The sequence below is a fragment of the Saccopteryx leptura genome, chromosome 10 (genome assembly GCF_036850995.1).
Source record: "Saccopteryx leptura isolate mSacLep1 chromosome 10, mSacLep1_pri_phased_curated, whole genome shotgun sequence".
In the NCBI taxonomy this organism is placed as follows: domain Eukaryota; kingdom Metazoa; phylum Chordata; class Mammalia; order Chiroptera; family Emballonuridae; genus Saccopteryx; species Saccopteryx leptura.
In genome coordinates this window covers 70,400,070-70,472,158 of record NC_089512.1, presented here as the reverse complement: position 1 = coordinate 70,472,158, position 72,089 = coordinate 70,400,070, and the positions used below count along the sequence as shown (strand labels likewise).

The following is a 72,089-nucleotide window of genomic DNA, read 5'->3' as shown; positions in this document are numbered from 1 at the left end:
GACTTAAATATACCCCACCGAACTGGATTGATTAGAACATCTATATATATGTGATGTGTACACAGGCCTTTACAAAGAGCAAAACATTCAAATATGCTGATTTTTGTCTAACTGACAAAGTATATATTATTTCTTTTACCATACTAGTTATTATTAAACTATCAAAAATCAAAACACACACTCAAAAAAGACATTATTGACATTTTTTATTCATTAGATAACAATTAAAAAGGACATGAGACTGATCTATTAAATGGTCCTATCTCCATGGCAAATATGGAGCTATAACATGACTTTTCAACTTTTGTCCATATATGAGATTTAGAAGAACTGGTAAGAAACAAACAAAAAAGTTTGGTCTCCTGCATATCTGTACATTGATAGAAGAATCATTAATGCTGGCAACTGAACCTCATTAAATGGGAGTTTAAGTCTATTACTGATTTAGTATATGTAGTAGTATGCAGACTGAAGTCATATTTTCACCTGGGCTTTTGATTTGTATGTAACTGTTATTCTTTCATTGGATAAGCTGACAGAAGGGCTGCTGATAAAGGTGAGTGGGGCTGGCATACAGTGGCCCCTTGTCTGTCTCAGGTTAGGTTCCAGAATCTCCTCCCTTGTGACAGGCAAAAATCCCGAAGTAGTGACCCTATATTTATTATTTATATATATTATAAGGCTTTATAAGCCCTCCTCACACTTATAAGCCTTTACCACACTGTTATTAACCTGTCATTCACTTATTTTGCTTATTTTACCATAAAAATAATTAAAATAATAAATATATAAAAATACCTATATACCGCAAAATCCTGCAATATAGCGAAAGATCCATGACACAAAATTAGATATATACAATTTAAAAATCCATGCCGGACTGTGGATAGAGCGTCGGACTGGAATGCAGAGGACCCAGGTTCGAAACCTTGAGGTTGCCTGCTTGAACCCAGGGTCGCTGGCTTGAGCCCACGGTCGCTGGCTTGAGCAAGGGTTCACTCGGTCTGCTGTAGCCCCCTGGTCAAGGCACATATGAGAAAGCAATCAATGGATTAAGGTGCCACAATAAAGAATTGATGCTTCTCATCTCTCTCTTCCTATATTTCTGTCCCTGTATGTCCCTCTCTCTGTCTCTGTCACACACACACACACACACAAATCTGCAATATAGTGAGACTGTGAAAAGTGAACTGCGATATGGCAAGGAATGACTGTAATCCAGAGACTACCTAACCAAGATAGAATCCAAATTTTCTAATTTTTGAGATATGCCTAAGACACTAAGGCTAGTATCTTAATAAAAGAAAAACTGTTTAAGGAATAATATGAACTAGAATGAGAAATACACAGATCTTAGAACTTATAAAACATAGGATTTTATTTAAATTTGTGTACAAATAAAATTTATTGAAATATTATTCTAAACCTAATTCACACCCTCCCCACAAATGAACATTATGAAATGCCGGGGTCCAGCCCCGGGGGGGATCCAGGGGTCCCACAGGAAGAGACGGCGTCGGCGAAATTCGAGTGAGAGAGCCGAATTCTTTTCTTTCTCTTTATTCTCTTGTTAGCATTTACTGCCAGGCATCTCCACCAAATGCTAGTACAGCTCCTTTTTTATACCCACACACCAAGTTACAATTACATGGTATTAATCATTGCTTCTGTTTCACTATGTTTACATGTTTCCAGATAACAGTTAGTTTACATCTGTAAACTACAGATCAGGTGGTAAATCATTCAAAGTACAACTAAAAAATAACTTGAATAGCGATAACATCGGTAAAAGCTTTTAAAGGATTAGTACTTAACTAATAACTCAACTTTACTGTTGTTGTGAGTCAAGGGGCAGAGAGAGATTAACAGACAAAATCATTAAGGACTAGCAAAGGACCACCGCTTGCTCAGGCAAATGGCCTGGAATTTATGCAGTGTCCTGGCTTTTCTCACAAGATAACAAAAGGCTTGCCCATTGAGAAACTGACTTAACATTAAGAGTAACTTTTACTTAAAGATATATAGAGTGCACTCGCAAGATAGCTTAGTAGCAACATAATTTCAGAAGACATTAATTGCTATTGCTTCTATGGATGCCTCCCCCCATACCTCTCATTATCAGAAGAAATAATTTTTGGGAAAGTTTATAAATCTCATGAGTGTCTCACTGAGAAAGTCCAGCAACTGCCTTCAGTCATAAAACAATTCTCTTAGCAAAACATCCTTTTCTTGCTGACTGCATTCCTATCCCAGGCCATGCAACAGGCCATTCCATAACACCTTATCTAAGATTCTATTGTCTGGTTAAACTTTATTTATTTACTATATTCATACACTAGCTAAGTTCTGGCTATATTCTTTCTAACATGATTAATAATAAGAAATTCTCCTACAAACTTAACCCTTTACGAGGGATATCATAGCCAGCCTCTTATGTTTATGAGCCCAGTTCAAGGGGCTTACAGGCTTTTCTGTGGAACTTACACCTTCTGTCTCATTTCCAAAGAAATTACTACAAATCTACAGGGAAAGTACGGTACTATTATCCCTGTGCCACAAATAATAGCACACACCCAGAAAAAGGGGGGATATAAGGCCAGATTAATTCAAAAGATTAAAGGGGGAAGTATCGTGCCTTTCCTTGCGGTGACTTTGTCAACCCGCAGCTGTTGGTCTTTACTGCGGTGACTCTATCTTCTTTTGCTGTGACTTTGTCAACCAGCAGTTGTGGATCTTCTTCTGCTGTGACCTAGTTAGCCAGCATTAGTGGATCGGCTCCCGACATCTCCCCCTTTTTTATTATTTAAATAAAGCTTTTGTATTTTCACCGTTGTTTCTCTGAGATTGCTGTTTAAGAGTCGGAACATGACTGGAAGGACAAGAAGAGTGATAATTGCCACAGCTATTATTATGCCTATATCAGTAGCCAGAGAGGTCAGGCCATGCATAGAAAACATACTTTTAATGTTTTCAACAAATTGATCAGCTACTTCTGAGGCAGAGACTAAAGAGCCTGAATGTCCTAAGTTTTGTATCTGCTGATGTAATTCCCTTAAATCTAAACTAATATCACTATTATTCCATACACCTAACAAATGATTCTGTACATTATTCCATGCTATGATAGACTGATTGTATTCTAAAGGAGTCACACATATCCACCTGAATCCTGCATGGCATCTAAGAGTCATTCTAGCTTTCATAGCTAACAGCTCATTACATATGTGAATAAAAGCCTCCTCTAAAGCATTCACTTTCAATTCTAACTTCCTATCTATAGTCTCCTGTACTGCTAATGCAAGAGATATATTACGAGATAAACTATCCACATGATTTGCAGTGTGAACTGATTGAGCTAAAGCAGTGGTGGAAGCAGCTACAGATCCTATAATAGCAATAAGAGCAGTAATTCCCAAAATCAATTCAGCAACAAATCGCTTTCCTCGATGGTGAGCAAGCGCTTCAGAAGCAGCCTGTAGTGCATGCAACCCTGGGTCATCATACCAAGGCTGAGACAGACTAACAGGTAACATCACATAAGGTGGCTGCCGCAAAATAAACATAACTTGAGCTTTGGTGTCATATGATAGACAGTTTGTTAAAACACAGCGAGAGCAGGAAATGCTAAATATAGAATTATAAGTACTAACAGAAAGATTACTGTCCATTGTAGCAATCAAGAGTACATAAGGAGCCTGTACACAAGCCTGAACAAAAATATTCTGAACAGGATAAGGGTAAGGCCTAACCAAATATGCTGGTGCAGCAGCTGCAATTAGCTGCCAAAGCTTTGTTTGATACCTGGTGGTTAATTCATCCTGATAAGTCAGCTGTGCAGGTATCCATCCAGCAGACTGCCAACGTGTGACGATTTTATTTAAAGGATTATATTTATCTGACCAACTGTAATCGTCTCTCATTTTCTGCACTAATTTTCTATAATCATATTCAAAATAAGGACTAGACCAATCTTGTACAGTGAAATTAACAGCATATGCAGTATAATTCATATAATTGTAATATGCACATTCTTGCCATGGGGGAAAACCAAATCTATTCTCCACAGACCACCAGTAAGGCTCTTGAGTTGCCTTTTTTGGAGGATAAAGTTTACATGGGTGAAATCCCTTAGGAGGCAATGTAACAGGATTATACTCATGGGTGTCAGGGCCTCCAGGCATTAAAATTGTGAGAGACCATAAGTCTCTTGTTGGGTGTCCAGGTTTATTACTTTTAGGAGAGTCAGTCAAAATAGTCTTAAGTGTAGTAGAAAAACATCCAGAAATCTTGTGAGTATTATTAAACATAAAACATATAGGTACCTTATCCGTTTTCCCATGAAATGAGAAATTTGAATTAGTTTTATGCATAATAAAAGAACTACATGATCCTCCCAAAAACTTAGTATGATTATTAAACACAGGTATATCATCTCCTCCCCAAGTAACAGGCTTAACTAATGGTGGATTTGGAATATAAGCCCAATAAGATTTGTTTTGTCCAGTAGCCTCAACATTAAGTACCTGAATTGAAAGTACAGCTAGCATAGCAATAAACATATTAACAGGGTTACGCTCTATATTTTGTTGACGACAAATTGAATCAGCCCTTTCAGTCAATGCCTTCAACTGGCCCCAGGTTGGTGGGTTGACAGTTCGAGTAGAGCGAGCCATCCGTTGATAGGGAGGTCGTCTAGCTCCCTGTAGTGACAATCGCTGTATCCCTCGAGTAACTGGATCATACGGAGAGCTCCTTGATGACCTCTGCTGGGAAGTCACTGATGACGCGGGTGGCACAGAAGTCTCCTTCTGGCTGGATGGTGTATAAGGAGGAGGAGGAGGGAGATAAGGAGGGGGCGGCAGCGGCAGCGGAGACCTCCGGCGAGGCATGGCGAATCAGCCGGTCTGGGATCCAAAGAGGCGAGTCAGCGTCCTGTGGAAATATACAAGCATACCCTCTCCCTTGAGTTAAAATTACATCTGGACCTTTCCATTGACCTGTCAATAAATCCTTCCACTTTGCCATTGGTTTAGGCTTATCCAGATCCAGATTCCAGTGTCTCAGCATGCGAGTGTGGCCTTGAGAGTCTGAATTAAGATTGTTAATGACAAACAAAGCATGATTTAAAAGCTGATGTGGGGAACTATATTTTAACTCACCTTCCCGTAGTTTTTGAATCTGCATTTTCAGGGTCTGATGAGTCCTTTCTACTATACCTTGTCCCTGTGGATTGTAAGGGATGCCAGTAATATGTGAAATATTAAAGGTGTTACAAAACCTTTTAAAGGCAGCTGATGTATATGCTGGAGCATTATCAGTTTTAATAGTCTTTGGCATTCCTAGAATAGCAAAGCAGTGAAAAAGATGTTGTACTACATCCTTAAAGGCCTCTCCAGTTCGTGCAGTACAAGCAACAACATTTGAAAAGGTATCAACACAAACATGTACATAGCAAAGTTTGCCAAAAGATGAAATATGACAGACATCCATCTGCCAAAGGTCATTGGGTCGGAGTCCTCGTGGGTTAACTCCAAAACTACGATTAGAAAAGTGAGTAGGGCAAGTGTTACAGCTACGCACGATAGCTCGAGCAGCTTCACGAGATAGTTGAAACTGCCACCGGAGTGCAGATGCATTCTGGTGATGTAAAGCATGTGAAAGTTTTGCTTCTTCTACTGCTGTAAACACTGCTTTCTGCTGTGTAAGAAAATCAGCAAGACGATTTCCTTCGTGTAGTGGCCCTGGAATAGAAGTGTGAGAGCGAATGTGGCCGATAAAGAAAGGGAGAGTTCTGGAATGAATCTGCTTTTGTAGGCTGTTTAAAAGTGAAAAAATCGTGGTTAGATGATGTGGTAAAGAAGCAGTTTCAATGTGAGGAAACATTTTAACTATATACTGTGAATCAGTGAACAAATTAAAGGGAACATGTTTCAATTTTTGAAATGCTGTTATAACAGCAATAATTTCTGTTTTTTGCGCTGATTTCTCCTGAGTTTCAGTGATAATATGCTCATCCCCTATAATTGTTACAGCTTTACCATTAGATGAGCCATCAGTAAAAACCAGTGCAGCTGGTGGCGGCAGCGGATTTCTAGAAGTTTTAGTGGGAAAAATTACTGATTGTCTTTTTAGAAATTGCAGCAGTGGGTGAGCAGGAAGATGAAATAAAACCTGCCCTGTAAAATTACTAAAAGCAATTTGCCATTCTGAATTTAGCTGTAATAATGCTTGAAATTGATCCTTATTATAAGGAACAATGACTTCCGCCATTTCTTTACCAAACAACTCTCTGCTGCGGTTTCTTCCTTTAATTATAAGAGTAGCCACCAAATCAGTATAGGGCATAATAACTTTCTTGTGAGAGACAGGTAAGTGAAGCCACTCTAGAGGGCCATTCTGCCACAAACATCCGGTAGGGGTGTGTTCAGTGGCTAAAATCACAAGCTGCCATGGTTCCTCTATAATAACTCTGACTAAATGTTGATTATTAATTACTTCTTCTATTTTTCTAAGAGCTTTTGCCGCTTCTTCTGTGAGCTCTCGAGGAGAAGTTGGATCAGCATCTCCTCTCAAAATATCAAACAATGGCTTAAGCTCTGCTGTAGTTAATTTCAAATAGGGTCTGATCCAATTAATGTCTCCCAATAATTTTTGATAGTCATTTAGAGTTTTCAAATGATCTTTTCTTAATTGTAACTTTTGAGGACTGACAATGTCTGTAGACAGAACACGTCCCAAGTAATTAAAAGGTGGCTGTACTTGAATTTTTTCAGGGGCAATTTTTAATCCAAAATTCTGTAAAGACTGAGTTGTTTCTTGTAAAATATTATGCAATTTTTCCCGATCAGGCAGAGCAAGCAAAATGTCATCCATATAGTGAATTAAATAAAGATCAGGATATTTTAATCTTATTGGATCTAAAGCTTGATTCACAAATTTTTGACAAAGCGTGGGACTGTTTTTCATTCCCTGGGGTAATACCTTCCATTGATATCTCTCATAAGGTTGTTTAAAATTTTCTGATGGCAGACTAAATGCAAACCTTCGACAATCCTGTGTAGCTAATGGTATAGTAAAAAAGCAGTCCTGTAAATCTATAACAATTACACTGTAGCCATGAGGCACCGCAACTGGTGAGGGGAGTCCAGGTTGTAATGACCCCATATCTTCCATAGTGGCATTTATAGCCCTAAGGTCCTGTAGCAACCTCCATTTTCCTGATTTCTTTTTAATAACAAAAATAGGAGTATTCCACGGACTGTTAGAAACTTCTATATGTCCATCCTGTAATTGCTGCATAACTAATTCTCTGGCTGCCTTAATTTTTTCTGAACTCAGGGGCCACTGTTCTACCCATACTGGGTTGTTAGATTTCCAGTTAATAGGATCGGCAGCAAATAGCTCAGTGGCCCCAACTATAAATTTGTATATTCTATACCATGTCTTCCTTGATTTTCCAACGTCTGACTTGGATATACTTGGCCCTGCTGTTTCTTTCCTAGCCCTCGATTAGGGTCAAAACCCATCTGTAACATTTGTGCAGTTACTTTTGAATCCGGGCTGTACATGAAAACACCCATTTGTTCTAAAATGTCTCTCCCCCAGAGAGATAATGGTATACTTGAAATTACATAGGGGCAGAAAGTTCCTTGGTTATTGTCTTCATCCTGCCAGGTTAATATTTGAGAACTTTTAGCAACATTTGAAGCCTGGCCAAGTCCAACTAATGAGGTTGGAGTTGACTGAGTCGGCCAGGCTCGAGGCCAATCTTTGCCAGCAATGCAGGAGACGTCTGCCCCGGTATCTAAAAGCCCCTCGATTTCTTTTCCAGAAATCTTTAATTTCTTTAGTGGCCGAACTTTCTTAATTTCTTGTATCCAAAACACAAAATCACTGGAGCCAAAGGCACCTTCTCCCCGTTTTTGTTCAGATATAGGCTTTCCGATGGGACAGTAAGGCAATAGTAAAAGCTGAGCAATTCTTTGACCAGGATAAATCTCAAGCGTTTTAATTGGGGGAGCAATCATTATTTTTATCTCCCCTTCATAGTCCGAATCAATTATTCCTGGCATTACGTATATTCCTTTTAAAGATGTTGAACTTCTGCCAATTAATAATCCAACCATTCCTTTAGGAAGGGGACCTTTAACTCCTGTTGGTAATGTAACCGCCGGACTGTCAGGGGTTAATATTGCTGAGGCGGTGGAACAGAGGTCCAGTCCTGCGCTGCCTGGGGTTGCCCTGGTGAGGTCTGAGACGGACCGGAGTTGACAAATGGATTCAGGCTGGCCCCAATTGTTATCGGGGCCTGAGGCTGGCCCCCTTGCCAGTTTCCCTGATTGCTACTTTGATTGCTTGCTAGATTTAAATTATGTGGGGGCTGCCATTCTATTCCTAACTTTGGTCCTAATGGCTGTCCGTTTTTGTGAAATTTAGAATGGCACTGCTTTGCCCAATGAAATCCTTTTAGACAGCGTGGACACAAAGTCTTAGGCAATGGGACATTATTATTAGTATTATTAATTACAGGAGCTGTCCCTTGCACTCCTGGGCCTGTTTGCCCACTCTTGTTAGGGCATTGTCGGCTAAAGTGGCCCGTTTGATTACAAGTAAAGCAAGTAAGACTTCCCTTAGAGGAAGCTTCATTGACAGAAGGCATTTTTCCTTGATACATAGTCTTAATAAATTGAGGATACGTTTCTCCTTTTAAAGCTGCAGCAATAGTTACTCCCTGAACAAAAGCAGGATTTACATCCTGACAGGCTTTGATGAAATCTCCTATCGTTCCTTCTCTCCTCACTGACCGCAACATAGCCTGGCAAGTGGAATTAGCATTTTCATAAGCCAACTGTTTAATTATAATATCTCCTGCCGCCTCATTTGAAATAACTCTTCTTACTGCTTGAATCAACCGAGCAACAAACTCCTCATAAGGTTCATCACCTTTCTGTTTTACTCCTACCACAGTAACATCTCCACCAGACAAAGCTGGCAACTTTCTCCAAGCTGATATAGCACAATTATTCACTTGTATCAAAGCTGGTTTAGAAAGTTTTAACTGTTCACTAACATCAGCAAATTCTCCTTCTCCCGTAATCATTTCTCTAATCACAGGATTATGAGTCCTCCGATTCCTAACTGCCTGTTGTTTAGCTTGCTCCTCATATTCAGCTCTCCAAAGGAGATAATTTCCTCCAGATAAACAAGCTTTAGCCACTTGTTCCCAATCATAAGGAGTCATCCAATTATGAGAAACTGTTTCCACCAAAGACATAGTATAAGGAGAGGTGGGTCCATATTGACTGCAAGCCATTTTCAACTCTTTCAATAATTTATAAGAAAGCGGCTCCCATGTAGGATCCTCCTCATCAAATTCACCAGCCACAGCCACAGGGAAACATAATGCCAAATCAGTTTCCCCTTGGTCGCAAGAAGCTTGAATTGCCTTCTGCAACCCTGTTAACCCTGATGATTTTTTCTTTTCATTAACATCTGGTGATTGTACTGGTAGAGGCAAAGACATTTTAATAGCCTTATTTTCATCCTTTTTGTCAGTCTTGGAGGAATATAATATGGGCAAGACTGTTTTTGACTTCCAATCCTCATTATCCCTATTATTTTTAGCTGCCTCATCTTCTAATTCAGCCTCATCTTTTGGAGATAAAAGATTTTCACTATCATCCTGATGTTTACTTAATTTTAAAGAGGCCATAGTATGATTTGTAGTATCTTGAGACTGCCTTTTACTTCTAATTAACGGAGTCTCTTCTTTTGGAGGAGCAGTTGCCTTAGAAAGTTTATGCATCTCATGTTCTGGATTTAAGGCATCTTTAATCAAGCTCCATAAAGCAAATGTATCAACTGGGACCTTTTCTGGTCCATGTACCTCATAATAAAGTTTTAAATCTTCTCCAACTTGAACCCATTCCTCGAAATCAAGCGTTCCCTCATCTGGAAACCATGGAGAACATTTTTGTATGAATTTCATAAAACGAGCTACTTGTTTAGAGGAAACATTAACTCCTTTTTGGGAAAGTGTATACTTAATGACTTTTATAAAGAGTCTTCTTTCTTTAGACTCAGTATGGCCCATGACTTCTCAAAATCTTAAGTTCTGAAATTCTCCACCTATCCTCACCCTGTCTTTCTTACAGGGGGGTCTGCAGCACCCTGAGTGGAGTCCTAGCCGTCCCGAGACAACGAGGGGGGATTACCTGTAGGTCCCTGTATCGGGCGCCAAATGCCGGGGTCCAGCCCCGGGGGGGATCCAGGGGTCCCACAGGAAGAGACGGCGTCGGCGAAATTCGAGTGAGAGAGCCGAATTCTTTTCTTTCTCTTTATTCTCTTGTTAGCATTTACTGCCAGGCATCTCCACCAAATGCTAGTACAGCTCCTTTTTTATACCCACACACCAAGTTACAATTACATGGTATTAATCATTGCTTCTGTTTCACTATGTTTACATGTTTCCAGATAACAGTTAGTTTACATCTGTAAACTACAGATCAGGTGGTAAATCATTCAAAGTACAACTAAAAAATAACTTGAATAGCGATAACATCGGTAAAAGCTTTTAAAGGATTAGTACTTAACTAATAACTCAACTTTACTGTTGTTGTGAGTCAAGGGGCAGAGAGAGATTAACAGACAAAATCATTAAGGACTAGCAAAGGACCACCGCTTGCTCAGGCAAATGGCCTGGAATTTATGCAGTGTCCTGGCTTTTCTCACAAGATAACAAAAGGCTTGCCCATTGAGAAACTGACTTAACATTAAGAGTAACTTTTACTTAAAGATATATAGAGTGCACTCGCAAGATAGCTTAGTAGCAACATAATTTCAGAAGACATTAATTGCTATTGCTTCTATGGATGCCTCCCCCCATACCTCTCATTATCAGAAGAAATAATTTTTGGGAAAGTTTATAAATCTCATGAGTGTCTCACTGAGAAAGTCCAGCAACTGCCTTCAGTCATAAAACAATTCTCTTAGCAAAACATCCTTTTCTTGCTGACTGCATTCCTATCCCAGGCCATGCAACAGGCCATTCCATAACACCTTATCTAAGATTCTATTGTCTGGTTAAACTTTATTTATTTACTATATTCATACACTAGCTAAGTTCTGGCTATATTCTTTCTAACATGATTAATAATAAGAAATTCTCCTACAAACTTAACCCTTTACGAGGGATATCATAGCCAGCCTCTTATGTTTATGAGCCCAGTTCAAGGGGCTTACAGGCTTTTCTGTGGAACTTACACCTTCTGTCTCATTTCCAAAGAAATTACTACAAATCTACAGGGAAAGTACGGTACTATTATCCCTGTGCCACAAATAATAGCACACACCCAGAAAAAGGGGGGATATAAGGCCAGATTAATTCAAAAGATTAAAGGGGGAAGTATCGTGCCTTTCCTTGCGGTGACTTTGTCAACCCGCAGCTGTTGGTCTTTACTGTGGTGACTCTATCTTCTTTTGCTGTGACTTTGTCAACCAGCAGTTGTGGATCTTCTTCTGCTGTGACCTAGTTAGCCAGCATTAGTGGATCGGCTCCCGACAATGAAAAAAGTCACATTCTCTTAATTACATTTTCTTAGCCGGTAGATTCTGGGGGGTCGGAAGGGGAGGGGGAGGGAAGATACAGACACAGTAGAATTTCAGTGACATCTCATCTTGGAATGTCTTAACTACAGAGATTTGCATAAGAATTAGCTTTCTTCAGTTTTCACATTAAAATGAAATCTACTCAAAAATTGAAATAAGGCTCCTGGCTTTATTTTTGGTATGAGTTAAGGAGTATATTCAATGTTAAGGCAAATGGTAAAAACACGTATGAAATATCATGTGTGGACCTTCCACTGTAAAATATATTTTGGAATACTCATGGATTTTCTAAACATGCACTGGAATCAGAAACTTGGAAAAACTGTGACAGTGTATAACAGCTATTTGTTTGAATGTCTTAGCTGTACTTTTTTGATAGTTAATCTGTTAAATGGCATCTTATCTGAGTTTGTTTTATGGCCTGTGATTTTTTTTTATTACACAGGACTAAATGTCCACCAAAACTGCAGTCAATGAATGAGGGCCTGTTTGACCACGTAGACTGGTTGGCAACACAATGAGCACTGAGCAGGCTCCCAGTGACAGGAAAATATGAGAACGCAGGGCATTAATTTAAGAAAGACCACAAGTGGAATTAGATTGAGGCTGTCTGGATATCTGTCTGATTGAAGAAAATAAAGACTGAAGATTTTTCAAATAACAATTCTTGCTCCCTTTCCTATGTTTTTCCCCAATGAGAAAACCGTTTCCTTCACAGCGAGGAGAGATACACCGCTTTTTTATGGCAAAGTGGACTCCTTCCTCCAGGGCATCAGGACAGAGGTGTCACTTCCTAGCCACGCTGGCCACAGCTTTCTTGGCTGCGTCCTCCAGGTCGATGGCCGACGTAATGGGGAGCCCGCTGTTACTGAGTATGTTCTGGGCCTCATGGACATTGGTTCCTAGAAGAGGCGGGTGATAGACAGTCACTGAAATGGAACTGGAGGCGGTGCCCTAAGAAGTTTCACCACACCCAAATCACAGGATGCCCGGGACTCACCAATATAATTCAATAATATTGGTTCCAGCTTTTTGTGATGCAGATATGGCTATTGAAAGACATCCAGATGCCAAATTATTTTTTTTCCTTTTTTCATATAAATGTCTGGCATTAATAGAGATACTGCCTATGTTTTCTCTAGTAGTTAAAAATGAAAATAATGAGGTTCTTAGAAGATTGTGAAAAAGAAAAATTAACAACCACTTGTTCAACGATTTTAAAAAGGGAAATCTTCTGAAATGGACTTAACCCTTCACGGAAGAGTCTGAATATGGAGCCCAGAGAAAAAGCCTTATGTAACAAAAGGAGCATGAAAAGGGCCAATCAGGGCGCTGGGGCAGCACGGAATCCTGGCGGGGACACATGAAGACACCCGGATGTTATTCCACACCTTTCACTGGGAAATGAATGAAATGTAGGTTCTAATCAATGCCAAGACAGGAAAGATGACTGATCAAGATCAGTGAGAACAGAAGAGGAAAGAGAGACTAAGGGGCCTTTTTGTTTTTACTGATAAAAGGTGAAGTTACTGATAATGCAAGTCAAGAAGACTTAATGTGGCTGGCCCACACCAGGTGTCCTGTCCTCATGTTTTGCGCTGAAGGGTCTGAGAACTGAAGTTCAGACAAGCTGCCCACCTAGGGCCACAAACCCACTGCTTTCAACATGTCCGTTTCCAGTCGTCTTTGTTCTATATAACAAAAGGGGCTGAGGCCCCCACAGGGAGCCCTGCAGCCTCTAATGGCACCTCTCGGCATGTCTGGTGGGTCTGTAGCATTTGCCCGCCAGCTACCCCACCCAAGTCTGCTTCTGGGACTGACTGCTTAACATGTGGGATGCTATTCTGTCCTTTCAGAGTGAACAGGTCCTAGGAGAACCGTGACAGAATTTAAGACTTTAATGAAATACCTCCTCTGACATCATTTCCTGTGCTTTTATCTTCTTAGCAAGACAGATCCTCCTTGTAAACAAAGCTCCTGACACTCAGGGCTCGGAGGGCCTGAGAGTGCACGTGGAGAGGAGGTGCGGGTTGGCGTGCGGCAGACAAAGGCAGAAGTGAGCTACAGAGGCACAGTGCACGGGAAAGGTGATGTCACGCAGGTTCTCAGGGGCCCTGGGTGCACAAAGCTGTGGTGAAGGGGACTCTCAGAACTGTCTTTGGCTCCACGCTCACTGGCTGCTGCTTGACACAGGAGTCTGACAAGTGTGCTCTTTGCAAAGCAGCAGTGCAACGGCAGGGGTGTCAGCCGAAACCCCCAGCCTCTCACCGGGCTCTGCTGGGCATCAGTGTAGTTTCGGGTAAGTCATTTAAGTGCTCTGAGCCTCAACTTCTTTATCTCCAGGTATAACATTATGATCATCTTCCTCATCACTAATATTCATTAAGCACTTACACATGCCAGATAGTGCCACGTTATGTATATGCAGTCTTTTCAATGACTCTGAATAGGTCCTATTGCCTGTGACAAGATGAGCTAACTGAGGCATGGAGAGATTCAAGAACATTCCCATGGTCATGCAGACTATAGTGGCAGAGATGGGACGTGAGCCCTATTCTATTCTAATTACATAAAGGTATGCTGGTCTGTTTCCTTGGATGAGCATGCTGACTGCACTGACTGTGGTGAGGGCAAAGGAGGTAACACATTGCACGTTGTAAATGGCAAAGCGTCTGTGGCGGACTGCTGGCTGTCCCCAAACCCACACTCCGCTCCTGCAGGGGAGAGCTGTGGCTGGGAGGCAGCTGCCCAGCCAGGGAGTGGCAACCAGGCCCCCTTGTATCTAGGTGTGGTCCTGTATCTGAGTTCCAGTCACTGGAGTGCAAAGGACTACAAAACATATGTGAAAAAATCTCCAGTGTGACCATTGACATGCTGCCAGCCCAGACAACCCTGGAAGACACCTTTCTGGAGATGGCAGTGGTGCCTGCAGCACGGACACTTGATTAGAGCAGAGCACCCCACTCACTCGCCCACTTAGACTTCATAGGAATGAGAAATAACTGTCTATTAAGTCTGTCATTTTAGCATTTCTCTCTTGTTAAAGAAGCTAGCATTACTTTAATAACATATTAGTTTGTAAACACGGTAGGCAGCTTCCAACATGCTCAATCCCCACCTCCTGGTGTTCACACCCCTGTCCAATCCTCTCCCTTTGACAGTGGGCTGGATCCAGCTACTTGCTTCTAATGAGTAAGAATGTAGCAAAAGTGACAGAATGCCACTTTGAGGCCAAGTTCAACAGCCCAGGATCCAGTCCTGCGGGACTCCTCCAGGACTGGCCAGGAGGCAGACTGCCCTGCTGCGGGCTGCCCCACAGCAAGTCCGGGAGGCAGGGCCTGAGGGCGCCTCGCCAACAGCCAGCGAAGAACAGGAACTGCGGCCCCACAGCCTGGAGGAAAGCTAGCCTGCCAACAGCCACACCAGCGCACTGAGAGCCCTGAGCCTCTGGGCCGGCCAGGACACACCCGATCCACCACAGGAACTGCGCTTGTCGGTGTTCCTGGTGTTAGGCTGCTAAACCGGGGGTAATCTGTTGCCTAACTAATGCATATATTAAGATCTATTATTTCATTAATACACCTCAGTGTGCATGTTGATTCATTTGCTAAAGTTTCAGCCAAAGTGCCAGAGGTTGAAAAGTAGGACGGAGGGTCAGACAGTGGCCCATGCTGGAAGCTGGCCCAGGACCCCCGCGTGAAGCTGCAGGCAGGGATCCCATGGAGCAAGGACCTGCATGGAGCAACGGCCCGCTGGCGTAGAGGCCAGTCAGTCTCTGGACCAGAAGATGAAGAGAAGGTAAATATGCAGATTTGCATCTACTTCAACACAGACACGAGCTAGAAATCTTTCCCCAACTGTCCTCCAATCTGCCAGGGAAGAAGCCTAAGTGAAGATACAAAAGGCTCTTTACCCACTTCCCTTTGTCTTCAGTGTACCCTACAATCTCAAAGCATGGCTCCCAAGACCTCCACAATCTCCCCAAGAAGCAGACTCTTCTGCCTGATTCTCTGGGGGCCCGGGTCCTTGTCTCCGACTCCACCTCCCCTTGGTTAGTCCTGTCGTGGGCATGGGTCATACCAGGCCTGCCAAGCTCTGTCAGTGTAACTGGACCGTGGCGACTCTGTGGTCATACCCATAGCAAAGGCAGTAAGAGCAGCTGTCACGGAGCACGTGTCAGAGTGTTCCAGGGTCCTAAGTGTGCGAGCTCATTGCTCCTCAGGTGCACCCCGAGATGGCCTTCCTTTTCCAGACGAGAGGACTGAGGCACAGGAAGTTCAAGGCTAACGTCCAGTGAGGATGGCTAGTAGCAGCAAGGAAGCAGCGGAATGAGCAGTCAGTGCTCCCTCTCACAGGTTTAGACGATTTCTGGAACTAACACTTGAAATATCTATTCTGAATCTTGAATAATTCCTTGTGATTTTATAAATATGTTATAATAATAATGTTGGCAATAATAAAAATCTCTGTTTCTGTTATTTACAAAATCTTCCCACATTACTTTATTTGAGCTGTACAATGATTTTATGAGTTAGGTGTTTATAAGTCAGTTCCTTAACCAAGGGCATTGAGGCTTAGTGACTGGCAGGATTCAAAGTCCTTTGCTCTTCCCACTCTCTTCTCATTTCCTGGGGACTCCTGTTTGGCATGTAAAATTTGCAGCACTATTCCATGTATGAGCTCACAGAATCTCAATGATGTTACAAATCACTTACGAGGAAAGAGCAGGTGCAGTTAGGATGCCTGCTCTTCCCAACCTCCCATCTGGCTCAACCTGCTCTTCCCACCCCCTGCTGGAGGAGGGTGCACAGTGTGAGGCAGAATCGACTGTTCCCAAAACCTTGATTGTACCTGATCCCAGGATGGTAGAAATACAGGTGATGATCATTAGCTTATCCAAATGGATCTGCTCTCATGCGATCTGAACAGGCAATATCCATGGCAGAATACAGGAGGATGGAAAGGGCCTGCCAGGCACAGGTAAGCAGGTAAGAGAACTGCAGAGCGCTATGCAGAGCTGTGAAGTCAGGTGAACGAACAAGGACTGCCTCCAACCCAGATCCCTCTCTGGCTTGGAGCCACTTCGAGAACTATTTAATCAGCCTTACTGGAATTCCCTTCCACATGTAGGGATGAAATAAAGCTCTTCACTCTTTCCCCAAGATAAACGAGTTGCTCTTCCTGGCAACCAACTAGCCTAACTGAATCAGTTAATTACTATCCTCTTCAGCACCCAATTTAGCACGAGGTATTTCCAAAGGGGATACAATGGCTGGTTTGGAAATCTGTGACCCTGCAGACAGGCTGGGCCTCTGGCCTTCCCCCAGGGCTCTGATGCTCCCTCTGCCTGGCTGACACCATTCGTTCATGAGAAATCTCTTTAAATGGCATTCTTTAGGGGAAGCCTTATTTTTACCACCCTCCAACCCCCAAACTAGAGCACAGGATTGAAAAATGAGCTTCCAAAGTACCTTACACATTGAGATCATAGCACTATTGGGATCGCTTACTGACATTTCTCCCGACCCACTGAACATTAGTTTTATGAGGGCTGACATTTTATCAGACTTGCTCGCCAGAGTGTCTGCAGGCTCAGCACAGTGCCCATCACACAGGAGGGACTTGCTATCAACTGCACAACCATGGACAGGCTCATACACGCAAAGTGTGTGGTGAAGGGTGGGGGATGGGTGAGTATGGTTCCGATCACCTTGGCTGGTCCAGCATCCTCAACTAATCCTTTTTGCTAGGTCTGCAATAGAAATGCCAAACGGCCTGATGAAGAACAAGGGGGACAATTCCTGAGCTTCCCCAGATTCTCCAAGGGCCTTGGCAGGGGCTGCCATCCCTAAGGAGAGCTGAGCAGCAGCTGGCTGTGTGTGCAGTGCCCTTGAGGGAGGTCTCCCTCGGCCGCTGGTCCTCCCCCAGCAGCTCCTCGGGCCCCAGGCGCAGAGCCGGTGGGCGGGGCTGGGGTTGGAGAGGACAGCGCACTCTCGGGAGAAGCAGATCCCTTCCACCTCCAGCTGCTCCTGCAGGGCCACAACAGGTACCTAACTGCTTCATAATTTCAGGATCCACTAACGTGAATTTTAATTATACTAGCAGTTATACTTTAATTACAGCCTTAATTATTAAGCATATACTAAGCACGCTCAGAACTAAGCTGTTTTGAAAGGAATCTTTATGTTGAAACAGGAAGCTCAGGCACAGGGTTCTGAGGAGACATGGAGCAGACACAGAGCCACCCAGGTCAGGTGGAAAGCTGTTACACAAGGCAAGGTGACCCTGTCCAGAAACAGAGGCCAGACAGAGAGACAGACACACACAGAGGGAGAGAGAAGGCAAGACAAAGACAGAGGCAGAAGAGTCACAAGGAAACTGAGAGACATCACACATACAAACAGAAAAACAGATGGTTGGTCCTGGCTGGTTGGCTGAGTGGTAGAGCATTGGCCTGGCGTGTTGGTGTCCTAGGTTCAAGTCCTGCTCAGGGCACATAGGAGAAGCAACCATCTGCTTCTCCACTCCTCCCCCTCCCCCTTCTTCCCCTTATACCCCTCTCTTTCCCCCTCCTGCAGCCATGGCTTGATTGATTCAAGTGAGTTGGCCCCAGGCACTGAGGATGGCTTTCTGGCCTCCATCTCAGGCGCTAAAAATAGGTTGGTTGCTAAGTGTAGCAATGCTCCAGATGGGCAGAGCATCACCCCATGGGGGTTGTGGGTGGATCCCAGTCGGTGTGCATGCAGGAGTCTGTCTCTCTGCCTCCCCTGCTCTCACTTAATTAAAAAAAAGAAAAAAAAAAGAAGAAAAACAGATGGACAGACAAGAGATGTACAAAGGGAGAGAGAGAAAGAGACAGAAAATACAAATGGATAAGAAAAGGGATAAAGGAGGAAGACTAGAGATTTAAACAGACCAGAGAGTAAGGTTGGTGGTGGTGGTAGGGAGCAGAGGAAGGGGTGGAAGAATAAAGAGATGAGAGGAGAAGTGAGGAAGAGAGAGACACCAGAGACACAGGAAAAGAGAGGGCTATGAAAAATAATCAAGAGAGGGACAGACATATGAAAGAGACAGGGACAGGCAAAGAGTCAAATAGAGAGATGAGGAAAATGTGACCTGTCGAGTCCCGTCCACTGCAGCCCTTACCCTCACGCTGCTCTGGCCAGCATTTCACTCCAAGCAACATTTTGAATCACCACCTGACCAGGTAACTGAACCACTCAGGCCGGCCAAACTTCAAGCACTTATATCTGCTTCCTGAAAACCACTTAGCTGAATGGTTACCTACCCACTGCATGCCTGAAACATGGCAACACACAGAGAATCAAGGGGAAATGATTTCAAAATGAAGTCTTGCTCTACTGGTAGAGGACGTCATAAATAATAATAATTATTATTAAAGTCTTAAAGATTCTCTTCTTCTGCCTCTTTGGCCAGGAAATTCCTGCCACTGGGTGGAGTGAGAGAGCTGTAAACAGAGATACAAGGTTAATTTATCACGTTTGTTCTTTGCTTTCATTAAAGGAAGAGAAGCTAATGGTAGTGGACACAAATGACAGGATTTGTTTCAAAAGCTGCACACCCTGGGAGGGGGGCTTTTTTTTTTTTTTTTTTTTTTTTTAAATCTCAGGACTGAAGAAAACCCTCTGGCAGTGAGCAGAAGCTGTCTTTTCAAAACTATTATTAATAGGAATTCAATTCTTTTAAAGAATACAATAGGTAGCAATTACTGAGTGTATACTAAGTACAATGAATGTTCATCGCATATTTGTGTTAAGGGGTTCACAAATATATCACTTCCCTAAAATGATGTCATTTAATCCCCATTTTACAGATGAGGCAACTGAGGTACTGGGAGGTTTAGGAACTTGCCCAATGTCTCCAGCAAGTCAGAGGCTGAGTCAGGACTAGAATGCAGGCTGCTGTGACTGCAAAGGGACATGGAACCATGCAGCCTGGACTCTTAGTGCTGGCAGGAACCCTAGGGAGCCTTTAAGACAGGTCTCTTGTTTTTCCTGCAGGAAACTGAGGCCCAGAGATGTCAGACGGTTTGCTCAGGTCACACAACCAGTAATGGGCACAGGTCTACCTCTCTGTTTGGTGTTCCACATCAGGACTGCAGAACGGCAGCCTGGAGATCAAATCAAGGTGGTGACTTCTCTTTTACCACCTCTGAGCTAAGAGTAGTTCTTACGTTTTAAAATAGTTGGGGAAATCAGAAGAAGAATATTTTCTGATACATGAACATTACATGAAATTCAAATTTCAGTGTACATAAATAAAGTTCTGGTGAAACACAGCAAAAGCAGCTCACTGACCAACTGCATGGCTGCTTCTGCACTTCAAGGGCAGAGCTGGGCGGGTGTGACATGCGGCATGGCCCATGGACCCTGCTGGAGACAATGGTTTTTACTGCTGCTCTTTGTTTCATTGACAGAGGGGAGGTTGGTGGAAGCAAACCGTATTCTTTAAGATAGAGGAGGTCCTTTTCCTGGTGACATGAATTAAGGTAACTGACCTCATCTGTTTTGTCTTATTGCCATACCATCAGAAGTGGAACATTCATCAAGAATGGGAGGTACAGCCCATGGAGCTGGCAGCCCACCCTTCAGAGATGTGGGGTGTCGGCCCTGGCACCTCACCTGGCTCTCGGAAGGCAGCCCGTACCTGCCCACACTTGAGGTATGAACAAGAGCTCAGCTAATAAGGACAGCTAACACTTACAAGCTAGGGACCATTCTAGAAGATTTTAACTTATATTTCCCCTACAATAACCCTAATATTTTTATTCCATTTCTAAGAAGAGGAAACAGATTTCAAACCTGGCTGTTACTGACTAGCTGAGCAACCTGGGCAGTTGGCTGAGTATCTCATCAAAATTCTGTGTATAAAATTAAAGATGACTGAAGATACTCTGTGGAACTACACCCTGTGCACACCATTCCTTGATGACTTCTCCCGTGGTGAGAAGAAACCAATGCCCAGGGTGTGAATGTGTCGGTTATTCCTATGCTGACAGCAGAAGTCACCAACTTCAGTGGCAGGATGCTGATGGCCAGGTTCTTCTTGGCAATGTTCAAAGAATGGTGTATATGTGCTTATGGTCATAAAAGCAAGGTTCAAGACCAAGTCTAACATGGATTCATTGAGGGCTTATGCTTTTTCTTTCAATAAACTTGACTCTCAAAACAGCAAGAGATAAATTAATGTAAACCAAAGTACAGGAGCCCTGATGTTAAACTCGAATGGCACACAAGAGCACTTTACCTCCGGCACCTGTAAGGGATGGAGAAAAGGAACTGTCCCATGTGTCACAATGTCTGCATGAGTCCACCTCAATCCACGATACTCGACTCATGGGTGATTTCAGGAATTCCCATGAGTCTGAAATACTGATTTTGAACTCCACTGCTGCCTGAGAAGTGACATCACTGTCATGTTTCTGTACTTATGTGGTGAATGACCGAGTGAACCTCACTGCTAAGAGTTTCTGTGAGAAGTTAGGTCCTAAGTCTTAGTACTACCTGTCAAATCTTTCTCAACTGTTATGGAGGCAGATTCGGGCATAGTTACCATAGGGAGTTTCTAGAACTCCAGGTCTTGCTGCTTACCTCTTTTCTAATCAGGCTGCAAATCATGCCCCACTGTCTGCCTTTGGGGCATAGCCACACCCATTCGTTTCTTTTTTTTTTTTTTGTATTTTTCTGAAGTTGGAAACAGGGAGGCAGTCAGACAGACTGCTCCACCAGGGGGCGATGCTCTGCCCATCTGGGGCGTTGCTCTGTTGCAACCAGAGCCATTCTAGCGCCTGAGGCAGAGGCCACAGAGCCATCCTCAGTGCCCAGGCCAACTTTGCTCCAAAGGAGCCTTGGCTGTGGGAGGGGAAGAGAGAGACAGAGAGGAAGGAGAGGGGGAGGGGTGGAGAAGCAGATGGGCGCTTCTCCTGTGTGCCCTGGCCGGGAATCGAACCCGGGACTCCTGCACACCAGGCCGATGTTCTACAACTGAGCCAACTGGCCAGGGCTGATCATTCCTTTCTTACTGTCTGTGCTGCTTCTGCCCTACAGTGGAACATACAGCCCACACACTTAAGATCTGGCCCTTCACAGAGAAAGCTCAGACCTTCGCTCTGTACAATCCAGACTTCTGGCCCAGTGGCTGCAGGGCCAGGCAGGGGTAAGGGGCCAGCCCCACTCCCTACCTCTGGTACAGTGGCAGCTGCATTTTCTAGGGGACAAAGGCTCCACCTCTGCTTTTTTAATCAATAGCAGCTAAGTACTTGGTGCCAGGGCCCCACTCTCCTTGCCCTGTCACATCTGGTGCACAATATTGACCACAGAACACTTCCACTGAGCGGGGACCCTGCCTCCGAATCTTCCTCAGCACAGCACAGCACAGCACAGCACAGCAGGCAGCCATCGTCATTGTACAGAAGGTGCCCTGAGATGAAAGCTATGTGTCCTCTCTGTTCTAAAACACGCACAGAGTCCTTCTGCTCAGGTACTTCTGCCTCCAGACAGCCCCAAGGTGGTGCTCTCAGGGAATGGCATTTTAACAGGACACACTTGTCACCTGTAAAACAGCACAAGTATGTCAATTCTCTGATAGCCATGTGCTCTCTCACTCTCTCTGATGGCTGATCCAGTGCCACCTTCAAGTGTAACATAAAGAGATGGAGGGATAAAAAAATGACCCAAATGATCACTCAGAAAATGCCCAGGGAGCAGTCAGTGAGGTTGTGATGTTACAGGGCAGGACTCAGGTGCTAGTCCCCACACCTGCCAGCTCTAGAACGCCTCCCGACTAGAGTGCCCCATGCGCAGCATCTGCTCAGGGAACACCTTCAGACTCTCGCTTTGGACATCATGACCACTTCCTAGACTGGGGTTGACACCCGACCCAGAGGCAGTCCACACTGAAGGCAGACTAATGACCTGTGATTAGAAGGGCGTTTCCTTGCACACAGAGGGGCCAGTTGTCAGCAGAGCACTCCTGGTCTCCACCACGCTGCACGGGGGTGGTGACAGACAGCCCTGCCTGGAGACCTGGGAGGCGCAGCCGGCCCCTTCCTCTGCCCTTCTCTCCTGTGGGCCGCTCACATCGCCCGGCTCCTCTCCTACTGCTCAAGCTTCTCCCTGGAGGGAGGGAGGGGAGGCCCATCCAGGTCCAGAAGCTCCTATCCCTGGGTGAGTTGAGCTGCCTAAAGTAAGAGTGCTTGCTGCTGACACACAATAAAGTGCACCCTTCAATGTCTTTATCAGTAATGAAGGTGATATTTTGGCTTCCTGAGTCCTTTACCTTATTTCTCAGCAGGACCAAAGCCCAGATGGGGAAGAATCTGTTGGGTCCCTAACAATAGGCCTGTTGGGATGGGCTGTGGACAACAGGAGGGCTGGTTATTAGCTAAGCCATACAGGCTATGATCTGTGGGTTCAGGCCCTTCAGGGAATGCACGGGGACCAGACTGGCCTCTGCAAGAGGTGGAAGGTAGAGGCACCACGAAAGAACAAGAGGGTGTGAGTCAGAGGAGGGGCAATCCCAGGTCCAATCTCATTAAAGCCCGACAATAAACCATCTTTTATTAAGGTGGTCAGAGGCTCTCAAGTCATTACCACCCCTTCACCCAAAAAAAGAAAAAAGATGTATATAGTGTTTTCCTTAAAGAAGCCCTAGCCCTGTCATCCCAGGACGACTTTCACACAGTGTTTTAGACGCTCCTCGTGTGTAAGGTAGCAGGTGTCCAACATGCTATAAATTTCAGTTAATCAAATGAACTATCTAGAGCAGGTGTCGGGAACCTTTTTGGCTGAGAGAGCCATGAACGCCACATATTTTAAAATGTAATTCCATGAGAGCCATACAACAACCCGTGTACGTTACGCATTATTCAATAAAAATTTGGTGTTGTCCCGGAGGACAGCTGTGATTGGCTCCAGCCACCCGCAACCATGAACATGAGCGGTAGAAAATGAATGGATTGTAATACATGAGAATGTTTTATAATTTTAATGTTATTATCTTTTTTATTAAAGATGTGTCTGCAAGCCAGATGCAGCCATCAAAAGAGCCACATCTGGCTCATGAGCCATAGGTTCCCGACCCCTGATCTAGGGGTAAAATGAAAACTCAAAGTGCCAAATATAATAATTTATCTGGAAATGTATTAGATGTAAAGATGCTTTAAGTAGTCTAGCTACTACTTTAGGTTAGGTCCTGTGATGCTTGGTGTAATGTTCAAGTGTGGCAGAGTTTAAACATTCAGGAGTATTTATTGACTTAGACAATGAGAGGATTTAAGGCTTGATGACAGAACAAGATTGTGTCCTACCTCTTGTTTGGTTTAATCTGGTGATGTTGAGTTAATATTAGGGAGGGCACATGGGGAGAAGAAGCTGGTAATTATAGGGAGGGGAGGTGACAGATGTCAGCATGACGGGAAATCCAGGAGCTTCCTCACTCCGAATGCCAGTAAGGACATACCTGTGGTGAAGAGCGAGGGAGGGAGAGGAAGAAGAGAGGTTTGTGGGCACCAGTGAGGCAGAAAGCAAGGTGGGGGTGCAGATAATGAGAATTGGGGGATGGAGCAGAAAGAAGAATGAGAGTCCCACTGACAGAGGATGCCCGACCCCTCCAGGAACCACACAGGACTGCATGGTGGGGAACAGGCAAAGGTGTGCTGGGAGGGGCCGGGGCACAGGTGGGGCCTAGGGCCATGTCGCCTCACAGGGCACAGAAATGACAAAGGAAGAGAAAAGGAAACCTAGGCACAGAGCCTGCGCAGGGCGGCGAGCGGTGGCGGGGTGCTAACACACACAGGCACCTGGGCCTGCAGGGCTCCTGCATTCACTCAGCCCAGGGCCAGGACCCCACTTAGCAGGGTCCCTATTCTCTGCAGACCCCTAGTGAAAGCTGCGAACCCAGGGCCCAAACATTCTGAAAGAAAAAGCTTCAAGCTAGCTAGCCAGAGCCCACCTGCCCAGGCTGCCATTAGATGACAGCCTAAGGCAGGGGTCCCCAAACTATGGCCCGCGGGCCACTTGTGGCCCCCTGAGGCCATTTATCCGGCCCCCACTGCACTTCCGGAAGGGGCACCTCTTTCACTGGTGGTCAGTGAGAGGAGAATAGTTCCCATTGAAATACTGGTCAGTTTGTTGATTTAAATTTACTTGTTCTTTATTTTAAATATTGTATTTGTTCCCGTTTTGTCTTTTTACTTTAAAATAAGGTATGTGCAGTGTGCATAGGGATTTGTTCATAGTTTTTTTTATAGTCCGGCCCTCCAACGGTCTGAGGGACAGTGAACTGGCCCCCTGTGTAAAAAGTTTGGGGACCCCTGGCCTAAGGCCTGAGGACACTGTCTCTCCTGGCCCAGCGCCCTGGCCGAACTGAAGCCATGAGCAGGCGGAGCTGAGACTCCGGCTCTCTCAGCACTTCAACAGGCGATGTTCATTGCCCTTTAGTAGAACAAAGCATCACGTAGTGATTTTACTGTGTCCACCAATGAAGGGCACTAGATTGGCATTCCCCTGGCGGGCAGTCCAATATGTTAGCATGTCAGAGGGCAAGGAGAAAGCGGCGCCCACGGAGAGGGTGGTGCCTGCAGGGGACAGGAAAGCAGAAGAAACAGAAGGCAGAGCTTCTGCTCAGAGACATCCACTGTCCCAACATTAGAGAGGTTGATAGCATCAGGAAGGGGACCAAGGGGGCTCTTGTTTCTAAAGATATCTGGCAAAAGAAAACCAAAATGTGTATATTGCTGAAACAGACCTTTTGGTATTATGTAAAAAACACAAACTGAAAAGATCTGGCTGTAAAGCCAGTAGCTGCGGCCACCATCACAGCTGCCTGGCCCATGCAGGTTCGCATTGGATTCGGACAGACAGTAATGGAACAACAGAGCCAAGAACTGGTGGGCCATTAGCTTTAATCCTAGCTTGTACCCGGTGGGCAAGAAATAAAACACTTCCCTTCCATTCAGGGCTCCTAAAGCCACTGACTCACCCGAGTTTCCTAGAATCAAAGGTTTCTACCTCACTAGCCTTATTCACCTCTGTTCCCCATCTCCTTCTCTCTGCACAAACTGGCTTCTCCTTCAGCACTCCGCCATCTTGGCTGCTTCTCCTCTCCTCCACGTGGCCTTTCTCTGCTCTCTCCCAGCATGGGCTCCTCTGCCCCATTTTATAGCATAGAAATCAAAACCTTTAATCCAATATACAAACAAGGAAGTCTCTGATACAAAGTCATCTGAGGCATAATGGGATTCCTCATGAGAGTGCACCACTCCACATCATGCAACAATCAAGGGTGTGGGGAAAAGCTTAGTTTTGAAAAGATCTTAGTATTAAAAGGGTGGGAAAGGCTTAGTTTTAAGACTAAGCCTTAGGCTATAACGACCCTGCCTGCTTACAGCCTGTCTCCCACACCCAATGCAAACTATAAGCGAGCAAATATATATATATATCATATTTACAAACTTATTTGACCAACACTGGCTAAGAGAAATAGGATCCAGTTTACAAATGATCCAGGCTCGTTATTATTTCTTTCTGAGCTTCCCTTGCTGTCATAATAAGCACCTGAGAGAAAAGCGCGTCCTCTGCAGACGTATCTGAGACACAGGAGTTTGCTGCAAATTTAAGTAGAACAATGACAAGGAGAAATAAACTCTAAAAAAGAAAAGTTCTCTGAAGAAAAAGTTCTGTGATCTAGAACTGTAAAGCTGCCCACAAAATCCAAAGCTTTGGCTACAACACATTGGCACGTTGAATACACAAAGCTATCAATAAATGTCTACATATTTCTCCAGAGTATCATGGGTTGGCCTGAATTAACCATCTAGGTAATTTTTGTGCTAAGTATGTATACATTTCAAAAAGAAAAAAAAAAACTCATTCCAGATTATGTATTTATTCATAACAGAAACAATTGTAGACAGAAGCTAGTAAGCACCCCCCCCCCAACTGTAGTTGTTCAATTTATCCAGGAGTCTTTCAAATAAAAATAATTCTGTGTCTCAGCTGGTGAGTTCTATTCTGATAAGGCAAAAAATACATGTAATTATAAAGGTACCATTTTCAAAGGGGAGAGTAATCCTTTCCTTATCCACTGTAGAATAGCTTGTAATTATTATATAACTGAGAACCAAGATTTGTCTGCAAAATCCCACTAAATCAAGTCTGATTGATTAAAACCTTCCTCACCAGGACATTCCTAATACACTGTGTGTGGCAACAGTCTTTAAATGTGGGCCACAAACTGGTGAGACTTATGGCAGGACGTTAGATTTTCCAAATGGCTACAAAGCAAGCAAGAGAGGATATCATCTTCATTTATAAGAGATAGTTCTACTAATAAAATGTATACTCAGGCTTTTGAAGTGTCGATCTTGGTTATTAAAAATCTCATATTTGTTGTGACTTAGTCATGTTTCAGAGGGTCTGAAACTTAGAAAGCAGTTAATAAATGTTAGCAATAATAATTATTTATTATTGTAACTCAGACTCTGGTAAAAATTTTCTACCACACTTAGTTTTTATGTGTCACTTGGCTTTAACACAGATGCTGGGGTGATGGATACCCCTTTCTCATCTCACTTTCACTAGCTAGAAAATGGTGTATGTTCTGGAAATGCAAACCAATTTTAATGCTAATGTGGATCAAGATCTTTGAGAACTCCTCAGCTAGCACGTCCCTGCCCCTTGTCTTTCTGTCACCAAAGGCAGTGAAGTGATGCTCTATTGAGAAAAACAGAAGGAACCAAATCATACTCTAAGGGTGGGTAAAAAGGAACTAAATGGAGAGATTTGTGGAAGAAGCAGAATTTATGTTCCAACAGAGACGAAAGCAAATGAAAAATTTAAATTGAGTATAAGAGAAATTCCTTAAAGCTTCCCGTAGTTAGAACCTTTTTGCCCTTGGAAGCACCAAGAACCAGACTTTCTGTGACAAACTTTGGTTTTGATCGTTTCTTACTTTACCTGAGCTATACTGCTGGGCAGCAATGTCCAATGCAGCTACTTCTCAGTGTGCTTTCCTGGGGCCTTCAGTGGGGGTGACATCCACTCATCTATCATATCTCTCTGGCTCATCCCTGTATTCCCATAGCTCTGCCCCCACATGCATTCCATTTGGTATTACAGTTTCATTATTCAAACTATTCAAACTAAGGATGGCTATGCCCCAATGTAATACTCTCCTATGTTCTCTAGTCCCCACTCTTGACTTTCCCAAGTCCACCAACTAAGACATCATTCTCCTGGCCATTAATGTAAAACCCCAGCTCCCCTCTCTCTGCTCTTGCTCTGCTACTCCACTTTTACTTCTGTATGACAAGCCTGCCTGGGTTTTAGATTCTAAAGTCACAGATGCTGGCTACTAACTGGATGCTCCCACTCTGTCCTTTCAGCCATAACAAACTGCTGCAAAGCTATGACTCTCCACAACAGCCTCTGGTCCTGGGTTTCAATCTGTCACTGTTAGGGTCCCAGCACCAACTCTCATGTACGGAACAGATCTGATGTCTTTTTCCGATCCTCTACTAAATTTCCTCCTCCTTTTTTTCATGATTCAAATCTTATTTCCATATTCAATTTGGAAGTTCTCCTTTTGTAATATTCTTGCTAACTCATTAGAGTAGTCAGTACTGAGGAAGCTTGAAAAAGGGAATGCTAATGAAAGTGGGCTGAGCTACAGCTGGCACTTAGCTTGAGGGACACACACTAAATAGGAGTCGGTATTTCCCTGGGATGGAGCATGCACTTGCTTTTTATTTAGTTCCTTTTATAGGGCATTTATGGATAACACCATCTCCAATTTCTGAATTTTGTTAACTATTACTGCCAAAAGTAGAGTTAGTGCAGAATTTCTCAACTTCCCCTTGATAATGATGCAGGACTAATGCAATTTTGGGACAGTCTTAACCTTGGTGTGTGGGAATTCTGTTTTCCAAGAAATCACATAATGTGAATGTCCTTGGTACAACTGTGCTGAGTGTGAGAGCCTGTATCTATGTAAGAACATTTATAACATGAGATGCTAGTTCTCACAAGAGGAAGAAAATAATACCAGCTAGGACTCCAGAAATGTCAAAAGCTACTGAAATCCAGTAACCTATAAGGAATGGATAAGCTCCTAGAAATATTTAACCTTCCTAGACTGAATCTTGAAGAACTGGAAATCTAAATAGACTGATAAACAGTGAGGAAATTGAAACAACCATCAAAAATCTCCTAAAAATCCAGGAGTCCAGAATCAAATGACTATACTACTGAATTGTACTAAACATTCATAGATTTGATACCTATTCTTCTCAAAGTCCTCCCAAAAATTGAAGAGGCAATATTTCCTAACACATTTTATGAGGTCAGCATAACCCTGAGACCAAAACCTGACAAGTGTAACACAAAAAAAGAAAACTACATATCCAAATTCCTGATGAATACAGATGCCAAAATCCTAAACAAAGTTGTCCCATAGCATCTGCTTCTATCTTAGTACCAGTGGCCATTGATATCATTAATTCTTTCCTCCACCTGGTCAGCTCTATTTCCTATGCTCTCTAGTTCATTCTTGATCTCTTTTATTGAGTTCTTCATCTCCGGAATTTCTATTTGGTTCTCTTTTAAAGTTTCAATCTCTTTGATAAAGTACTCATTTTGTTTATTGATTTGATTTTTGAGAATATTAAATAGCCTGTAATTTCTCACAGCTTGTTGAGTATTTTCAGAACTGCAATCTTGAATTCTCTGTCATTTATATTACATACTTCCATATCTTTAAGTTTGTTTTTTGGACATTTTTCATTTTATTTCTGAGCTGCCTTGCTACCTTGGTTATTCATGGTATTCAAAGGATTCCTTCTCTGTGTAGGCATGTATGTATGAGTGGTACTTCTCTGGCAGATTAATACAAAGATGTCTTTTTCTTATTTTCCAGCAAGTGGCACTGAATCACAAGTTTTTTTAACTCTATGAAATCCCAGTTTTGTCCTTCACAGCCAGATGCTGTAGTCAGTGTAGCCATATGCATGGGGGTGGGGTAGGCTGGGGGAACCAGCCAGCTTCTCTGTTGTTTAGTCCTTCCAGTAATCTTGGATCTTAGAACTCTGCAGGGACTACAGAGTACCCTTACCCAGGGACCAGTCACAGAGTACACCCTTTGCTCAAGGAAAGAAATGATTCTGTAGTACCAGTTCTTGGGTTTGCAGATGTGTTCTGCAACCTGACACCAAGGGTAAAGGGAGGTGAGCTCTGGGAGGCTATGGGATGGCAGGGCTCTGTGCTTTGTTTCTCTGCCTGAAATGCCAACTTCCCAACAATTGTGGCTGTGTCCCCGTATGTGTCCTTCCCAGTTCTCTGAGCTCAGCTGCAGCATGTACTACTTGCTTCTGCTGGAATGCCCAACGAATCTTTTGCTCCTCCCAGCTGAAGTGCCAGCCACCACTGGGTTCCTTCTCTCTCTTGGCTGAGTGCCAGTATAAGCTGTAGCTGCAGCTTTTCTGAGCCCTTCTCCTTCTTGTCTCTGTTTATTCCCACTTGCTCACCTTTAGATGTTTCAATGCATGGATCCATCAGGCTTTCTTGTGCATTGATGAGGGAATTCTTTGTTAAATTATAGCTGTTTAAATTGTTGAAACTTCAAGGGGAGAGACCAAAAGGATATCTCATGCCACCATTACTCTGACATCACTCATATATAGTATTTATTACATCAGGAAACTAATTAAAAACCCACAGGCCTATACCTTGGAAGTACATTAACTCAAAAGATGCAAGTCAGATTGTATAACAAACTTAGAAATGTCAAAGCTTCCCAGTAGCTCGGGGAGACCTCAGAGACAGCCAATAGAGATGATTAGGGAGATAATTTTGGATGTGGTATTTTGCATTTTTCAGCATGTGTATTATCCAGATATACATGATAGAAATATGTTAAACGACAAGGTACATTTCCTCCTCCTGAAATACTAATAATAGGTGAAAATAAAAGAATTGCTCCTTTTAATTTTTAGGGGAAAATTAAAGTGAGGTAACTTTCTTTTCCAGGAATTACTGAAAGATAGTAATTATGGACCTCTGCTGACAACACAGGTACAGGTAGAACTACAGAACAGAATGGGTGCACCACAGCATGCACTCACTTTGAGTAATTTTCAAGTGACAGACACTAGTCTGGAAACCTGCTCTCGTTAAAGAACACAAGAGCTGACTTGTAGCATCTAAGGTTCACTGATCACTTTGACCCTGAAAACAGCTGAACATCAACATTTTTTTTTAATTCAGTGGGAGAAGGGTAGGAAGAGACAGACTTCCACATGCACCCTGACTGGGATCCATCCAGCAAGCCCACTGAGGAGTGATGCTCTGTCAATCTGGGGCCTTGTTCCATTGCAACGGGAGCCATTTTTTTTTTTTTAGTGCCTGAGGTGGAGGCCATGGTGCCATCCTCAGCACCTAGGCCAACTTACTCCAGTAGAGCCTTGGCTGCAGGAGGGGAGGAGAGACAGAGAGGGAGGGAGGGAGGGAGAGAGAGAGAGAGAGAGAGAGAGAGAGAGAGAGAGAGAAGTGAGAGGGAGAGGGGTAGAGAAACAGATGGGTGATTCTCCTGTGTGCCCAGACCGGGAATCGAAACGAGGACATCCACATGCCAGGCCGATGTTCTACCACCGAGCCAACTGGCCAGGGCTTAAAATAACTTTTTAAGTTGCCTTTTATTTCTTTGTTTAGGAAATATTCGTATTTTTAATTCGTTTCCAGAAAGGTGATTTTCTAGAAAAGTTTTTTCCCTTGGGTATACTCTCCACAGGGTTCAGGGCAGGTCTCTCCAACTGCTGTGTGGCTGGGGGAAGTACACAGAGCTGCACACTCAGCTCCAGTGGCTGTTCTGAGGAAAAGCGGATACTGACCATTCTAGAAGCTAAACCACCTACTTTTCTGCTGAGTCCCAGAATCAGTGACCTGACAGACAGATTCTCTCAAAAATGGGTGAAGTGAGTCTGTCACTTCCAGGAAAGTGACTGTTCTGTGGCTGATGATAAAATTTGTATATTTAAGTGAAAAATCAGAGTTCTAGAAAACTTGTATCACCTTGAGAGTTTCCCAGTACTTGGAAGCTTCTCTGATGAGAATGGTGTGATATTAACAAATGTGAATTTTTTTGATACTGTATATTGAAATGTGTCAACATTTAGAAGATCTGAATAATCCAAACTGTTCCACATGATCAATGCATGCTATTATAAATCACGCATGTGTAAAATCCATTTAATGTGCAAGACAGACCTATGGATTTTCATATAATGGGGTGCAGAAAGTTCATTGAAATAGTTTCAGATTTCACATAAAACAAATTTTGTGTGTATGTGTGTGTGTGTGAGAAAGAGAGAGAGAGAGAGAGGGAGAGACATGGACAGAGAGAGAGAGAGACAGAGGGACAAATAGGGACAGACAGACAGGAAGGGAGGGAGAAAGATGAGAAGCATCAATTCTTCGTTGCGGTACCTTAGTTGTTCATTGATTGCTTTCTCATATGTGCCTTGACTAGGGCTACAGCAGACAGAGTGACCCCTTGCTCAAGCCAGTGACCTTGAGCTCAAGCTGGTAAACCTTGCTCAAACAACGTGAGCCCACGCTCAGGCTGGCGACCTCGGGGTTTTGAACCTGGGTCCTCTGCATCCCAGTCCGAAGCTCTATCCACTGTGCCACCGCCTGGTCAGGCTAAAACAAATCTTTAATAAACTATTACTTATAGAATTTAATGCAGCACCAAAGAATAGTCCAAATTATATTAAATGATTAAAAACTCCTACCTTTTCCAAATATATAGCTCTATATGAGGCCAGATTTTCTTCATCTACTTCAACCAAAATATATTACAAGTGATAAAATGAAGAAGCAAATATAAAGCTACATATTAAAAGGATTTCAAATATGTAAAACAATGCTGCTATCCCTATTAAAAGTTTAAGATAGTTATTCTTATTTGTTTTATGTTTATGTTTTTGCTTTTAGAAAGGGAGGAAGAGAGGGAGAGAAGGAGAGAGGGAGGGAACGGGGAAGAGAGAGAGGAACATCGATCTGTTCCTGTATGTGCCCTGAGCAGGGATTGAACCAGCAACCTCTGCACTTTGGGACAATGCTCTAAACAACTGAGCTATCTGACCAGGACTAAGATAGTTATTTTTCATAAAATGTATAGTATATATGTTTATATATAAAGGAAATAATAAAAACTAAAGTATAAAAATACAAATTTAATTATTAAAAATATTTTACAAGTTCCTCTTACCAAATTATTACATTAGTAAGCATCAAAAGCCCTAACCAAACAGACCTGAGCTCCTTGGGCCCAAAGGGTGCCAAGACCAGAAGCTTTGGGAACCATTGTTCTTCCTGGATGAATAATTCTGGGAGCAGCACTTCTCAGTGTTTCTTCCAAAACACCAAGCTCATGAAATGATTCATAATAAAAAGGCCCCACTCTTGAATAAGTTCGGAAAATCTGGAGACTCATAACATATGCCATTCTTGGAGAGCTACAGTCTGTATTAGCCTGTTAGATGCTCACAGAATCACTGCCATACCCCATTCAATTAATCTTATTTCACTCAGTGTTTCCTTATGTTTTCTTAGGAATTTGTGAGTGCAGCACACTCTGGTCACCTGCACTTGGGGAAGAAATGATGGAACCGGGCAAATCACCCATAACTCACCCTCAAGCCGGACCACCAGGGGCACTTTAAGTTCCAGCTCCCGGCAGGCTTTGGTGATCCCATTTGCAATGATAGCACAGTTGACAATTCCACCAAAAATATTGACAAGGATGGCTTCAACCTGAAATCAAAATAGAAAGGTGCCCATCAAAATGCTGATAGCCAACACTCAGAAAAGCAACTGGCTAAATAATAGAAACAATTACCATATTTCCCATGTATAAGACACACCCTTTTCTGAATAATTTAGGGTCTAACAACGGGGTGCGTCTTATACAGTGGTTGTACCATTTCAAATGCCATAGATGGAACTGAGGACGAGACAATATATAAAGACAGGGATTTGTCATCAGACACAGATGAGGACAAGCTAATGGATGGGAGTTTTGACAGTGATGAGGAGTTGTATAAATTTTATGATGAATAAAACTTGAGTTCAATAACTTTATGTAATACATTTTTTTTTTCAAAATTCGGGTCCAAAAATTAAGATGGGTCTTATACACGGGGAAATATGGTAGAAAAAGACTCTCTTTTAACCCAGAACATATAAAACAAAAGGCCTACAAAATATTAAGTTAAAATTTATTACTGAATTAATAAATATCAATATAACATTACCACATTAACTCATATTATCCCATCACTTCTTTTAACTCAAAATGAATCCAATCACTGCCCATTTATTATATAATATTGCTCACAAAAATTAGGGGATATTTCAAAGTGAATATGAGGCAATAAAAAAAGCATTTGATTTTTTAAATTAAACAAAAACATCAGAAAAGCAAGCAAGTCAAAGAAAGTTGTTTGATTATGCATATTACATGCAAACTCAATTATCATGATTGAGTAGCAAGTGACATATTGGTGTCACAGAAGCATGTCAAACTGGATGCGAGCGCCACACATTGACTGTTCAGTAGGGTGTATGGTCACCCAAGACTGCCAAACCACACTGACAGCGATGGGACACGGACAGGATCAGACTGTCCAGCAGTTCTTGTGGGATCCTCTGCCACTCCTGCTCCAGGACAACTTCCAGCTCAAGAAGTGTGTGGGAGGCACTGGACGGTTTGCCACACATCTTCTCAGTGCATCCCAAGCCTGTTCAATAGGATTCAGGTCTGGAGAACATGAAGGCCAGTCCAAGCATTCGATTCCTGCCTCCTGAAGCATGTTGATGATGAGATGTGCACGGTGGGGCCTTGCATTATCGTCCATGAAAAGAAGGTTGTTTCCAGCTGCTCCAGCATAAGGTATCACTATAGGGTGCAGGACCTCATCTTGATATCTGACAGGAGTCAGTGATCCATTTCTGATGATGTGGAGGTTGGTATGACCACCAATGCTGATGTCATCCCACATCATGATGGCACCACCAAAGGATTCCATTTCTCGTGTGAAACGTAGATTCTCCCGTGTTCCTCGTTCATGACAGATCAAGACACGATGATTGTCAGGCTGCAGACTGAACCGTGACTCATCAGAGAAGAGGACAGTTGACCACTCATCATGGGTCCAATGACAATGCTCATTAGCCCACCTTCTATGGGTTCTACGGTGCTCAGCAGATAATGGAATGCATACCATTGGTCGTCAGGCATGCAGTCCAACACGATGGAGCCAGTTTGTATGGTCTGGGTGTGGATCCAGTTTCGTATGGACTGGGTCTAGAGGCAGCAAGAAACTGTCCTTGCAGCTCTGTTGCATTGCTGCACCTGTCTCTTCTTGCCAATAAGTAGCGGTCATTTCTTGTTGTTGTGGCAGATGAGCGACCCTGCCCTTGTCTTCTTTGTACCGTGCCAGTCTCTTGAAAGCAATTCCAGTCTGCTAGTCACGCTTTGGGATGTTCCAAGTGCTGTTGCCACTGTCGTCTGTGTTTGACCAGCTTCAAGACATCCTGTGGCTCTCCAGGCTCCACATTCAGGCAAATCGTGTTGCAGGGGCATTGCAAGGGCTGGGGAATTGCAGGATGTGCACTTTCAAGATCAGGGAATGTGCAGACACTCCAGTACTTTCAGCCTTTTGTATAGGGCATTTTCACCAATAAAATAAAAATTGGTTTTGCATCTCATTTGCATAACCAAACTGTCTTTGACTTGTCATTTGCTTTTCTGATGTTCTTGTTTAATAAAAAAAAATCAAATGATTCTTTTTATCACTTCATATTCACTTTGAAACATCCTCTAATTTTTGTGAGCAGTATCTTCTGCTTTTTCTTACATGCTTGTCTGGAACTGTTCTTTTGTGAGTGATGTCATTTAAAATGTCATGCACTAATGTTTTTTCTCTCCATGGTTTATACTTACATTTATCTGTCATCGTGTCTCATGTAATATTTAAAAACTAGAAACTTATTTGTTGTTTCATATTAATAGGCAAATATAGAAACTTTTCTGTTCTTAATACCATTTTGATAACCTAGAAATATTCTCTTAAAAGTCAAAGATAGCTTTTTTTTTAAGTGAGAGGAGGCAAGACAGAGAGACAGACTCCCGCAGGTGCCTTAACTAGTACCCACCCAGAGAGCTCCCTACTGGGGGGGGGGGATGCTCTGCCCATCTTGGGCCATTACTCAGCAACAGAGTTATTTTTAGTACCCGAGACAGAGGGTCCAGGGAGTCATCCTCAGCCCTAGGGGCCAACTCGCTATAACAAATCAAGCCATCGCTGTGGGAGCAGGGAGGAGAGGAGAGGGGAGAGAGAGAGAGAGAAAGAAAGGGGAGGGGTGGTCACTTCTCTTGTGTGCCCTGACCAGGAAAGGAACCTGGGAAATCCACATGCCCAGCTGGTCCAACGTTTTACCACTGAGAAAACTGTCCAAGGCCACAACCTTTTTGATAAAAAAGATACAGACCCCCCAAATAAAAGAGATACAAGCTCATACCATAAAAAAAGATGTAAGGAAAGTCAAGCCACTGACTGAAAATTTTCACAAATGTAAATTTAAACCCATTATGTTAACCTGTTTGTGCATATTCCCTATTCAAAGGCATGTGGGCAAAAAAAAAAAAATGTACTTGTCCTTACTTGATAAATAGGTATAAGAAAATCCTGTGTAATTAACATGAAGAACAAGATAATGAAGAGAATTCATTACCAAGATTAATTGATAACACCGACAGAAAAATGGCTATTCATCAAGCTGGAGGCATCAAAATTCCAACAATAGAATCACAATGAAATTATGCTACACTAATTGCAGAGCATATATGAATGTGCTGCATGCCAGTTTTAAATCTCGTTACTTCAATATGCTAAATTAACTGCACAAAGCATATAAGAAAAGAGTGCCTTACATTTGTTCAGCACTTAACTGTTTTAGAAAATGTCATTATGTGAACCTTCATTTTTAATATTGATCCTTGCCAGAAAGCTATTCAGAAAGTATATGGAGGATTAGCCCTTTGAAACTGATAAAGCCACTCAGGGAATTCACATGATGTCACAAGGTCACAAAGCTACCATGTAGCTGTGGTGAAGCTCAAAGTCAGCTATCCAGATAGCCTATTGATTCTTCCGTTATGCCTGCTGTCAGAGCTGAGACCTAGGCACAACACACCTCAGGCCACGCCTTGTCTGGAACACAGTTCCTTCATCTACACAGTGGGAATGATAGTACCTCAGCCATAAAATTGTTGAATGGACTAAATGAGATAATATGAGTAAAATACTTCATACATGCCTACAAAGTACTTAATGGATATTTATACCTGCATTTATTTCTTTCATTTTAAATTCCCATCCTCGCACTCTTCTCCCCTTTGATAACCAGCAGCTTGTTCCCTGTATCTATTTTGTTTTGTTTATTCATTTGTTGTTGCTGTTTACAGATTCCACATTTAAGTGAAATAATACAATAACTGTTCTTCTCTGACTTATTTTACTTAGTATAATACTGTCTAAATCTATGTTGTTGCAGATGGATTTCACTCTTTTCATTTCTGAATAATATTCCCCTGCATATATGCACTGCTTCTTTACCCATTCATGTGGAGACGTGGGATGTGTTCATATCTTTGCTATTGAAATCATGCTGTAATCAACACAGGCATGCATATATCTTTTGAATCAGTGCTTTCTTTGGATAAATACCCAGAAGTGGAATTGCCGAGTGGTACAGCAGCTCTATATTTAAGTTTTTGAAGAGTCTCTATACTGTTTTCCATAGTGACTACACTATACAAATATTGATCGACTTATGACCTATGCAACTTACGACCATTCGACTTTACGACCACAATCGCTAGCCACGACTGCTCCGCGTCTGGCAGCACAAGCATTGCCCAGCTAGGCATACAACAGTGCTGGCCAGTAAAATGTTTCATACATGTTTATATATTTTGATATGTTTTGCAATTGGGAAAAATGTTTCCTATGGTATTTTTTACACCTGTATTTTGTATTTTTGTATGCACCTGTATTTTGTAATTTTGTATGTTTTGCGAATATTAAACCAGTTGTACTGGTAATGCAGTGTTTACTTAAACCTGACGAATGTAAAAATAAGAAACAAAATGGTGTCGAGATGATACAAATGGCATAAAATGAAGATTATGACATATAATAATGAAAGAAAATTATGATAAAATATGACTTAAAGATTTTTATAACATCATTTCACAGTACTATACATATAGCCTACTCAACTTATGACCAAATCGTGTTACAACTGGTCTGTCAGAACCAATTGTGGTCGTAAGTTGAGCACTAGCTGTACATGCATTTATTTCAACAAGCCATGATGAAAGTGGGCAGGTTACCTAGATAACAAGTAAAGGTTAAGAAAACTTTTCAGTAGGCTGTAGCTATGTTGAATTGGAATATAATAGAAAAACAAACTTATTGATGTTCAATAGAAAGGTAATGACTTAAAATAAATGAGCAATATTTTTCAGACCAATTACAGATTGGGCTACTCCCAAAGAAGAAATCTCCCATCACCGTTCACAGCAGGCTGGCTAGTAGAAGCAGAAGCTTGCTTTCTAATAGTAATTTTTAAATGCTGTTAGCACTGAGGCTTGGTTTAGCAGTAGTTTCCAAATAGCTGTGGGATGGAGAGGAACTTGCCAGAACAATGAAAGAAAAAACACTCAAGTGCAATGCTGATTCCACGGGGTCCAAGAGAGAAACTCAGGAGCCAGGAATGGCCGAAGCTCCTTCAGATTTGTGTAGAACCAGGCTTTCCAGTGAAACACATGTTGGCACACTCACACCTCTGCCACGTTCCACCCGCGTGGTATGGAAGGCTGAGCAGCTGTCAACAGCCTCGCAGTGAGATCGTCCTATCTCATCGACTTAAGAGTGCCTCGTTCTGTTAGTTCACCTAAAAGAGTACGATTGCTGTATGAAGTAGTTGTATCACATACAACAGACTTACAGGAATTCATCCACAGAGGCAAGAGAAAGGGGCAAAGTGACACAATGCCCATGGCTCTGTGATTCAATCTACTCAGTGGGTGTGTGTCCTGCAAGAAATGTCAAATATGAGCTGTGGATCTGCTGTTGCCTCAGGTGGGATCAGTTCCCACGAATCTCTTACATGTTAGCATCTCATGTGTTTAATGAGCATCTGACATTAAAAACAGATACTCTTCATGCGACAACCACTTCAACTGGTGCTGAACCGAAGAAAAAACAATGGAGGAATAATGGGCTTGCTGAGAAATGGACTGTTGTTCTCCAATGTAGTTGATTCACTTCTTACTCTGCACCCCAAGATGAGCACTCCTGTGTGGGTCACCTTTGTGCCCCCCTACAACAGGACTATGTAGTATTTCCATAAACAGTTAGCACAAACCATGACACATCATACTCATTTAATAAGTGACAGTTTTAAGAGTGAATGAATTAAATTAATTTCAGTAGACACTTACTGGCATTGCCCTTGTGCCAGGCACAGAGTTATATTTGGGATAGGGAGATGAGTAATGTATCATGGCTGTCCTCAAAGAATGCAAAGATGAGTTTGAAAGCCAGACCAGGAAACTGACAGTTAGATCCTGGGTCTAAAGATGTCTCACAGAGAATGATCAGGGCAGGGTTCGCAATGCAAGCTGCTGGCACAGGAGAGGCTTCCTGGACAGGTGATGCTGCAGGAAACGAAGGGAAGGGCAGAGCAGGAACACAGGTAGAAAAGAACAGCCAGGATGAAGGCAGGGCTGCCCAACCTGGTTTATTCAGCACCTACAGGCTGATGGGTAGTAGTCCTGGGATGGTGCAGCCAGGGAGAGTGGCAGGGCGGGGCCCAGGGACTTGGTTCTTTCGCTTATTCCATCTTTATCCAGCTGGGTAAAGGCAAACCTTGAAAGGAGCCTCCCTTGGAGGGCAGAGAAGGAGTGACAGGAGGGAGCAAGGGACAGAGAAGAGTGTGTGAATGAACAGGCATATAGGGAGGGTCATGCATGGGTGGTAGGAGCATGAGATAGTGAGAGCAAGAAAGAAAAGCAGTGATGTGCGGGGAGAGAAGCAGAGAGAAAGGGAGAGAGGAGTTTGAGTGAGACCAACAAAGCAACTGGGATTTTTACAAGAAGAGCCACAAGACACAGGTGCACAGGCTGCTTAACTCAGGGAAGAGGGCTACTCAGGATGAATGTGCACCAAGCATCCAGAGGAAATCACCAGCAGGGGGTGGGCAGACTGCGTCTTCCAGACATGATGCCATTCTCTCCCACCATAAAGTCATTTGCTGCAGCCTGCACTTTAATGGAAGTCTGATTTAAGGCTCGACTTTTGGCCCATTTCTATAATTAACTACTGTAATCTGCAATCTCAAACTGAGAATGAAATTAAGACAGTTTGAAAATGAAAGCACTGTGACATCATCATTATTTAGCATTTACAAAGCATGTCAGATTTCCACGTGTGTCTGTCTCTCAGTCCATTCATGATCACAACCACTCATGGCCATTCCATGGCAACATCAATAGCAATTTTAATAGTCTTTTTTTTTTTTCTTGATGAAGAGAATGTTAAAACAAAGTCTGTGCTGGTTGATCTGAGTCCCCAGAAACCCCGGAAGATCCGAGTGCTTTGGGAACAGAGCTCCTCCAAAGTCAGGGGTGAGAAGCACAACGGCTGCTATTTGTTTCTCAAAAGTGAAGATCACCTAGAAGGCTGGCTGGGCGGCAGGCACCCTGCGCACACCCCAGCCCCGGGCCGGCTGGGCGCCAGGCACCCTGCGCACACCCCAGCCCCGGGCCGGCTGGGCGCCAGGCACCCTGCGCACACCCCAGCCCCGGGCCGGCTGGGCGCCAGGCACCCTGCGCACACCCCAGCCCCGGGCCGGCTGGGCGCCAGGCACCCTGCGCACACCCCAGCCCCGGGCCGGCTGGGCGGCAGGCACCCTGCGCACACCCCAGCCCCGGGCCGGCTGGGCGCCAGGCACCCTGCGCACACCCCAGCCCCGGGCCGGCTGGGCGCCAGGCACCCTGCGCACACCCCAGACCCAGGCCGGCTGGGCGGCAGCCGTGGATGGCGGGGCAGGGGAGCGCAGCACCAGAGCAGCTGTTCCTGTCGGGGTGTGTGCTCGGCTTTGCACCCTCTGCACTCCTGCTGCTGATTTCAGTCCACAGTTGAAGAATGGAATTCAGAAAAAGAAAAGCAACAACTGACTTTGATATTTAGCAAAGTCCTCTCAATCTCAAATAAACAAACTGATAAAAATCATGACTAAAATCTTTTTTGGGGAACACAATCATTTTCAATATCTGATGAGCATTAGAAAACCCTAGTCAGATAAATTTAAATGCACATTTTTAAAAATGTAATTTTAGCTAAGTCCCATGAGTAATCTAAGAATTTGGCCTCAAATGCAGATAATGGCAAAGGGTAAGATACAGCATATGCAAATAGGGTAGGAGATATGCTACAGGGGAATTGCGAATGCTTTTAATTATTTACAAAATTTTGTTTGAACATGTACTTTTCTGAAAAAAGTGTCCATAAATCTCTGAGAAAATATTTTAATCAATAATAATCACAAATACAACCCCAGCTAACGTTTACTAGACATTTGGCAGGTAGTAGGTGGTATTCTAGTATTTTTTATGTATTGTCAGGTTTAATACATAAAACAGTATTATCTCTATTTTACAGATAAGGAAACTGAGAGAAGATCTGGAGAATCACTAGGGCTATAGCTTTGTCTATTGTCAAATGTCATTCAGATCTAGTGACAACGTGTAATACATACTGTGCTTAATGTTTTCTCATTCATTACCACAGTACTGCCACAAACAAGTGGCGTAAGTATTACCTGTCCTATCCCATTTTACAGATGAGAAAACTGAGGCTCAGAGAGGTCAAAAACACCTTGCATCAAATCATATAGTCTATTGTCAGGATCATTCAGTTCTTTTTCTTCAACATTATCTGGACTCTATTATGAAATGCAAATACTGCTAGATTGCTCAAAAAGAGTGAGTACTTTATGTAAAACATAGTCTTGAGGGCCTATTCTGTGCTAGGTACTTTTTAACCATGTGTGTGGTCAGTAGCTAAGCTGGCAAGAAAGATTTTTAGGAAATAGACACAAATGTTCTATTTGTAAAATTGCAAACTGTGATAATAGTTATGAAAGGTAGGGAAACGCTGGAACTCAGATCATAGGACAGGATCCATGTTACACTGGCTGGTTTGGAAGGGCCTTTTGTAGGGAGTGACACTTAAACTAGAACTGAAAGGACAGTCAGGAAGAGGCCAACTAGATTGACAGAAGAACAAAGAGTGAGATCCTTGAGACAAGAAGATACCACATGCAAAGGTCTGGGGCAGAAAAGAACTCGGTGCAGTTGAGAAACTGAACAGAATCCAGAATAGCAGGAGCCTGTGCTTGAGAAGGGCAGGGTGGAAAATGAGACAGCCCACCCCTGGAGGGGCCATATCATGCAGAGTCTTATACAAGCTGGCTCTCAGCCGGGAGAGGAGTCTGAGAAGCCTTTGGACTGAAGAAACCTACAAAGACTTGAGGGAGCCCAGGAAGGGAATGACATTTATTGCATGTTCACAATGTATTGACACCAAGTCTGTAGGACAGGTTTTACAACCTCCATTTTGTGGACAGACCAAGGCTCAGAGAGTGTAGGGCTTCCCAGCTGTCACGCAGCCACAGTGCAAACCGAGGTCTGTCTCCGCACGCCACATGCAGGACGTCCCGGAGCAGTGCAGTCTTAGGGCTGCCAGACACACACTGGGGTGGGCAGACTCTCGGTTAAGGAAGAGTCAGTAAATGCTTTAGCATTATGAGCCAGTCTCTGTCACAATACTAGCTTCTGCTCTGCAGCATCAGAGCAGCCACAGTGTGTAAATGAGTAAGTGTGTCTGGGTTCCAGCAGAACTGGATTTACAGAAACAAGTGGTGGGCCAGATTTGGCCCATAGGCCGTAACTTGCCAACGCCTGACACTGACAGAATGTGGTTCATGCTTACCCTCAAGTTCATTGCACCAGCACCTCCGCCACTTTGCAACATTAATATTTCTTTGATTGCACTTTCAAGTTCTAAGTTCTTTGCCTTTGTTCAGCCATTTTCTTGCCATCACTGACAGGAAGGTACCCAGTCTGTAATGAAGGCTGATTAAATACGTCCATGCCGATTTTAATGTCATTCCTTGGAAACAAAACCTGTACCTTTAACAAGTTCATAATGACTTGAAAGGCTTCACTCTATTCTCCTTCACTCCCTAACATTGGGTGGAAGGGAGCACACTGAAAGACTTCAGCAATAAGCCAGCCATTCTGCAACAGTTATTGCTAATGGTAAGTACTGTTCTGCATTTAAAATACACTGTAGCACGCACATGAAGCACAGTAAGTGAAAACTATTGGGTTTGTCTCTGCTTATCCCAATTCAGCATGGGAATTTAATCCTATTGTAGTAGGAATGGCTGATAAAAAAAATCAAGCAAACATGTTTATACTCAGCAAGATAAAGACTTTTTAAAATCATGAGTGATTTTAATTCTGAATGTTGTTCTCCTTGTTTAAGCGTATGCTTTTTGGAACTGTTTTTCTCATTTTTGGTGTTTTAATTTTCCTGCTGCATTCTAATCATGTCTTCTAATCCATCGGCAACCAACATAAGAAAATAAATGGTGAAGAAAATTAGATGCAGCTTGGATAATTGATGTTTGTATGCCTGTCTTTACTAAAAATACTCAGCTAAATTAGAAGGGAGTCTAAATGGATTCAGTCGATAAGGACGTGATTCAGGTGAGATATTGAATCTTCGGCTTTGTTGTAACCTAACAAACAAGCCAGCAGATCAGTGCAGCTGGGACCTGACTTGCCTTCTGCTGAAATCTGGGTGAGCTATGCTGTTCCAGTTTGCTTTTCTACCTTTGGTTTCTTCTGGAAGTTTGAAATTATTTTCTTTTGTACGAATTCAAGTACTAGGATCCTTGGGTTAAAGCAAATGAAGTACTTCACAAATAGCTACAAATAACATGAGAAAAATAATAATTTTTTAAAAACACCTCCCTACTCTGCCCTTTTAATTTCCTTCAAGGAAAAAATATTATACTTTTCCTGAGTTCACAATCAAGCTTTAAAATCTCAGAATCAAAGGAAGTAGAGGGAAGTGATGAAGCAAAGTAGAAAAAGGGAAATTCTTGGACCCAGACAATAGCATGGTGATTGTGAGGGGGGGGAGGAGGGCGAGGTGGAGGAGGCCCAAGGGGGGTAAATGGTGATGGAGGGAGGCTCCATGTGGGGTGATGAGCACAGTGCAATGTATAGATAGAAGATGGACTATAGGTGCACCTGAAACCTGTGCAATTTTATTAAACAATGTCATCCCAATAAATTCAATTAAAAAAGAAAACACACACACATACACACAAAACAAAACAAAAGGAAGTATCATAAACATCACCCTTTAACACCAAATAACATTTAAAAATTTTTAATTATTCAGTCAAAATAAACCCAATCATTTCATTCCAGCTCTGCCATACTGACAGCATGGAAATGGCATCTGATGAATGAACATTTGGACAGAGCGCCAAATTTCCACTGAGCCTGACCTCTGAAAACAGGCAGGGGGAACAAGCAAAGTGCTTCTAATTTGTCTTTGACCTGTCTATTCTCTCCTTCCTGAATTTTTCACCCCACTGATATCCTGCAATTTTCTGCTCACTAGAATAAGTAAAATGGTATGGAGGATTAATAATTAGTGAGTGTTAATTTTCCTTGTGCTGGGAATTTTGTACTACAACCTTCCCTGGCAAGTAAATGGAGACTCAAAGAGCTTCACTAACTTGTTCAAGGGCTCACAGCTTGTGGACCCAGGATTTAGACCAAGTCAGTCCTACTTCCAAGTCCATGCTCCCTCTACTCCCTCTGGCTGTCCCTCTATAACCAGTGCCTTCCATGGTGAGTCAAGAGCCCGGCTCTAGTTTGGGTCCTATTTCTAAGCTTCAGGGGTGCACTCCTGAGTCCTATTCTGATGCCCAAGTATTTTTTGCTTCCAGATCTCACTGCTCAATTACCATGGATCAGAAATAAGATACCTTTTACAGTTTTATTAGACAGGTGGATTTTGATTCTTCACAATCCAATGTTCCCTTTTTATGGATGAAAGTTGTCCAGAGCTCATGGTTTGCAAAGTCGAATTTAGATAGGATTGTGGAGTGGGGACGCTGGCACACGAGTAGGTCCCAGCCGTCAAAACGCAGAGTCTATACCGAACTGAGACAGATGTCCTACAAGACCGTTCTCTGGGGGTGAATAAGCCCCCTTTGCCCATTCTGACATGCAGAAATGTATTCCTCTGCCACTGTTATTATTCCTAAACAAGACAAGCAAAACTCTAATGAAGACTTATGCCATTTTAGACACCATCATTGATACCAATTTTAAATACCAAGCAATACTACAGTGTCTGGAAGGTGTGGTAACTGAATGGGTGGCTGCTGGAGGCACTGTGTTGAGGACTATGCTTTACCTCTGGGTTCAGAGGGAGAGACTGTGACTGACTGGGAATGCCTGACACGACAGTGGGAAATAGTCAAATCACGTGTGTTACATATCTGTCTCCCTAATTCTGAAGTTACATAACAAATTTTGATAAATAGAACTGTCAACATCGCCCCCCTACCCCTTAATGAATTTTATAAAGAAAATATTCAGACAGTAAGTGAACAGAGCTCACAGCCAGCATGATTCCTACAATCTCATTAGTTATGTATGTATAAGTATATGAAAACCAAAAAATATGAATATGACTTCCCAGTAGCAGATAGAGCCAAGGCATCTTCCATTACATATACTGGTTTAAGAAGTTAGCCTGACCAGGCAGTGGCGCAGTGGCTAGAGCGTCGAACTGGGATGTGGAAGACCCAGGTTTGAGACCCTGAGGCCGCCAGCTTGAGTGCAGGCTCATCTGGTTTGAGCAAGGCTCACCAGCTTGAGCCCAAGGTCACTGGCTTGAGCAAGGGGTTACTTGGTCTGCTGTAGCCCCACAGTCAAGGCACATATGAGAAATCAACGAACAACTAAGGAGCCACAATGAAGAATTGATGTTTCTCATCTCTCCCTTCCTGTCTGTCTGTCCCTCTCTGACTCTGTCTCTTCCAAAAAAAAAAAAAAAAAGTTAAAAATACTATGAATATTGCACCATATTAACTATCATATAAAGCCATACTTCTTCCAAAGATGAGTGTCTGTTTCCTTAACTTGAAGCTTTCTAAAGTATGTTCTGTGAAGTGGTAAGACCTATGTAATGCTTCATGAAAAAAATCATCTGGTCAAACTGAATGAATTCTAGCTCATGCAAGCTTTAGTTGACAATCTGTGTTCTAACTTACAACACCTCATTTTCTGCAAGAGTCAAAGGGCTAGAAGTCTAATCCTCAGAAAGCTGGCAAGAGATGTTCAGGAGCTGGTGTGCGGGCAGTTATGTGGCAAGGGATCTGGGACCTTTTTCCTGAAGATGCCAATGACTTCACTATCTGAGTCATATTTATAAGTATTTGCAAAACTGAAAGGCGTTCATAGTCAAGAACAACTACCGTGAGTGCCTCATCCAGTCCCAGGCCACTATACAAATGTTTCCCCAGTTATCTGCAAACACATAGCAGTGCTTATGTCAGCTTTAACAGGGTTTCAGGAGGAGAAATCTGAAGATGCAAATACTGGATGGCAATATAAGCAGGCACAAAAGATGAGGTAGGAAGGCCAAAGAACACAGAGATTTGAGGGAACAGCATAGACGTGTTTTTTTTTTTTCTTTTACAGAGACATTTCTCATGACTTTCTGAATGGAGAGTCAGAACCATTGCCAGAATTACAAAAACCACTTGGACATTTAAAATAGCAAAATGCAAGATACTTTTGGGTACCATGTGTTTAAAATTGTTCTTGCAAAAACACTGTGATATGTTATTTGGCCAAAGAGCCATTTGAAACAAAAATAACTTTTTAAAAAAGAAGATTCTTTTGGCCTTACCCTTTCACCAGGAAGCATCAAAAGATTAAATAATAATAATAATAAAAGAGGCATACAAGTCTCACTTAAGAAATGAGCTATTATTATGACTGCTAAGAAGTATTTGGGTGGCAAACTGCCTTCCCAGCTCAACAGACACTGCGCTCAGACAGGATGCTCATTGTTCATAATGCAGTCTCTTTATTTTACTGGCAATGGGAGCTATATCGGTGCAGATTAAGAATATTTATTGACATTCTTTCTGAGTAGTATTTGGTCTAATCGTCTCAGACGATGTCATCTTGGTGAATGTGAATATGTATACTCTATATTAGTTACAGAGTTAATACAGAGAACACCCATAAAATTGGCAACTTGGTGAAGGACCCATTAATTAATCTATAAATAGGATAGTTATTCATCTATTGCTGCAACATTATCATCTCCACAGGGTAACTGTTTCTATAGGAAAGGAAAGAAAATGCTTTTATGGGTGATTTCTTTGTCTTTCTTCATGACTGACATCAATTAAAAAAAATCACTAAGCAAACAGAGCCAAAACTTAGGACAGCACAGACTCACACTTCACACCACAGAGAAATGAAGATAAATTTAATTAATAGCAAAACCTACTGTTTCTCTAAATAGCAAGTGTAATATAAGATGCAACTGGCACATAGTGATTCTAGGATGCTACCTACACATCTGTTCAAATAAGCCTATTTGATCAATTTGTTTTCAGGGAAAACAAAGGGTTGACAAAATTCTTATCAAAACTAATGGATAAATATCTGATGGGGAAATGTAAAGATACAACCTTCCAGCTAAGATCTCAGTAGGTTTTAAGTGATTTATTATACATTAAAGTTTATATTAAAATTGTCTTAAATAAAATAATTTTTAAAACACATACATGCTTCTTTTCATAACATCTCACTGGCATATTTGTGAAAATCAGTTTATTACTCAATTTCTTTCTAAGAACAAACTTCCAATTCATTCCTTAAAATTTAGGCCTTTGTTTATCTCAGTAAAATCACCTTCAACCCTAAACCTCACACCCAGCATTTTAAATTCCAAAACTGTCATTAAAGATAATATTCTCAAGCATCAAAATTTTAAATTCAGGTAAATTAAGCAAAACATAAAATTTTAAAAAGCCTCCAAAAAAGTTACCCATTAAAACATCTGTAATTATAAAGATAAATATCTCATTTGAATTAGGGCTCTTCTAAAATGCCTGGGCAGGACTGCTGCCCAGAAATATTTACTATAAGGAGAGGAATTCAATGAATTTATCTGACATCTACTAGAAGCATCAGATGTCACCGCTACCAAAATATATCCTCAGCTGTAGACAATATTCTACAATTACTGATACCACTGGCCTTTCTTGTGAAAAATCTAATCTATTTATTTAGCTGTTCAGCAAATGTCAGAAGACCATGTCTGGAGCACATTAAAAACTACCTTGGCAAAGCACTTCCCACAGCCTACTAAAAGAAATTTAACCAAACTCTTTCTACCTCAAAGTCTAAATCATGGATTGGCCACACCCCATCTTACAAAAGGTTGGCCTTTTGTGGACCTTAGAGTTACCGAAGGATTCTGGAAATCCTGTTCCCACGAGACAGATGTTCAACAAGACAATCAAAGGGATGTCAACGGAACCTATCTGCTGTAGATCATCTGTGTGCCTCTTCACCTGGGCTCCGCCCTGTCCACCTCACTCCTCTAGGTCCTGGACTGACTCTAAGCTACACCCGTGGGCTCCTTTCCCGTATGGCAACAGGGAGGCCTTCGCAGAAGAGGGAAGTCAGGGTGCTTATATTCCTCCAACTCCCTCAGCGAGGTTGTCTTGAGTGGCTGTGTCCCTCCACCAAAGGTCTGTCTGATCATCTCTAGAAACCTTCACTACTTTTTATTCTGGTCAAGTAACCTTCTCTGCTAGCTTCTGGTTTAGGGATACCAGATCCCAAGCTACTGGCCCCAGATTACTTCACTTTCTCTTATGGCTCCTGTACCCCTATCCTAACTCTTACTTTCAATCTCTGTAAAGAAGCCCTCCTCCACAGACCATGAATAATAGTATATAAGTGGATGAGTCATCATTTCCAGGGGATACTAATGACACCCTCTTTTGATCAATCCAGCTTGAATTAAGGAACAAAACTATTCATTTGAAGGCTGAACTTTCTAAAACTAGAACGTTGTTCTTTTTTTTTTCTTCTTCTTGCCTGACCAGGCAGTGGCGCAGTGAATAGAGCTTTGGACTGGGGCACAGAAGACCCAGGTTTGAAACCCTGAGGACTCCAGCACAGGCTCATCTAGCTTGAGTGTGGGCTCACCAGCTTGAGTGTGAGGTCACTGGCTTGAACCTAAAAGTCGCTGGCTTGAAGGCCAAGGTCATGCCGGCTTGACTCTAAGGTCGCTGGCTTGAGCAAGGGGTTACTCGCTCCGCTGTAGCCCCCCCAGTCAAGGCACATATGAGAAAGCAATCAATGAACAACTAAGGAGCCGCAATAAAGAACTGATGCTTCTGGCCCTGGCCGGTTGGCTCAGCGGTAGAGCATCAGCCTGGTGTGTGGGGGACCCGGGTTCGATTCCCAGCCAGGGCACATAGGAGAAGCGCCCATTTGCTTCTCCATCCCCACCCCCTCCTTCCTCTCTGTCTCTCTCTTCCTCTCCTGCAGCCAAGGCTCCATTGGAGCAAGGATGGCCCGGGCGCTGGGGATGGCTCCTTGGCCTCTGCCCCAGGCGCTGGAGTGGCTCTGGTCTCGGCAGAGCGACCCCCCCCCCCGGAGGGGCAGAGCATCGCCCCCTGGTGGGCAGAGCATTGCCCCTGGTGGGCGTGCCGGGTGGATCCCGGTCGGGCGCATGCGGGAGTCTGTCTGACTGTCTCTCCCCATTTCCAGCTTCAGAAAAATACAAAAAGAACTGATGCTTCTCACCTCTCTCCTTTCCTGTCTGTCTCTAACTGTCCCTCTCTCTGTCTCTCTCTCTCAAAAAAAAATTGTTTTTCTTTTTCTTTTCCCCTCTCTACAGCATATCCATGACCATAAGTTAAACAGTAAAAGTAAAAACAAAAATCTAAACACTTTCATTCAAGCCATTTAGGAAGTATTATCAAAAATTTTCTGTTTTCTGGGGGGGAGAGTGCTAACAGCTAAGAATCTGAAATTATTGCTCATTAACTGTCAGATCTCTACCTAAAGTAAAGGCAGAAAAAGAAAAACAAGCCAAATGCTTTATTATCTTCAGTCCTGTCCATTTTAAATGACAAGTGACAGCCTGTCAGGTGCAAACGAGCTTCTCAGCACTGATGTGGCTTCATCTGGTTAATCAGCTGCAAATAAAAACTAAGTAGGACCCGTCTAGACGGTGACTTGCAACCCTATTTTCAGCGTAATGAAAGATAGGCTCAATAAGTCCGGGTCCCCATGCAGCCACCCACTCTGTCTAGGGAGGTACACAAACAGCAGGACACAAGCTGAAAAGATAGTTAATGAGTAAAATGCAGGTCTGCAGCCTTGGACAGAGATGACCTTAACTCCCATGAAACTCCAATGACTTAGTTGTAAGCAATAGCCTCACATTTATCTCAAAAGTCACATTATTCTGTTTTATCAAGCAAATAAACTCTGTCATTGAGCTGTTAATAATAAACAATAAAATATGCCCCAAGGGAATATGTGTAGGCTAGCTTAACAACCAAGAAAAAACCCAGGGAAGGAAACAGAAGCTCTCCAATTACCTAAGATCCACGTAAGTTTTCCGGAAAGTGAGCAGCACCTGGTACAGCCAGGCATGTGCACACACTGCCCAAACCCACATGATTTAGACAAGTATTTGTTTCACTGATATGTTAGTGCTTCCTTTCCTCATCTCTATACCTGTGACTGCCCATTATTCTCTGAAACGTCTGGACCAAAATCTCTTGGTAAACACCCTCCTTATTCATCTCACATACAGCCTCCAGCGAGGGCTTATTTCATGAATATATATTTTCCTATGTGCTGGAAGGACCTAAAAGGTAGTCTTAAATTTATTGAATTCCTGTTCAACTCCTACCAAAGTGGAAGCACCTTGGGTTGACAGACACATGTTTATTAATATCTTGAATGCCTTTTTTTTTTAAATTTCAAGTATCATGTCCAGGTTTTTCCTCTAGAACCCTTGGGAGTTTTCTGAACTGCTCAAGACTAGCTAAGGTTATCTTCTACTTCTTGTCTGCCCCCAACTAGGATGACAATTCCCACAATACATTCATTCCTGCCATACAGGGTGATCTGTAAAGTTCCCTGTCACACAATGTCACTGAGCTACACTCCCAAGCTCTTACCAGCGAGCTGAGAGGACTGTAACCTCTGCCCAGGTCGAGGGCGGGCAGGAATTGCAGCCCAGCTTCATGCTATAGTTTTACCAGTGGTCTTTATGGGCACAGGAGGTCTCTTGGAGGTACAGGTACTTCTTACAGGATAATATACTGCCTAATGGAGCAGCAGAGTCCTCCTCTGTAATTGGAGAGAGGGCTTGCAAACTCAATGCCACGTAAGCCAGAAAGGTGCATAAAGGAGGAAGTCAGTAAAGAGAACCCAGATAAAGACAGCAGAAAATACTGGGAAGATGTGCCTTTTCTAAAAAGACTGTAGCTATATAATCCTTTTAGTTGTTGCCATGGGGATGTGGGCCTCATGTGCCCAGACCTTTCCATTTTTCAGAAGCCAGAAATCTGGCTTCTGACAAACAGCGAGCTTGTTCATGAAAATGCACTGGAGAGCTTCCTCTCTCCTCAAGTACTCGCCACGGCAGCTGCCTCACTGGCCAGAGTGCCCGTGTCTTGGAAGGCGCTTTCTGAACAGAATACTTCTTTCCGGGCACTGTCACCACTCCTCCCAGTGTCCTGGTCTTCCCTTCTCCCAAAGAATTTTAAAATATCTAACACTGTGAAACACTGATGGAAAACTGTAGCATCTGTGAATGAAGAGATGTAGAGAAAGGCTATGAAGAAAGAAAAAAAAATAAGCTACTTTGAAGAGGAGATCCAAGCAGGGGTTCTTGGGATAAAGAAGAGAGGAGTGAAGTGCATGAACCACGTATGGTGACATAATGCTAGAGCTAGAAGTAACTGGTAGCTTTGCTGATTACTGCCCAGCTGCCAGGCACTAAGTACTGTATATGTGCTCACTTATCTCTCAAGCTATGAGAACAGCCATGTCTCCCTGTTTTACAGATGGCACACAGCACAGAGACGCAAGTGGCTTCTTACCTATGGAGAGAGATCCGAGCCTGGCTCCTGAACAACTGCCCTGTGGCCTGCCCGGCCCCCTTCACCACAGTGCCATCAGTCACCCCACTGTTGGGGCATGGCAGAGCCGGAATATCTGTCCTACACATGTAAATCTAACCCAAAGAGAAAAGCCTCCCATCAAGAGTCTCTTCCGTGGTGGTTTTAAAATATGTCCACATAGGCTCCTCCCTTTGATAGTGAGTAGAGCTTAATTTTCATCCTTGAGTTTGGGATGGATTTAGTGATTCAATTTGAGTGAACAGAATATGATGGACGTGGCCATGTGCAACATCTGAGATGTGTTATAAAACTCACTGGGGCTTCTTCTTTGATCTCCCTCAGGTCACTAAATCTGGGGAAAGCCAACTGCCATGTCATAAGGATACTTAAGAAACTCAATGGACGGTTCATCTAGTGAGAAACTGAAGCCTCCACTTTGGGGGCCGATCCTCTGTCCCAATCAATCATGTCTTCATATGACTGTAAAACTACTTAATTCTTAATTGCAACCTCATGAGGAACCCAGAGGCAGAATCACCACACAAATAAAACCCAGGGGCCATATATCAAATAATTAGAGGTTCAATTGGTTCATTGGTCATCAAGAGTTCAGATTAAAAACGTGATGAAACTAAGTTCTTTCAATTAGATATATTTAACACTTGAGTATGTGGCAGATCAGCAAATAAACATGGATATAAATTAACTATTTACTGACTGCATATTAGAATTAAGTCTATACTCATTTGCCATATTAAACTATATGAAATGGCAAGTACTGAGAAATACCATGAACTTATATTTTGTAATAGGATGATTTTCTTAAATCTTTTATGTGGAATTATTCCACTATGATGATGATAATGTTATTTTGAACATGTTAGCAATTTTTTGCTTTATGAATATGAGAATTTGATATTACATTCTTATTTCTCTGAAGGTCTATGGATTGTTTTATAAAAACTGTTACATATGTCTTAAGTATAACATGTGTTAAATGTGAAGTACTATGGAATTAACATCACAATTCCACCTTTAAAAATTCCAGGAAATAATTTATATTTGTGAAGTACACTGATAAGTATGGGACTATCCACATAAAGTTTAATCAATTTCATGTTGAAATTCAATTCAAGCCGCCAACAATTCTGATTATGCTGCATAATGTAGATTCTGGAAAATTATTAAGCTATGTGGGACAGTGTTACACAGCTGAGTTAAGGCAAGATCTGTAGGAAACAACTGTGACATGTATCATTAGAGGCCAGTGTAATTCAGCAAGGAGGGGAATTTATACTCAATCACTGCAGGATAGGAAAGATGAATTAAGAAAGGATGAGTCATGGAAAATGGGGGGCAAAGAGAATTTCTGTCTCCAGAAAAAAAAATAGTACCTACCACATAATACCTGATGTTTCACCAACATAAGCATAAATTTTCAACATACTTGGTTTAATTGTAAGCTTTTCCATAAATATTTCATTTGGCAATGACACTAGAAATAAAGATTTAGAATACCTAGAAAGTGCCACAGTAATTTCATTTTCAGGACAGACATCAGTGCTAGCTTCCCAGACAATGTCAAAGGGTTTGAAAGGGGTAGAAATTGTAGATTTGCAATTTCTTTCTCTTAGGCAATTTTATCCAGAGCAAGTACCAAATGGTTCCTTCTCAAACATGGACTAATTCACATAAACTCATCTAGTATTACATATATATTGTATAATACATAAGTTCTTAATAATGGTGCTACACGATGCTTATACTTTTTACTAAGGAACTGAACCAGTTTCTCAAAACTAGAAGTAAGAGTAAAGCCTGACTGGGCAGTGGCACAGTGGATAGAGTGTCAGCCTGGGACTCAGAGGACCAAGGTTCAAAACTCCGAGGTTGCCTGCTTGTTGGCTCATCAGGCTTGAGTGCAGGCTCTCTAGCTTGAGCATAGGGTCACTGGCTTGAGCGTGGGATAATAGACATGACCTCATGGTTGCTGGCTTGAGCCCAAGGTTGCTGGCTTGAGCAAGGGGTCACTTGCTCGGCTGCAACCCCCTGGTCAAGGCACATATGAGAAAGCAATCAATGAAGAACTAAAGTGCCACAATGAAGAATTGATGCTTCTCATCTCTCTCCCTTCCTGCCTGTCTGTCCCTATCTGTCCCTCTCTCTGTCTCTCTTGCTAAAAAAACCCAAAACAAAACAAAACAAAAAAACCAAAAAAATAAAAATAAGAGTAAAAATAAAAGTCTGATTCCCCAGTAAAGCTAGACAACATCTGGTAGATCCCAAGTAGGAGATTTTACCTGAGAAGAATGAAGGCTGCTTCCCCCTCCTCTAGCAGAGAAAGGCACCTTATGTAACATGGACATGCTGAGGAGATTAATAAACTGTAAAACCTTAGAGCCAAACAGGACCTGAGGGGTCAGCCAACTGCAGCTTGAACATTTTCAAAGGCAGAGAGCTTCCTCCTTTGCAAGGGCACATTCCATTGTCAAAGCTGACAATTATCTGAAAGTTTTTCTTTAATCCTTATATTAAGGGACTTCATCCAACAGAAAATAAAATCTATTCTGATTCCTGAGATCAAAATAGGAGCAAAATATAAAGGTAAGTAACACAGGATTCTGACTTTTAGGAGCTGTTAAAGCCCAGCCCTGAGGTTCTGATTCATACCTCTGACCCACAAGCAGTGGCTTTATCAGACACTAGCTAGGTGACTGAGTTAATGTCTTTGGGTCTCAGTTTTTTGTGTGTTAAATAAGGATCATAATAGTACCTACCTCACAGGGCTAGGACCAGGATTAAATGAGGTAATTCAAGCAAAACACTAAGTCCAGTATCTGGGAAATGGTAAATACTCAGGAATTGATAGCTACTATTGAGAGGTACTGATTACTTGACAAATATGTCATTCACTCCTTACCAAAGTCCTACAAAGTATAATTTATTACCACTGCTTTTAGAGATGGGAACTGTAGCTCAGTGCTGAAGTTGCTTTCAGGGATCAGCAGCAAGCTTATTAGTGTTTCAACACAAGCTTGTCTGAGGACAGAAGCTTTAACTGCTGCACTGAGTTGCTTCCATGGAAGGTATGGCGAATTCTTATTCCATGCGGCAGTGAGGACAGCAGCTATCTTGTGTTCCCAACTTTCCCTTTATATGAAAGGGAAAAACCTAACCACAAGATCCCTCTCTTCCTGTCCACAGTAGAGCAAGGAATCCTGGAGGTGGAGATGGTGGCAGAGAGAATTCTGAAGCCCCCAAGCCCTGCTTCCAGAGGATTAACTCTCCTGCTGTTCAAACCTCTCCTCCCAGACCCCCATTCTCCTCCTTAATTACAGTCTCTATAGAGGTGTTGCACCCTTGTGCCTACAGTGTTCTGCAGAGATAGGCACAAACGGCCTGGGCCTATCCTGGCACTCAGGGATAATGAAAGCCATGACAGAAAGCTGCCGCCCCAAAGGGAACTGTCTCGCTGAGAATAAAGGCACCCAGGTGAATGCTACAGGACATGTTTCAGGTGACAGGATGCCCCCCCCCCCCCATTCTGAATCCTTTTAAATAGTTACATGCCCTCTATGCACAAATAAAAATGTCTGCACGTAATTTATTCCGTTATCCTTCAGCACTGAACACTCACTGGTGTCAGGCATTGTGCTGGCCCAGGGTCCAAGGGATCTCTGATTTCGGTAGTGTCGTGAATGGCAGCTGTCATTTTATTCAAATCAGCTACTGAATTTCTATTCATAGCTTGCTTAGAAAAACAAATTAATATAACTCTAAATCACATGCCTTTAATTTATTGAGAACTTGTTTAGAGGTTCTAGCAAGGGAGCGCAGCTACTCATATACTCTGGACGGAGAATGGTCCATTCCTCTGTAGGGAATCACCCATCTAACCTTGAACCCTCTATGACTTGGGTTGGGGAACTTTAGTTAAAAGCCCTGAGTAAATGTCTCTTGGATGCAAATACCAAGACATTGTGTGAGTGAGTGATCTCTGTGCAGACACAAAGGAATGCATGTGAACAGGCTTTAGAAAATTAGCCTAGAGGTTCTAGATTGCCCCTTCCTTTGTGCTTGTTAATTAGCAAAAGAAAAAGAATGTACTGATCCAAATTAGCCCTTTTTCCATGTCAGCAAAATGACCATTAATCATTCTTCCCCTTGTCACCTGACCTCCCTCCCCTGTAATCCTGTTACCTCGGTTCTGCTTCTGGTCTATAAAGCTAAGGGAGAAGGAGATTCAGGAGGTCTTCTTTGCCTCCCTTGGCAAGCCTCCCCCTCTCTTCCTCTTGACATCAGCTTGTGTCTTGAGTAGGTTTCTTCCACATGACACTGGTAGCTCCCAGCAGGCTGGAGGACTGCACGCCTCCATAGGGAAGGTTGTCCTCTTTGACAGGGCACGCAGTTTCAGGAGGGGGATGCACGTGGAGTGGTGCAGGAGGAAGGGGACACCCAGTTAGCCAGCCAAATCAGCCGAATCAACCCTGGTGATCAATGAAGTGACAGATGTCACAACCAGATCACCCTCACATCCTTTAATTTCTTGAAGAAATACTCAACCATACCCAATTTACAATAGAATAGCATCACCTGAAAGATTTTCTACTCCTTTCAATTTGCCTTTGAGAAGATGCATTACTGATTATTCATTAGGAAGGAACATAAGAATTTGGCCTCCAAACTACATGTGAATCAGATCACCAACTGTCTGCCTCTGGCTCTGAGGAATGTAGCTGAGACCATGAACTAGAAATTATGCTCTATCAAGCCAGGAAGGTTTTCTTTTATATGTGCTTTAGTACAGCTGGTAAGACCAAAGAAACAAATGATTTAAATTCAATTCTTAGTGACTGTTTACTTAAAATCTTATATGGGAAATATATTCTCACAGAAGTTAAGGAGAAGAGAAATACATGTTGAGCTGATCCCAATTTATAACAGTATGATTTGCAATTTCCTGATAAAAATAATTTACAATGATTTGAAACCATTATTTATATAATTCAAAGTGGAGAATCAACAGCAGGAAATAAAAGGATAACTGATGAGGTAGAAAAAAGTTTAGAATGCAAAGATGCATGACCCAATGAGACAAGTCCAAAACTGCTGACCCTGCAATCATTTCATAGAAGAATGTATTTCCTTAAGGCAGTGGATCTCAAACTTTTTGAAGTCGGGGCACATTTAAAATCCTACTAATAATTGTAGGCGCACTATATATCAATTCCTGAGAAATATGTTCCAATAATTAAGTCGAATATTAAAAAATATATATATATATATATATATATATAAAGTCCAAGTGCTTTTATAGTAATTAAATAAAATACAACAAAATTAAATTGATTCTGACATTAAAAAACATTTTTATGTTACATTTTTTGAGTTATGCCTTTTAGAATTCACAAAAAAAGGTTAAAAAAAGACAAAAAAGTTATCTTTTTATATATTCAATATATAGATACATTCTTAGTAAGATTTAGTAAATTCGCCAGGTCCTGGCATGAATGTATTAAGTTTTTTCATTGTTTTGTTTATGAGAAACATGAGCCTGATGTGTCCTAGTGATTTCTTCAATGTTTGGGCATATATTTGAAAGGCAAACTCTCATTTCTTCATTAATACATTGAAGAATTCCTCTCTTTTTACTCTTGTGTTGAGTGCAGAAAACCCCCGCCATACATATCATCTTAACTTTACACCAAACAAAGGATAGAAGAAACTTGCCTCCAGTATCTCTGGGGAACATGGGGGTAGTGTAAACAATCCAGCACCACAGCTTAACAGCCTTTTGCAACCTAATCAGGGAAGTGAGGTGGGGGGTTGGGCAGACTGTCAGCTTACAGCCAATTCCCCACACCTCTCTCTGTTTCCCAAAAATCTAAACTCCCAAAACTCTTTTGGTGTTTTGGTCCCCAACAGGCACATATTTCTCTGGAATACCACAGGGCACACCTGGAAATCTTCCAGGGTGCACCAGTGCGCCCTGGCGCACACTTTGAGATCCACTGCCTTAGGGCGATTAAGAAAAGGTGGAGGGAGACATCAAAGACATTGAGCACGAAGGGATGGTTTGAGTGCTTCAAAAAGAGAAGCAATTAGCATGCAGTAGGGTTCACGGGGAAGGTGTAGGCACTGACTGAGTCAGTAACCCCCCATTAGTGTGAATTATTATGATCATCACTCAGAAACCTATTCATTAGCAAGGCATGAAGTACCTGCTCACCATTCCAACTTCAGGAGATAAATGGGAAAAATGCAGTGGAGTAGAAAGAGAAACAGAATTGGATTTGTTCCAAGGAGATTTACAATTCAATGTATGGCCAAGACCTTGATATAACTGGGCACTTTGGCTAGAAAGCATGCGAGGCAAGGGACTGAACGTATTGAAATGTATTGACCTAAGAATTACGTGTGATTTTCTCTTACAACAGTGCAATGTAACATAAGTGGTAGTAAGGAAGGAAAATAACAGTCTAGAATGATGTTTTTTTAAAAAAGGCTACCAGCAAATAAAGTTCTCCGTCTCTAGCTTCAGAAGTAAGCGAAAGAGTTTATAAGAAGAAAGTGGGAGGGATATTACTAAGCATGAATGCAGGATATGGTGTGAAATACTAAAATATTGTCTTTCTATTGACTTAAAGAGGTCCATGCACCACAAAGTAAAACCTTTCTGTTACTTCCTTCAGTAAGAGCACCCTCAAAGGTACCACCCAGTTTACCACTATGCTAAAATGTCACTTAAATACACGCTAAAGTGTTCTCTTTATATTTCAAGACCAATCCTCCTTTATGCAGGATGATATAGGAAAAACCAAACAAGCAAAGAAATATACACACACACATGTCTGTTGTACGCTCTGACTACAATAAGAAATATGGCTATCACCTTTCCCCGTTGCTTTGCAGCAAGCTTGGTTTTACCTTCAGGCTCATATGGTTTGTCAATAACCATAACTCAGATAAACATATAACATTAAAGAACAGTTAACTCTTTGTTAAGGGCATGACTCTGTGTCAGTTATTATGCTGAGCACATCACAGGTGTTAGTCCTTGCATCCTTGCAGTGCAGGTGTTGACCCTGGAGGGTATGGAAACTAAGAATTTGCCCAAGATCCTAAAGCTCCTTATGTCTTGATGTCAAAGCTGGAATTTCAGTCCAGGTCTACCTGACCATAAAGTCCAAACTGTTACCCAACATGGTACAATGCCTAACATGTGCAGAGCCCCACTGTCCTGCCACATTGATGGCGCCCCAGACTACAGCACAACATGACCCCAGACACATGCAATCAGGAGGCCTTTCTATATTCCCTAAAAAGTTCATTCAAGAATAAAGGAACAATCAAGAGAGCATGAACCATTTCACTAGTAGTCAGGTGGGAGACTCGCATCTTCACTCTGCCCTGAATTACGTATGGGACCTCAGAAACATCTCATCTCCTCCTGTGGCCTCAGTTGCCTCATCTGTTTCGGAAATGCTGGGGAAACATTGCTGTGCAAATGTACTAAATGTGTAAGCATGCAATATGTTTCCATCGCGATGAGCAGCATCAGGGTGTTGCTGGTATTCCGCTGTGACACGTTTACATACTCTGCAGTAGCACTGCGGAAAGGAGACATGAGAAAGTAATCTTCACTAGCAGAGTGGGGACTAGAAACAACGTTTTGTCACCCACCGCTACATATCTAGGTCAAATTTGGCTTTCACGGATAAATGAGTATTGAGGAAAAGAATTGCAAATTGGAAGAGTTTAATTAGTGCATCGGGACACTGTCAGAAGAACTGAATTGCTTCTTTTGGCATAAACTGGACTGGAAAAAAGAATTAAATGGGATTTTAAAAAGCCTGCTTTGGGTTATGTTGAGGAGCTGAATATTTCAAAGAGAAACATTTCCAATTCTTAGAATTAAAGCAATAAAGATTTGCACATTAATCAGTATAAATTATGTACAATTTCTTCAAGGTAGGGAGACGTTTATTCAAATGAGGCAAATAAATGCAAAACAGAAACAGAGTGATTCTGACTGAGCTTTAAATATTTTTTTTACCCTAAATAGCCTTTAGGGCAATAAATTTTGAGAGGGATATTAAAAAGAACATTCAAGAAAAATTTACTAAGATCCTAACAACATGCCTAGCACTGGCTTGAGATGTGGGGGTAGAGCATGTTGGTGACTACAAAGTCATAATCCAGTGGTGAACTTGATCTAGTGAGAAAGAAATTACAAAGGCATAGGTCATCTAAGCATATCTCTGTATAAATGGTAAATCTTCCATTTAATGCAACTTTACAACCTACTTAGAATATTATCTATGAGATGACCATGTGCTCATAAATGCCTATACATCTTATTTAAGGCATGGGCAATTGACAGAGCATCTGCAGAGTTTACACTGAATAAACTTCATCTACATTGAGAGGGATGGTCAGCAGTCAGAGTTCACAAGGACACCATCACATCAGGCTGGAGCCTCCAAAACTGAGACTGGGAGGCAGGGTGATGTGTCCTATGCCTTTGGAGACAAATCAATTAGACTGAAGAAGGCGGGTTTCCTTGACCACAAATCATGTTGCCCTTGCCAAAATATGTCTGGTATTCTCTCTCTCAATTACAAAAAATGTAGGTGGTGCTTCTGAATTGCCACTCTCTGCAGGTGTTTATTGTTCAGAGGTAATAAGTGTTTAATGATGTCTACTACAGTGTGAAATTCCCTTGGTTCAAATTCTGGCTTTATACCATACTCGGTCTGTGGTCTTGGGTGAATTGTGAACCTCTTCTAGGCCTTTCCTTGGCTGTAAAATACAATAGATGATGATGATGGTGACACCAATACTAATGCCTTCAGGTACAAAAATACACAAATATATAAGATACTGGCACAAAATAAGAGTTCAGTCACTTGGCTATCACTACCATCGCCACTAGCACCACCATTACCACTGCTCCTGGTGCCTGATGAATAACTCCCCATGAACGACAGCAGTGAAGGGACCACAGCCTTCCTCGGCCTCCACGTTCAGGCCCCTGACCTAGGTGAGTGTCTTACCGCTCATTCCACTTTTTCCCAATCTGAACAATCTCTTTCCTGGCCTCTTCTGCTTGATCATCCAGTCTCCCAGTCTCCAAAGCCTCTCTCTTCCTCTTCCACTCTTCCAAGATCTCCGCTGCCTCCAAAAGTCTGCACAGTGAACCTACTCAAGATCTTCAACCCCAATCACCTCTCCCCTGCCTTTTATTTGAATAATCATTTCATGTCTGACTAAGAGTTCTGTTAGTTTTAAATTCAATGTCATACGAGATTACTATGATTTGTGGTTTTCTAATTGACTCATGAATTCAGCTTGTCTTTCTAATTACAGGGTAAAGAGCTTTCTGTTCTCACTTGCCATTACCTTTTTGCACTCAGCATCATTCCAGGAATGCAGAGTAAGATCTAGTGAATGTCAGTACACTGACTCACACTATGTTGTAAGTCTTTTAATTATCTCTAGAATTAATATCAGGAATCTTAGAAAGTGAAGTAAATGTTCACTGGACACCATGATACTGAGGCTTCTGGCAATCTAAAATAAATATAGTCTCAAACTGAGATAAAAAAAAATGTCACCATAAATTCAGAAGGAGTTTGATGCTCATTTGAGGAGGAACTCCACCTCAGAAATGCCCTGCCTTCCTGTAACACAGAACAGAGCACTCACTAGTTGACTTACTTAAATTAGTGAGACACAACTCCTGTGTGAAGGGTTCTGTCCTGGATGGTAGTGGAGAATGTGAAGGAGTTCTACTCTAGGTTAGGGCGAGACTGTCACATGTCAGCCTGTGACAACACTGCTCTTCCCTGACCTAGGAAACAAAAGACAAACAAGTCAGGAAACAAACAACTCCACCCGGCATCACTATTATTTCACTACTTCTAGAACTCGTGTCACATTAGCATGTGGGGTAATTAAAGTTGTTGGCATAATTGTAAAAAAAACTTGGACAGCAAACAGACATAAAGGAAGGACTTCTTAGCTGAAAGAGTGCTCTTCTTAGCTGAAAGAGTGCTCTGATTATTACTCAAAATACTAATGTCTCTTTCCACAACAGCTACAACTCATCCAAACTCCATTTGTTCAGAATAAGATGTAGAATTATGTGAAATTTACTTTTGCATTGTCTAAGAAAAATGAATAACAATAAAAATATATTGAAATAAGATTGCAAAGAACATACTTAACATATTTAAGAAAACATTTTTTTTCTAGCAATAAAAAGTCTTATTTATAAATATTTGATTCCTTAATAACAAGAAATTCCTTGCTTTTAAGATTTATTTACTTATTTCTGTTTGGAATGGTTTCTGTCATGGCCCCACACCCACATGTTGTGGTTAGAAATGAGGAGGGATATCTTGGCTGTGGAGGTTGTCCCTGAGGGGTGAGGGTCCAGCCGCATTCCAGGAGCAGCCCAGGGTTCCAGGGCCAGCAAGAGAAGTCCCCATGACTTCTGGCTGTAAAACCAGTGGGAGTGTGATGGAGGCTGCTAGAGCCCCAGGCATTCCTCTTAAAGGGTCCACGGAGAGATTACTTGGACGACTCCCTCAGCTCCAGTGCTGGGACAGCCGTTCAAAAGTCACCAAGGACATACAAGGAGAAACTGCATTGTCTGACTTCAAGACGGGGGGCAGCTTTCTCCAGGCAGAAGTGCAGGCAGAAGCCATTGTTCCTTTGATAAGCCCTGTACCTACAGAGTGAGCAGGCAGGTGCTATATCTGAGTCTCCACCAACCTGGCTCACACAGTTCGCCCCACCCAATCTGCAGGCCTACGCCACTTTCCATACAAGTGGCCTGTCCTGGCTCTTGCTGTGGACTTTCCTAATATCTCTGAAAGGTTCACAAATCCCAAACAAGCAGGATCTGGCCTTAGTGTGCCCCATACCTCTTGCTAAGAGGCCCCAAGTCCGGCAGTAGTGGCAGCTGGCCTTGGTTCACAGATTGGTTCCTTCTAGGCACTTCCAAGCCCAGCACAAGTAGCAGCCATCTGCAGATCATCTTGAAGGTCATGCTGTGTGGCCTGGCCTGGGATAGGGCACAGGCATCACCTGACCTTGCACCACCTGGGAAACCCCAGAGCAAGCAAACCCAGTGGACAGCTTCAGACCATGTTGAAGCACCACCCCACTACCTGCATCAGTTAAGGGGCAGACTCAACAGACACCACAGCTCAGCTGAAGTGAGTCCTGCACCATGGGGTCAGCCCCTACATAGCTGGACATCTGCTGTGGCTAAGGCTAGTCCTCTCAGCTGGCCAGCCTGGGGGCAAACCCCACCATCAATGTGCCAACAGCAATCAAGGCTCAAGTACAACAGGAGGGTGCATAGGGAACACGGGGGGAGGTGCACTGGAACATCTGGTCAGGCGACTGGGGAGGCTGTGCCACTGGGACTCACAGGACACATCAGATATAAGACCACCCTTCCACGATGTAGCAGCTTATCTTACTTAAAACCAACACAAGAAGGCAGCCAAAATGATGAAACAAAAATACATGTCACAAATGAAATAACACAACTCTAGAAAAATAACTAAACAAAACAGAGACAAACGATTTACTAGATTACCCAGCAAAGCTGTCACATAGAATCAAGGGCAGGTAAAGAGCTTCCCAGACAAGAAAAGGCTAAAGGAGCTCATCACCACCAAACTGGTATTATGTGAAATGTTAAAGAGTCTTCTTTAAAAAGAAGAGGAAAAAAATAGAGATAAAAAATTAGAATAAAATGGCAAGAAATACATATCTATCAACAATTACTTTAAAGGCTTCAATCAAAAGATATATAGTGGCTGAAGAGATTACAAAGCGAGACCTTTATATATGCTGTCTACAAAAGACTCACTTCAGATGAAAAGACATAGACTGAAAGTAAAGGGATTGAAAAGATATTTCATGAAAATTAAAATGAAATATAAAGTTGGAGTAACAATACTTATGTCAGAGAACATAGACTTTAAAATAAAGGCTATAACAAGAGACAAAGAAGGACCTAACATACCACTTCTATGTATCTCTCCAAAGAAACCTAAAACACTAAATTGAAAAGGCATACAGCCCTGGCAGTTTAGCTCAGTGGTAGAGTGTTGGCCTGGAGTATGGATGTCCTGGGTTTGATTCCCAGTCAGGGCACACAAGAGAAGTGACTATCTGCTTCTCCACCCCTCCCCCTCCTCTCTCCCCCCCCCCCTCTCTCTCCCCCTCCTCTCCCCCCCCCCCTCTCCTCCTCCTGCAGCCATGGCTTGATTGATTTGAGCACATCGGCCCACGGCACTGAGGATGGTTTCATGAAGACTCTGCCTCGGGTGCTAAAAATAGGTCAGTTGTGAGCATGGTCCCAGATGGGCAGAGCATCAGCCTTAGATGGGAGCTGCCAGGTGGATCCTGGTCAGGGTGCATGTGGGAGTCTGTTGTCTATCTCCCTTCCTCTCACTTAGAAGAGAAGAAAAAATTTTTTAAAGACATTTTAAAAATTAAAAAAAGAAGAAAAAGCATACAGAACCAATGTTCACTGTGGTATTATTTACAATAGCCAAATATGGAAGAAGCCTAAGTGTCCATCAATAGATGAATAAATAACTGGTACATACACACAATGGCATATAACTCAGCCAGGAAAAAGAATGAAATCTTCCATCTGCAGCATCATGAATAGACCTAGAGAGTATTGTGCTGAGTGAAATAAATCAGACAGAGAAAAACAGATGCCATATGATTTCACTTATATGTGGAATCTAAAAAACAAAATAAACAAGCAGAACAGAAATAAACTCATAAATATAGAAAACATTTTGACAGTTGCCAATGTGAGGGTGGGCTAGGGGTGGGTAAAAATGGTGAAGAAATGAAGAAGTACAAATTGGTAGTTATAGAATAGTCTCGGATGTAAAGTATAGCATAAGAAACATAGTCAATAATATTTTAATAACTATGCATTGTGTCAGATGGGTACCAAATTTATTGGGGTGATCACTTCTTAAGTTATATAAATTTCTAATCATTGGGCTGTATACCTGAAGCTAATATAGTATTGTACAACTGTAATAGAAAAATAAAATTACTAAGAAAAAAAAATAGAATGTAATTCACAACAGACTCCTCCTGCTTATTAGTCGTTTTACACAATAAGATTGAAAAAGAAAGTTTTATCTGTTATCAGAGATGTAAAAGTTTTTCTCTAAATAATAATCTGATGATTAGTAATGGTTCCAGTCACCTAAATAATATCTGTTTTTAGTGCTCTTCTCTTTTTAGCAAAAATTACTGCCATTTATAAGTAGCCCACTAATTCACGTGTGAACTGAATGCATTGCTGTGAGATCAAATTTTAAAATAACTTCAAGGAGGAGGGGCCCTTCACAGGAGAGTTAACAATAGAAACCAGGTCACCAACTCAAGACCTAAACTTCCTTCTTTGTTCACTGACACAAATGCATGGTTTCAGAAGCGCGTTAGTATCACTCTTTCTTTGGGCAAATTGTATACCTGAAACTAATGCGGTCCACTGACTTTCCTACCACTTGGTAGGGAAATTCAGGCCTATCTTCAAGCCAAATTTAAAAATAAACAAATAATCAGTTAGAGATCAGCAACTGGTGGCTTGTTTGGGCATTGAGACCATGTTTACTCCCCCTGAGTGGTACAATAAGGGGAAGTGACCTCAAGAATAGCAGGAAGGCATGATGGATGGTATGCTCAGACTCCCTTTGTCCCAAGTGCATTTTTTACCTGTCAAAAGGTGCTCTAGCAGGGGCCAGAATTAACAATGGGAGATGGACCACCTGGGGGCTAACTGCCTATTTAACTATACCCTTCACAGATGACAGCAACATCTTTAATTTTAACTCTGGCAACACTGGATTGCTAGTCATTGTTTTGCTGATTTATTAAACTTGTGTTAATAACCAAACAGCAAGTCATTCCTTGCATGGTGTAGTAGACTGAGAGCCTCTCATGGATAGCAACTTATCTCAGGAAATGCCAGACCCCAGTGCCAAGGACAGTTCTATAGGTCCTAACACTAATTTCATGATCACCAAGCCCTACTTTAGAGGCAAACTCAAATGCAGTGGTAAGCTCTGGGTAAACCTCTGTGAAGGAGAACTTTGCCTGGCCAGCTATGAATGTTGCAGCTACATAACAAGATTTATCAGTTCCAAATTTACCTGAGGGCAGAAACAGAACCCTAGTTATTTCTGCAACCTTTCCACTTTGAAGCCCCTTCCCACAACACCAGGTCAGAGCTTTAGTAGCTCGGTACATATTTACTGAGTTGAACAAAATTGCAAGGAATGACTAATGTCTCTTGAGCTTTCTATCTTCTTAAAGCCCTTTGAATGGACAAAAAATAAAACTGACAGTGGTACCTTGTCATGCTGTACAGCTGTCTTCTAACTTAGGGGACAGTTTTTCTCTCATCTGTCTTGTTCACTGTGTTACGGGGGAAATGGCTGCTAGTCATTTCCTCTTGTAAAAGTTCAGAACAGCACTTCTATAGAATCTACCCACATACACAGTACCTTATAAATCCTCAATGGACTTTCAAAAAGAATAACCCCCTATTGCTTCCCCAAACCCTAGCTCATGAGTTTAAAAATGTTTAGCTGGAGCCTAACCAGTGGTGGCTTAGTGGATACAGCATCAATCTGGGACACACTGAGATCCTAGGTTTGAAACCTCGAGGTTGCTGGCTTCGGTGCAGGCTCATCAACATAATCCCATGGTCTCTGGCTTGAGCCCAAGGTTGCTGGCTTGAGAAAGGGGTCACTGGCTTGGCAGGAGGCCCCTGTTCAGCATATATAAGAAGCAATCAATGAATAATTAAAGTGATGCAACTATCAGTTGATGCTTCTCATCTCTCTCCATTCCTCTCCTTCCTCTTTTGCTTAAACAAAAAAAAAGTTTAGCTATAATGTTATTTGAAGTTTATTTTCTCATTCCATTTACCAGTTGTGACCTAATCTGCTGAAATGGGCTGAAAATGGCTAATTTTATTCAGTAAAAGAATTTCAGATGGAAACCGGGATGTCTTCTCAACAATAAAATGTTGATGGAGAGTTGAAGTCAGTGGAAAACATCTTTTCTTGTCATAGAATGAAGTGGCCCAGGATCCCTTCTATTTTAGCCACTGTGTGGAAGAAAGGCTGTTTCCTCCTAAAGAGAATGGAGATGTGAGGTAGAAACTGAGCAGTGAGGTGGAGTGAGCCTAGCATATTAGCTGAGTAAGCAAACTGCTCAAACACTCCGAGGATAGACAGCTCCCCAGGGAACTACTATAAATCCAGAGATCGGGTACACTGAATTCAAGCTCGGAAGACTAAACAAGGATTACATTAGCTAGAAACTGTGAGGGGCAGGATTTATTGAAAAGGGAACTAATTTGCAGGAAGGTACTCAGTTAAATCTAGCTCTATAAAAGCTTCTATCAAATTCATCTTTCTATCTACTTGCTGTTTTAATAATTAGGTTAATTTCTGTTCATAAAAAAATGTAAAGAAAAAAGCTTTCTCTACCTGGAGAAAGTTTAATTGGGCAATAAGAGCAAAGGCAACAGGCCACCACCAATCTGGAGGCTGACAAAGGACATGAGGAGACACAGGTCTCAAGATTGCTGATCATGCATCTCCAAATCATTAAAGTGAGAATAATTTTGAGGTGAAAATTGATCAAATTAAATAATCAGTTAAAAATCTCTTTGAAGAGCAACATAGCACACATATACACACTGATGATTAATTACCGCTGTCTTACAGAATCATGAAATGGGATACAGCTTATAAGTTCAATTTAAAATTGCATACAGGGTACCAAACAAAATAGGTATCAAATTAGTTTTGAATGGAAAAGGCCACAGAAAAATTTTATGCTGGTTGGAGAGAAGAATGATGGTGGTAAAATCTGAATACAAAGCAAACACTTCATTTAAAAAAATTATTTCCTTCTTTATATGTGTGCATATGCGTGCCATGTGGCAGGAGATGCAAAGACTTCACTTCTTTCCTCTTTCCATTCTAAATAAATGGGAAGGAGAGTTCCTGGCTGGTTGGCTCAGTGGACAGAGCACTAACCGCTGTATGGACTCCTGGGTTGATTCCTGGTCAAGACATACATGAGAAGTGACCACATGCTTCTCTTTCCCTCCTCCTTCTGTCCTTTTCCCCTCCCACACCAAGTGGCTCAACTGGTTTGAGCAGTTTGATCATTGGCCCTGGGCACTGAGGATGGCTTAGTCAATTTAAGCCTCCCCCAGATGGAGGTCTCTGGGTGGATCCCGTCCGGGGCACATGTGGGAGTCTGTCTCACTATCCCCCCTCCTCTCACTTTAAAAAAAATGGGCAGGACTATACCAAGAAGGGGCAGTGCCCGGTCCAATCTCATATGTTTTACTATTTTCTTTTGTGCATTCTTCATGGGTCCCATCAGTTGTGAGGTGGATCCATCATAAGTAATGGGTTATAATTAAACATACAAATCTGTGAATGATTTATTGTGTTTCCAAGTGAGGCACTAAAGACCCAAGGTCAACCCTAGAATGGCTATTCTCTCACACACTTGCATATCTGTTCATTTGCTCAGAAGTGTGTAAGGTGCCAAGAAACTGCAAAATTGTTAAAATTAGTATTTTTTTTTTGTATTTTTCTGAAGCTGGAAACGGGGAGGCAGTCAGACTCCCGCATGCGCCCGACCGGGATCCACCCGGCACACCCACCAGGGGGCGATGCTCTGCCCATCCGGGGTGTCGCTCTGTTGCAACCAGAGGCAGTCTAGCGCCTGAGGCAGAGGCCATGGAACCATCCCCAGTGTCCGGGCCATCTTTGCTCCAATGGAGCCTTGGCTGCGGGAGGGGAAGAGAGAGACAGAGAGGAAGGAGAGGGGGAGGGATGGAGAAGCAGATGGGCGCTTCTCCTGTGTGCCCTGGCCGGGGAATCGAACCCGGGACTTCCGCAGGCCAGGCCAACGCTCTACCACTGAGCAAACCGGCCAGGTCCTAAAATTAGTATTTTAAAAGGAAAAGTCAGCCCCCCCCCCCCTTACCCTTCCTTTCTGAGAAAGAAATATACAAGAAGAAGAGCTTACAAGGGGCAAAAATCAGCTTGTCATAGTTTAATAGTTATCTGGAAGGAATGACTCCACGTGATAGAGCAAAGACTAAAAACTTCCTCTTACCCTTCCTTAAGAGCCTTTAGATAACAATGTTTACATATCTTAATTAGAAATCCCTACACTGATCCTAACTCTCCCTCCCCTCCTGGAGTCCTGAGGGTGACCTACACTGCTAGACAAAGGGATCACGAGCCCACTCCCCTTGCTGAAAAACCTGCATTCTGTAACATTTGATATGCTTTCTAATAATCATCCCTTTTGAAATTCTTTATATGTATAAAACTTGTAAACTAAACAAGAGGGGACTAGCTTATTAGGTTTAAGCTAAATAAACTAGTAAACTAGCCCTGACACTCTTAGCAAAGGTAATTTCATTTAGCTTCTCTCCTTATCTAAAGCTAAATAAAGCTCCTCCTAAAATGTCTTCTGTAACCTGCCTTGGTGTCTCTATGTAACCGCGGATTAAAGTATGATACTTTATGTAAAGCCAGCAGGCAGGGCCGGGGCCGCTATCACAGCAGCCGCCTGGCCCATGCAGGTTCGCATTGGATTCGGACAGTCGGTAAAGAAACCACGGAGCCAAAAACTGGTGGGCCATAGTCTTTAATCTAGCTTGCACCCGGCGGGCAAGTAAAAATATACACTGGGCTCCAAAACCCAGTCACATTCAGTGCTCACAAAGCTACTGATTTATCCGAGTTTCCTAGAATCAAAGGTTTCTAGCTCACCAGCCTTATTTCCTCAGTTCCCCATCTCCTTCCTTATCCCAGATACAAACTCTGTACAAACTGGCATCTCACTCAGCTCTCCGCCATCTTGGCTGCTTTTCCTGGCCTCCTCCACGTGGCCTCCTTCCGCTGCTGGCTCTACTCTCTCTGCTCTCTCATGCTAACCTCAGGAACCAAGAGAGCAAACTCTCGTTCCATCCCCATTTTATAGTGTAGAAATCCAAACCCTTAATCCAATATACATAATAGGGAAGTCTCTAATACAAAGTCACTTCTCTGAGGCATGATAGGATTGTACCACCTTACACCAAAAAGGGTAGGAAAGGCTTAATCCCAAAACCAAGCCCCAGGCTACAAGAATTCTGCCTGCCTTTAGCCCACCCCAACACACATTAATATCACCTGGGCAACGGCCTCTTTAACAAAGTGAGCATAATACATTTTATCTGCCCAACAATCCACCCCTATGCTCACTTTACTACCCACAATTTACATCACCAGCATTCCTGTGCAAGGAATTTAGAACATTACACAGATTACAACAGCAAAAATCAGAGTTTCAACAATTACAAAGGTACATTTCACCAGTCTCTGAGCACTTAGCCCTAAGCGCAAAATGTCCTCAGTCTTCTTTCTAGCCACGGGAAAAGCTTCCCGGGGTAGGGGAGTGCTTCCAGCAAAGCCATCCCCCACCCCCATCAGGGTATTTTACATTGTCCAAAATCCGTAATCCGAAAGTCCATCCAACAAAGGAGCCAATGCCCACTCCGGTCGTAGTCCAGGAAATCAGTCCACGCACGTGGGTCATCAGCCACCCCCCTCATTCCTGCCGTCCTGGCAGGTCTTACACTGTCCCAAAGAGGGGCACGTGGCAATGGCAGTCAGCATTTCCATCTCTGCTCCGGAAAGCATGTCCAGCCCTATTTCCCAAAATCGCAGACCTACCAGGGCCAAAGTAGGTGCTCCTTCCAGCTGTGCTTTCACCTTCTGGAGACTGCGGATTGCAACTCCAGTCCGATTCTCCTCATCCTCCAAAGAGGGACTGAAAACACCAGCTCCAGCTGCCGGGCTCGAGCCTCCATCTGCCGCAGCCTTCTGCTCCACAGACCTTGCAGCTCCGGACCCGGCCTCAGCTTCAGCTTCAGCTTCAGCCTCAGCCTCAGCCTCAGCCTCAGCTTCAGCCCCGGCCTCCTGCCGCTGCTGGCTCTCCGCAACATCCAGGGCAAGCTGCAACTCACGAACCTCTGAATCCTCCTCCAGTGTTTGCTCCATTTCCAGGCGAATCTCGAACACCTGGTCGGCCTCCTCCTCCAGCATTTCCTCCAGCTCCAGGGTCAGCATCGGTTTCTCCTGCATTTGCTCCAACTCCTTCTGCTGCTCGGTTTGCAGGTCCCAGGCAGCCTCTTCCACAGAGCTCTCGGTTTCCTCACGCATGGCTGTAAAAGTCAGCCAGCCTACAATCCCCAAAAGGACAGCCATGGGGAACCCTAACACTAGCCAGTCCTCTACTCCACCACTCAAAGGCTCCTTGCCGATCTTTATCGAATCCTGCCACAGACTACGCCAAATGTAGGGCCAGGAGGCAGGGCCAGAGCCACCATCACAGCAGCCCGGCCCATGCAGGTTCGCATTGGATTCGGACAGTCGGTAAAGAAACCATGGAGCCAAAAACTGGTGGGCCATAGCCTTTAATCCTACCTTGCACCCGGCGGGCAAGTAAAAATACACACTGGGCTCCAAAACCCGTCACATTCAGTGCTCACAAAGCCACTGATTTATCCGAGTTTCCTAGAATCAAAGGTTTCTAGCTCACCAGACTTACTCTCCTCAGTTCCCCATCTCCTTCCTTATCCCAGATACAAACTCTACACAAACTGGCATCTCACTCAGCTCTCCGCCATCTTGGCTGCTTTTCCTGGCCTCCTCCACATGGCCTCCTTCCGCTGCTGGCTCTACTCTCTCTGCTCTCTCATGCTAACCTCAGGAACCAAGAGAGCAAACTCTCGTTCCATCCCCATTTTATAGTGTAGAAATCCAAACCCTTAATCCAATATACATAATAGGAAGTCTCTAATACAAAGTCACTTCTCTGAGGCATGATAGGATTGTACCACCTTACACCAAAAAGGGTAGGAAAGGCTTAATCCCAAAACCAAGCCCCAGGCTACAAGAATTCTGC

At 42.7% G+C, this 72,089-nt stretch overlaps 1 long non-coding RNA gene across 1 annotated transcript; it reads right to left on the bottom strand.

Annotated features, from left to right (window-relative positions):
* Nucleotides 1–12,358: 12,358 nt before the first annotated feature.
* On the bottom strand, nt 12,359–33,439 carry LOC136382048 (uncharacterized). The gene is made up of 2 exons (XR_010747186.1): nt 33,317–33,439; nt 12,359–12,509 (listed from the first exon to the last, which is right to left on the bottom strand). It is a non-coding gene; the product is annotated as an uncharacterized lncRNA (long non-coding RNA).
* Between the last annotated feature and the right edge of the window lie 38,650 nt (nt 33,440–72,089).